The following is a 72,089-nucleotide window of genomic DNA, read 5'->3' as shown; positions in this document are numbered from 1 at the left end:
GAAACCCGTACCCACTCGTTCCTAATCAACTGGATGACTCGTACCTAAGTGTTGGACAACCCGTACCCACTCGTTCCTAATCAACTGGATGACTCGTACCCAAGTGTTGGATACCCGTACCCACTTGTTCTTAATCAACTGGATGACTTGTACCCAAGTGTTGGATAAATGTACCCACTCGTTCTTAATCAACTGGATGACTCGTACCCAAGTGTTGGACAACCCGTACCCACTCGTTCTTAATCAAGTGGATGACTCGTACCCAAGTGTTGGACAACCCGTACCCACTCGTTCCTAATCAACTGGATGACTCGTACCCAAGTGTTGGACAACCCGTACCCACTCGTTCCTAATCAACTGGATGACTCGTACCCAAGTGTTGGACAACCCGTACCCACTCGTTCCTAATCAACTGGATGACTCGTACCCAAGTGTTGGATACCCGTACCCACTTGTTCTTAATCAACTGGATGACTCGTACCCAAGTGTTGGATAGATGTACCCACTCGTTCCTAATCAACTGGATGACTCGTACCCAAGTGTTGGACAACCCGTACCCACTCGTTCCTAATCGACTGGATGACTCGTACCCAAGTGTTAGATACCCGTACCCACTCGTTCCTAATCAACTGGATGACTCGTACCCAAGTGTTAGATACCCGTACCCACTCGTTCCTAATCAACTGGATGACTCATACCTAAGTGTTGGACAACCCGTGCCCACTTGTTCTTAATCAACTGGATGACTCGTACCCAAGTGTTGGATAAATGTACCCACTCGTTCTTAATCAACTGGATGACTCGTACCCAAGTGTTGGACAACCCGTACCCACTCGTTCTTAATCAACTGGATGACTCGTACCCAAGTGTTGGACAACCCGTACCCACTCGTTCCTAATCGACTGGATGACTCGTACCCAAGTGTTAGATACCCGTACCCACTCGTTCCTAATCAACTGGATGACTCGTACCCAAGTGTTAGATACCCGTACCCACTCGTTCCTAATCAACTGGATGACTCATACCTAAGTGTTGGACAACCCGTACCCACTCGTTCCTAATCAACTGGATGACTCGTACCCAAGTGTTGGACAACGCGTACCAACTTGTTCCTAATCAACTGGATGACTCGTACTCACATGTTGGACAACCCGTACCCACTCGTACCTAATCGACTGGATGACTCGTATGACTAAAGAGCGAATCCGAACCCAATACAAACCTATATCATTTGTCACACCAAGGCAAACTCTTCAGGTTATGGAGAGAGACAACAGCTTACAGACTTCTGCTGGCACGCTCTCTTTTGATTGAGTTGTGAAATAAAGGCAACTTGAGGACAAATACATCGTAACCATGTGGAGAATCGAACAACAAAGCTACCCGACCGCCCCTCATTCACCAATGAATGATTGAATGTATGTTTGAAATGTATAATGAATGAATGTTTGATATGAATAATGAATGAATGTTTGATATGTATAATGAATGAATGTATGAAATTTATAATGAATGAATGTTTGATATGTATAATGATTGAATGTTTGATATGTATAATTAATGAATGTTTGATATGTATAATGAATGAATGTTTGAAATTTATAATGAATGAATATTCGCATGTATAATGAATAAATGTTTGAAATGTATAATGAATGAATGTGTGAAATGTATAATGAATGAATGTTTGATATGTATAATGAATGAATGTTTGATATTTATAATGAATGAATGTTTGATATGTATAATGAATGAATGTTTGAAATTTATGATGAATGAATATTTGCATGTATAATGAATGAATGTTTGAAATGTACAATGAATGCATGTTTGAAATGTATAATGAATGAATGTTTGAAATTTAAAATAATGAATATTTGCATGTAAAATGAATGAATGTTTGAAATGTAAAATGAATGAATTTTGGAAATGTAATAGTGCCATGAACAGATCTATATAAAAGTGCAGGTCAGAATATAAAAGAATTTAGTGTTGCATAAATGATTAGAAACACGTGTTCATGGTCTATACCCGTTAAAACAACCCAGTTTCGGGCATCTTGCTTTAAAAAATAAGTGGGTACGGGTCATCCAAATTTGGATACAGCTCCGCCATATTTGGGTACGGGTCAGCCAAAAAGAATCTGAATGCTCCAAAACAGGTACAAATCTGGCGAGACTTTTAGGTAGGGGTTAACCATTTTCGTTGGGTACAAATCAACATGGTTACGGATCGTCTAGTATCCTTCATGATTATATTTAACAGACAAATTGATCACTAAACAGTTTACAAAGCTTCCATCATATCCACTGGTGTTACTGCTACCTCTTCTGTACTTTTTTTCATGAATGGAACGTATATATATAAGTCGTACGACTTACAAATCCAGTACGTGTACAATTTACGGAAATAAATATGTTTAACACACATTTTGGCATAAATCATGGCTTGTTTTTAATCTGTCTTGGGTACTTCCAGGGTCGATAACACTTTACACCGAATGCTGCACGTGCAGACTCCGGTAGCACGTGGGCAAACTCAGAAACTTTCGTGTTTATGCCCGTGACTGGGTCTTTGTCAAACTGACTCACTTCAGTAATGGACTCGTTATTTTTATGGCTGAATTTTCATTCACCTTGGCCAGATGTTTTAAGCAAAAGAGGTGATTCACTATGGACACGCTGCTTCCCTCACATGTCCAAATTCATCGTTGTCTTCATTAGTTAGTGACAGATCAGCTCCCTCCAACACAAGAACATTATAAACATCATAGTGTCCTCTTTCAGCTGCCATCGTAACTGCTGTTTGTTTCCTTGATCTATCTCGTCTGTTGATGTCAAATGTTTTCAAGGACTGCAGGTGTTTCACAATAGCCATGTTACCTCCAATACATGCCAGCATCAGGCAGTCATTGTTGTATTTATCAGTAAGTGTCAGAACAGCGCCCTCCAACACAAGAAGATTATAAACATCATAGTGTCCTCTTACAGCTGCCATCATAACTGCTGTTTGTTTCAGTGATCTCTCGTCTGTTGATGTCAAATGTTTTCAAGGACAGGAGGTGTTTCACTATACACACGTGACGCCCCTGACATGCCAACATCAGGCAGTCGTTGTTTTTATCAGTAAGTGACAGATCAGCACCCTCCAACACAAGAAGATCATAAACATCATAGTGTCCTCTTTTAGCTGCCATCATAACTACTGTTTGTTTCCGTGATCTATTTCGTCTGTTGATTTCAAATGTTTTCAAGGACAGGAGGTGTTTCACTATACACACGTTACGCCCCTGACATGCCAACATCAGGCAGTCGTTGTTGTTTTTATCAGTAAGTGACAGATCAGCACCCTCCAACACAAGATCATAAACATCATAGTGTCCTCTTTTAGCTGCCATCATAACTGCTGTTTGTTTCCGTGATCTATTTCGTCTGTTGATTTCAAATGTTTTCAAGGATAGCAGGTTCTTCACTATAGACAAGTAACCCCCATAACATGCCAACATGCAATATGTTATGTGTCTTATAAAAATTGTGTAAATACTGGGGTGAGTTTTTTGTTTTGTTTTTTTAGTGTACATATTTTATGGCTTGCGGTCTTCCAGTGTTGAATAGATATTGAATCATTTATATGAAAATAATTGGCATGGAATGACATGGCATTATATGGTATGATATGATAAGATATGATGGGACAAGCTATGAAATTGCTAATGTGTTGTGTGATATGACATGTTGAAATGTGATATAATATAGGTGTGATATATGGTACGATGGTATGTATGGTATGTTATGATATGATAATGGTATATGAATTAATGCTATATAGTATGATGTTATAATAATGATACAATATGATATGATGTTATAGAATATGTTGTATGATATAACAAGTTGTGATATGGTAAAATAGAAATTATGAAATGAGAGGGTATGATATTGTACTGTATGTGTGAAATTATGTGACTGCGTTGAGATGCGAGGTGGAATGACGTGAGGTGATTTGGTGAGATATGTACATAAATTGTATAAAATTGTATATTCTTCAAATTGCACTATAGGCCTGTGGCCTCTTCAGTATGTGAAAATACAAATTGACACAACATGCCAGCATCAGGCAGTCGTTTTTGTTTTCATCAGTGAGTGACATAACAGCTCCCTCCAACACCAGAAGATTATAAACATCATAGTGTCCTCCTTCAGCTGCCACCATAACTGTTGTTTGTTTCCGTGATCCATTTCGTCTGTTGATGTCAAATGTTTTCAAGGATAGCAGGTGCTTCACTACAGACAATTAACCCCCATAACATGCCAACATCAGGCAGTCGTTGTTGTTTTTATCAGTAAGTGACAGATCAGCTCCCTCCAACACATGAAGATTATAAACATCATAGTGTCCTCTTTTAGCTGCCATCATAACTGCTGTTTGTTTCCGTGATCTATTTCGTCTGTTGATTTCAAATGTTTTCAAGGATAGCAGGTTCTTCACTATAGACAAGTAACCCCCATAACATGCCAACATGCAATATGTTATGTGTCTTATAAAAATTGTGTAAATACTGGGGTGAGTTTTTTTTTTTTTTTTTTTAGTGTACATATTTTATGGCTTGCGGTCTTCCAGTGTTGAATAGATATTGAATCATTTATATGAAAATAATTGGCATGGAATGACATGGCATTATATGGTATGATATGATAAGATATGATGGGACAAGCTATGAAATTGCTAATGTGTTGTGTGATATGACATGTTGAAATGTGATATAATATAGGTGTGATATATGGTACGATGGTATGTATGGTATGTTATGATATGATAATGGTATATGAATTAATGCTATATAGTATGATGTTATAATAATGATACAATATGATATGATGTTATAGAATATGTTGTATGATATAACAAGTTGTGATATGGTAAAATAGAAATTATGAAATGAGAGGGTATGATATTGTACTGTATGTGTGAAATTATGTGACTGCGTTGAGATGCGAGGTGGAATGACGTGAGGTGATTTGGTGAGATATGTACATAAATTGTATAAAATTGTATATTCTTCAAATTGCACTATAGGCCTGTGGCCTCTTCAGTATGTGAAAATACAAATTGACACAACATGCCAGCATCAGGCAGTCGTTTTTGTTTTCATCAGTGAGTGACATAACAGCTCCCTCCAACACCAGAAGATTATAAACATCATAGTGTCCTCCTTCAGCTGCCACCATAACTGTTGTTTGTTTCCGTGATCCATTTCGTCTGTTGATGTCAAATGTTTTCAAGGATAGCAGGTGCTTCACTACAGACAAGTAACCCCCATAACATGCCAACATCAGGCAGTCGTTGTTGTTTTTATCAGTAAGTGACAGATCAGCTCCCTCCAACACATGAAGATTATAAACATCATAGTGTCCTCCTTCAGCTGCCACCATAACTGCTGTTTGTTTCCGTGATCCATTTCGTCTGTTGATGTCAAATGTTTTCAAGGATAGCAGGTGCTTCACTACAGACAATTAACCCCCATAACATGCCAACATCAGGCAGTCGTTGTTGTTTTTATCAGTAAGTGACAGATCAGCGCCCTCCAACACAAGAAGATCATAAACATCATAGTGTCCTCTTTTAGCTGCCATCATAACTACTGTTTGTTTCCGTGATCTGTTTCGTCTGTTGATGTCAAATGTTTTCAAGGACAGCAGTTGTTTCACTACAGACACCTTATTTCCAAAACATGCCAAAATCAGGCAGTCCATGTTGTCACCATCAGTAAGTGACAGAACAGCTCCCTCCAACACAAGAGTGAGTGAGTGAGTTAATATTTAAAGTCACATCGGCAATATTTCAGCCATATAGTGACTATAACAAATTAGACAATACATCAATTTAGAATATAAACCTGTCGACAAAGGACAGTAAAAGTACTAGATTATCACAGATGTAGATTTAAAACTAGTAAATGATCATAAAACTTCACAATTCATATAATACAATACATTACAATACAACGTAAAAGTGGGCTATGGATCACCAGCAACCAAAAGGTAGGTCACCATACCGGGGACCATGGGGACTTACAGTACCTTTGCTACCTGCAAGGACCCCGGCAGGATTTACACCATCCCTTCAGTTACTGGTGATTATGGACAAGTTGAGCCAAACTTAAAACTAACAAATATTCTACGATTAAAAACCTGGTATATATAAATTACTTTGAATGAAGAGGGTTTACGCACCCTCTCAGGGGGACAATAATTTTACGCTACGTCAACCCCCATCAAGGGTACAACCACTAACAATCTCAGTTAAGAACTATATACTACCAATTTATAAAATATATAACTGTAGACATCAAAATTTATTAATCAATTCAATTTCCTTTAAAAATCCAAGAATTAAATGAGAGCTTAGGTTAAAAAGATCCTTGAGTGATGAAACTTTGAAATAGTTATCCCTTGTGATGGAAAAATCAACACAGTCAAGCAGGACATGCTTGACTGTGATTCTTTCATCACAAGGGATGCAGAATGGAGGATCTTCACCTTTTAAAATATACTCCTGAGTGTAACGTGAGTGACCAATACGACATCGTCTTAAAATGACCTCTTCAAATCTGGACTGACAGCCCAAGTAGGTGTAACCAATATTAGGTTTAATTTCATGTAATTTATTGATACCTACTTGGGCGTCCCACTTCTGCTGCATTAAATCTCGGATGTAAGATCTAATCATGGGTTTGAAATCAGTGTACGGGATCAGAAGTGGTGTCACAGATTTGTTGAGTGCTGCTTTTGCAGCATTATCGGCCATGGTGTTACCAACAATTCCGACATGGCTGGGTAACCAACAAAAAACGATGTCGTATTGGCCAGTAGCTAGAGAATTATACAATTCAATAATTTCGAGTAAAAGTGGATGTTGATGTGACATATTATGAATAGCCTGCAGGCACGAAAGAGAATCAGAAAATATAATAAACCTCTGATATTTTGACTGTGTACTAATATATTTGAGAGCTACTAGAATGGCATTGGCTTCTGCTGTGAAAATAGAACAGTTATCAGGTAATCTGGATGAGATAGTCTTGGATCCAATGACAGTGGCACTGGCAACGGTGTCACCATCCTTGGATCCATCTGTAAAGATTGATTTGTAAGTATCATATGAATTTCTTAATTCATTATATTGTTGTTGATAAACCAGCAGGTTTGTTTCAGATTTCTTTTGTTTAGTTAAGGTTAGGTCCACCACTGGTTTCACTAACTGCCATGGCGGAGAAGACAAAAGCTGAGTAGGGGCTATAGTGTCAAGATTTATTTTAGCAGCAGAAATATGGTATTGTATTCTTATTCCAAGTGGTGGAATAAGAGATGATTTTTTGTTATAGAGATTTTCGTAAAGGGGATTAAAAACACAGTCATATGCTGGATTCGAGTGATTAGAATATAATTTAGAGACATATTGTAAAGACAATTTTATGCGACGGTGTTTTAGGGATGGCTCATCAGCCTCCACATACAGACTATTAATGGGTGAAGTCCTGAAGGCACCAAGGCAAAGCCTCAGACCTTGATGATGAATTGTATCCAATAATTTTAAATTACTTTTACAGGCTCCACCATAAATGATGGAGCCATAATCCAGTTTAGATCGGATAAGTGCTCTGTAAAGTTGGAGGAGGGTTTTCTGATCCCCTCCCCACTTGGAATTTGAAACAACTTTCAGCAAGTCAAGTGCTTTCAGACATTTATTTTTCAAATACTTTATATGCGGTAAGAAGGTCAAATGGTGATCGAAAATGATGCCCAAAAACTTGGCCTCCTTTACAACTTTAATAGGATTGCCAGCTAAAACTAGTTCTGGGTCTTTATGAGGTTTGTATTTTCTGCAAAAGTGGATGCAGTTTGTTTTAGATTTTGAAAATTTAAAACCATTTTCTAATGCCCATTTATGAATTTTATTTAGACACAATTGCAGTTGCCTTTCGACAGTATTCATATTTTTACCACAGCATGAAATATTAAAATCATCAACAAACAGTGATCCATCAATTGAATTGCTTAAAACTGTTGAAAGGCTATTAATTTTAATACTAAATAAAGTGACAGACAAAATACTGCCTTGTGGGACACCCTGATCCTGATGATAATGATCAGACAGGGTAGAACCCACGCGGACTTGAAAATGCCTGTCGGTTAAAAACTCAGATATGAATTGCGGCAAACGGCCACGTAATCCAAAATCGTGTAAATCTTTTAAAATACCATGTTTCCATGCAGTGTCATATGCTTTTTCTAAGTCGAAAAAGATAGACACTGCATGTTGTTTATTTATTATTGCATTTTTAACAAATGATTCTAACCGTACTAAATGGTCAACGGTACTGCGATTCTTTCGAAAGCCACACTGAATATTTGTAATTAAATTATTTGATTCCAAGTACCATGTTAATCTATTGTTGACCATGCGTTCCATGGTTTTGCAAACGCAACTGGTCAATGAAATTGGTCTATAATTTGAGGGATCACTGTGATCCCGTCCAGGTTTCGGTATGGGTATAACTATGGCATCACGCCAGGAAGAAGGAAACTTACCTGATGTCCATATATCATCAAAAATCAACAAAAGGGTTTCTAAACACGGTTCTGGTAAGTGCTTCAGGAGTTGATAGTGTACATTATCAGCTCCTGTAGCAGTATCATGTGCTTGTCCAAGAGCAGTATGAAGTTCATGGATCGAAAATATTTCATTATAATCTTCCCCATTATCGGATTTAAAATTTATAGTTTTCTTTTCCTGCTGTTTTTGAAATTTTTGGAATTGAGGGACATAATTTGAGGAAGAAGAATGTTTTGCTAACGTTTCACCGAGTGTATTTGCAATATCTGATTTATTTGTTATAAGGTCATCCCCAGACTTAAGATGGTGGACACTACTTTTAGAACCCTTACCTTTAATTTTCTGTATCATGTTCCATACCTTGGACATGGGCGTTCGTGAGTTTATTTTGGAAACATAATGTTGCCAAGATTGCCGTTTATTTTGTTTAAACGTACGCCTGGCTTTAGCATTTAAGATTTTATATTTATTCAAATTATGGACCATTGGATGGCGACGAAAATAGTGTTCAGCCTTTTTCCGTGCCTTCCTAGCCTGTTTGCAGTCATTGCTGAACCATGGTTTACGGATGTGTGGATTTGTAGAGGACTTAGGAATACATTCATCAGCGATTTTGTTTAATTCATCAGTAAATAATTGCACAGGATCAGTCACGTCAATAAATAGATCAGGCTTCAATTTATTGGATGCGAGCATTTCAAATAAAGGCCAGTTGGCCTTAGTGAAGTTCCATCTTGTTGAAGGAGGAACATCTGAAGGTAAGACAGGCTTTAAAATAGTTGGGAAATGATCACTGCCACAGAGGTCTTCGTAGACGGACCATTCAAATTCGTTTAATAAATCAGAGTGAGTGAGTGATAAATCCAGAGCAGAGTAGGTACCTGTACCGGGATGTAGATATGTGTTTGAGCCATCGTTATAGATACATATGTCATTGTTGGAAATGAAATCTTCCAAAAGTTTCCCCTTGTTATTTGTCTGAACACTACCCCAGAGTGGATTGTGCCCATTTAAATCACCCGTAATAATACAGGGCTTGGGTAGTTGATCATAAAGAGCCTGAAGTTCAGACTGTCGAAGGGAAGAAGATGGTGGAATATAGAGCGAACACAAAGTAAAAACTACGTGTAAGGTTACACGGACGGCAACAGCTTGAAGAGGAGTAGCAAGTTGAACAGGGCTATGGATAACGCCGTTTTTCATGAATATTGAAGAACCGCCAGTGGCTTTTGCCCCTGGAGGTGAAAAGACATTGTAGGAGGTATAACCTCTTATATCGAATTGATCAGTGTCTTTGTAATATGTTTCTTGAAGACATATCGCCGATGGTTTGAAATCCTGAATTAAAAGTTGTAAATCATTATAATTATTCTTAAGTCCTCTACAGTTCCACTGTATTAAATGTGATGATTGAGTCAAGGTGGCTCAACGGGTGATCTCTCACGTGAACGTGAGGAAGAAGAACTCCTACAACTACTATCTGACGATGGAGTCACCTCCATGTCTAAAGCACTGAAGGAGTTGTGGAGAGATACTTCTGAAGGAGACGGGGTACTGGGTGTCTGATTTCTATGTAACTTTTTCCTCTGTTTTTGTGATATTTCCTTTTTTGACAGAATGACAGCTTCAGTAGCAGGTTGCACAAATACTGTTTCAGGAGGAGTTTGACTTCCTGCCTGAACAGTTGAAGGTGTTGATGAGTGAACATCAGATTGGTGAGGCTTTATGGCAGGTGCAGTTGCCACGGGTCGATCAGAGTTGACCCATGTCAACTCGGTCTGGCAAGATATAGATGAAGTTTGAGCTGGCTTGGAGACAGCAGCAGAGTAAGTCAATGTTGAAGTCGTCTGAGAATTGAACAGAGTTCTAGCCTCTCGAAATGTGATGTTATTCTCGCACTTTATTTTCAGTATTTTAGATTCATTTTGCCAAACAGGGCATAATTTGGAGGAGGCCATATGTTGGCCATTACAGTTAGCACATTTGAGTGCTTGTTGGCAATCCGTATTTTCATGGCAGTCGCCACAGCGTTGACAAACAACGGAACGAGTACAAGACTTTGAGCCATGGCCAAAATGTTGACATCTAAAGCATCGGAGTGGATTGGGGACATACACCTCCACTCCGATGTTAACATATCCAGCTTTAATTGACTGTGGTATTGATGTACGCGTAAAAGTAAACAAGTACGTGTTCGTTGGTTCAACAGTGGAATCCTTCTTTCTGGTGAAACGTTTCACAGATGATACTCCTTGAGTTTTCAACTCTGAAACTATTTCTTGTTCTGACATGTCAGACAGGGAACGGGTCCTGTCACGAACAATACCCCGGCAGGAGTTGAGTGTCCTGTGTTCGGAAACGACAACCTCAACATTGGCAAATGTACTGATTGATAGCAGATTTAGGGATTGTTGTTTCCTCACACATTCTACGAGAAGGGAGCCAGAACGAAGGCGAGTCACATTTTTCACCTCTCCACAATATCCATGAATAGCTTTCGAAATGGCAAATGGATTCAGTTTGATGGGTAAATGATCTGCAGCCTCGATCACAAGGAATCGAGCCCAGGAATTCCAACACAAGAAGATTATAAACATCATTGTGTCCTTTTTCAGCTGCTATCATAACTGCTGTTTGTTTCCGAGATGTTTCTCGTCTGTTGATGTCAAATGTTTTTAAGGGCAGCACGTGTTTCACTATAGACACGTCACCTCCGTGAAATACTGACATTAGGAGGTGACTGTTGTATTTATCAGTAAGTAACAGATCAGCTCCAGATACAAGAAGAGTATAAACATCATAGTGTCCACTCACAGATGCCTTTGTACCTTTGGTTAGTTTCCACCATCTGTCTCTTCTGTGGATGCTCATGTGTTCCCATGTCAGAAGATATTCTACAACTGATACATGGCCGTTTATACATGCTATGTCGAAAGTGTTTATATTGTTATCATTCCTGATAGTAAGATCTGCTTTGTTTAAAACAAGACACTTGAGGAGTTCAACCTGCCCTGACCTGGCACACAACATTGCAGGAGTGTTTCCCTTTCTGTCACGACCATTGACCAGATGTTGAAACTTCTCAATGATAACATTTACTATATCTTTGCTTCCTGATTTACATGAAAGATGAAGACAGTTGTAACGATCTTTGTCTGTCGCTGAAACATAAGCTCCTTCTTGAGGAGGATGTTGAACACATCCAACTGTCCTGCCTCAGCAGCAATCATCAGCAGAGTCCTCTCTCCCTTTGTCCTCCTGTCTACATCGTATTCCCCATGTTGTTTGAGTACAGCAGCAATATGTTTAAGATGCCTGAGATTGCCATGCTGTGTACAGTCTATGATAATCTCATAGAAGTCAGCAAGTACAGAATGTGAAAGACTTCCCTCTCTACACATCAGTGACACTGAGCGTTCAAACAGTGAATGGTTAGTTGACAATGAAGCCCAAAAGAAAACATTCACCTGACCACTTATCTTTTCTGTGAACAACATCAGGCAAGTCTGTCGTCATCTGTGTCAAGAACCCGGAGACTATTTGAACACAGCTGAGTACAGGGTGGCCTACTGTCCATCTGAAGCATCCTTCTCGGACACCCTCCACCAACCTGCTGATCACTAACGGGTGCAGACCTGAGGTGATGTAGATCATGTTTGTGACATCATCAGTGTAGCTTGTTTGCAGGTCACCATTCTTGTTGAGCCTTACTTTTTCAAGTAAAAACTGCAGAGAACAATGTTCCAGTACCAAGACTTCATTGAGATTCCCCAAGGCACATGCTGCAGCATCGTGGATGGATGGATGTGAGAATGAGGCTACATGATTCTCCACCGTACAATAAGTGCCAGTAAAGTTGCAAATCTCTTTGCCAATGTCAGTTTGAGTGCAAGACGCGATCTCCTCCTTTACAGCCTGAAACAGATTGGTGAGATTCTTCTCTTTCGCCTTAAAGGAGACAAGGTCCAACTTCCCTCCACACAGAACAAGGAGAACGAGAGTTGCCGACCTGCTGCTGCCTTCACGGACAATGGCGTCAAGGTCTCCTCTCAGGTAGGTCACAGGTTTCTGGAAGAAGTCAATAATGTAGTGCATCTGGAAGGCTGGGTTGGTACAATACAGTTGACAGATCAGGGGAAATCCAAACATGCTGTCACCTAACTGAGTAATGGTGTTCTTGTCATGAATGGAGATATCACATTTTTTACTTCTTTTCTCGAACGAATTAATAATAGATTCCTTCTCCTCGGTAGTCAGGCCGGTCTTGGTCATATCAATGACACTTTCAGGCTTGAAGAGATTTACCTTGAACTGGTGCATTCTTCCACGTCCTTCATTCCAGTTGTAGCTTCTGGATATGAAAATAAAGTGGAGCTTGTGGACTTTGTTTTGCATCTCATCTGCTTGAGTCTCTTCTTGCTTATTTGATTTCTGCTTCATGGCATCTTGTTCCTGTTGAAATGAAGCGTCAACCAGGGCAGTCGAGACTTTGTGAATTTTCTCCCAATTAGAAGGAACCGTCACAGAACCAAATATATCATCAAACTCAACCAGCATGTTACATGTTCGTTGAATGATTGTATCCACATCAAATATCTCAAAATTATCTACAAACACAACTTCATATTTTTTGTGGAGATATTTCTCACATATCTTGAGAGCAGTGCTTGTTTTTCCTTCTCCAGGAGCTCCAATAATTGCCACATGCTTGTGCCTTTTCAGAAGTTCTTCTGCTTTATGAAGAGTGTTAGTTTTCTTAAACACTTCATTCAGCTGCTTGATCCTGATGTGAAAACATGGACATAAAAGTATTACACCACATCATCACATAAATAAGTATTGATACATAAGTTGGGGCTAAATCAGAGCACATCAACACATAATTGCGAATACTGGAAAGTATTGCTTTTAAAGCTAAAAAAGCATTTAACATTATGTTTGCGATATGGAACTAAAAAGTTATTATTGATCCTGCCATAGATCCTAAAGAAATCATATAAAGGGATCATTGAATATCAGTGAAGTGAGTGAGTGAGTGAGTTAAAATTTTAAGTCACATCGGCAGTATTTCAGCCATATCGTGACTATCAACAGTTAAATATAATACATATTTTGAAACGGATGTAAAAACCTGTCAACGAGGGACAGTAAAACAACTAGACTTATCACAGCAATAAATTTAAAACTAGTATGTAATCATAAAATCAATAGCACTATACATATACATGACATTATAAAAACGGGCTATAGATCGCCAGGAACTGAAGGTAGATCACCATGCTAGGGTCCATGGGGACTTACAGTACTTTTGCTACCTGCATGGACCCCAGCCGGATTTACATCATCCCTTCAGCTGTTGGCGATTATTGACAAGTTTAGCCAAAGTTAAACGAACATATATACTACGAATAAAAACGTGGCTGAAATAAATATACTTTGAAAGACGAGGACTTACATACCCTCTCAGGGGGACAATAATTTTACACTACTTTAATCCCCTTCCAGGATATAGCCACTAACAATCTCAGTTATTGATTTATTTAACCAAATATAAAAGGAATGTATTTATTTACAATATATAATAATCAAAATTTATGAATTAATTCAATTTCCTTTAAAAAATCAAGAATAAAATGAATACTTACCTGTGTAAAAAGGTCATTCATAGTGAAAACTTTGAAATACTGATCCCTTGTGATGGAAAAATCAACACAATCAAGCAGGATGTGCTTGACGGTGATTCTTTCATCACAAGGGATATAAAATTGAGGATCCTCACCTTTCAATAAAAATTCATTTGTATACCTGCTATGGCCAATACGACATCGTCGTATTATGACCTCCTCAAATCTGGACTGACAACCCAAGTAGGTGTAACCAATATTTGGTTTAATTGCATGTGATTTATTTATGCATTAGATCAGGGATGTAAGATCTAATTATGGGTTTATAATCAGAATATGGTAGAAGAAGTGGTGTCACAGATTTGGTGAGTGCTGCTTTTGCAGCAGCATCGGCCATTGTATTACCAATGATACCAACATGGCTTGGTAACCAACAAAAGACGATGTCGTATTGGCCAGTAGCAAGATCATTTTGTAGTTCAATGATTTCACGTAAAAGTGGATGATGACAAGATAAATTATTAATTGCCTGAAGACAGGAAAGTGAATCAGAGAAGATAATGAACCGTTTATGTTTAGATTGGGTAATTATATATTTAAGAGCAGTTAATATTGCCTGCGATTCTGCTGTAAAAATAGAACTGTCATTCGGTAATCTAGATGATATGGTTCTGGATCCAATGACAGTGGCGCTGGCAACAGCGGCACCATCCTTGGATCCATCTGTAAATATGGATTTGTAAGTATTATATGTGTTCCTTAATTCATTATATTGTTGTTGATAAATTAGTTGATTTGTGTCAGATTTCTTCAGTTTAGTTAAAGTTAGATCCACCTCTGGATGTACTAACTGCCATGGTGGAGAAGAGAAAAGCTGAGTGGGGGCTATATTACCAAGGTTTATTTTAGCAGCAGAAATATCTGCTTGTAGTCGTATTCCTAGTGATGGAATAAGAGAAGATTTAGTTTTGAATAGATTACCGTAAAGGGGATTAAAAACACATTCATATGCTGGATTGGAGTTATTGGAACGTAATTTAGAGATATATTGGAGAGCTAATTTAATGCGACGGTGTTTTAGGGAAGGCTCGTTAGCTTCCACATACAAACTATGAACAGGCGAAGTCCTGAAGGCTCCGAGGCAAAGCCTCAGGCCCTGATGATGAATGGTATCAAGTAATTTTAAATTGCTCTTACAAGCCCCACCATATATGATGGAGCCATAATCAAGTTTAGAGCGGATAAGTGTTCGATATAGTTGGAGGAGGGTTTTTTGATCCCCACCCTACTTAGAATTTGAGACAACTTTTAATAAATCTAGGGCCTTCAAACATTTATTCTTTAAGTATTTAATGTAGGGCAGAAAGGTCAAATGATGATCGAAAATTAGACCTAAGAATTTGGCTTCCTTTACAACTTTAATGGGAATGTTATCTAAAATTAAATCTGGATCTTTATGGGGTTTATATTTTCTACAAAAATGTATGCAGTTGGTTTTAGATTTTGAAAATTTAAAACCATTTTCGAGACACCATTTCTGGATTTTATTTAAACATAGCTGTAGTTGCCTTTCAATAATATGCATGTTTTTGCCACGACAAGAAATATTAAAATCATCCACGAAGAGTGATCCATCAATCGAATCATTTAAAACTTTAGACAAACTATTTATCTTTATACTAAACAATGTGACAGACAAGATGCTTCCTTGTGGGACACCCTGATCCTGATTATAATGATCAGACAGGGTAGAACCCACGCGGACCTGAAATTGCCTGTCAGTTAAAAATTGTGATATAAATTGAGGCAAACGGCCTCGTAATCCAAAATCATGTAAATCTTTTAAAATACCATGTTTCCATGTAGTGTCATATGCTTTTTCGAGATCGAAAAAGATAGACACTGCATGTTGTTTATTTATTATGGCATTTTTAACAAATGATTCTAAGCGACCAAATGGTCGATGGTACTTCTGTTTTTCCGGAAACCACATTGTATATTAGTAATAAGATGATTGGATTCCAGGTACCAAACTAGTCGATTGTTTATCATGCATTCCATGGTTTTGCAAACGCAGCTTGTTAATGATATTGGTCGGTAATTTGATGGGTCAGTATGATCTCGACCAGGTTTTGGTATCGGGACAACTATGGCATCACGCCATGAAGGAGGAAATTTCCCTGAGGTCCAAATTTCATCAAAAATATTCAATAGTGTTTGTAAAGATGAGTCAGGTAAGTGATTTAGTAGTTGATAATGTATGTTATCAACTCCTGTAGCAGTATCATGAGCTTGTCCAAGGGCAGTGTGGAGTTCATGAATAGAGAATAGTTCATTATAATCTTCCCCATTATCGGAATTAAAATTAATAGGTTTCTTTTCTTGCTGTTTTTGATACTTTTGGAATTGAGGTACATAGTTAGATGAGGAAGAGTGTTTAGCCAAAGTTTCACCAAGTTTATTAGCAATATCTGATTTATGAGTAAGTAGTTGGTCCCCATTTTTAAGATGGTGAATACTAGTTTTTGTGCCCTTACCCTGGATCCTTTGGATCATGTTCCATACTTTGGAGATGGGCGTTCGAGAATTTATTTTTGACACATAGTTTCGCCAAGATTGACGTTTACTTTGTTTGAAAGTTCGCCTTGCTTTAGCGTTTAAAATTTTTAATTTTTAGATTATGGACCATAGGGTGGCGGCGGAAATAATGCTTTGCTTTTTTCCTCTCCCTCCTAGCTCGCTTGCAGTCATCGGTAAACCATGGTTTACGTATGTGTGGAATTCCAGAGGACTTTGGAACACATTCTTCAGCTATTTTGTTGAGTTCATCAGAAAAGCATTGAATCGGATCAGGAATGTCAGGAAAGCGATCAGGTGTTAGTGTGCCTGTACAGAGAATGTCATATAGAGGCCAGTTGGCTTGTAAAGTTCCATCGAGATGATGGAGGAACATCAGATGGTGTAATAGGGTTTAATATGGTTGGAAAGTGGTCACTTCCACAGAGGTCATCGTGGACTGACCACTCGAATTCATTCAACAGGTTGGAATCGGAAACAGACAAATCCAGAGAAGAATATGTGCCTGTACCAGGATGTAAATATGTTTTCGAATTATCATTGAAAAGACAAAGAGTATTGTTGGAGATAAAATCTTCCAGGAGCTTGCCGTTATTGCTTGTATGATCACTACCCCAAAGTGGATTATGACCGTTCATATCACCCATTATAACACAGGGTTTAGGAAGCTGGTTATAGAGAGCTTGAAGATCGGACTGTTGAAGAGATGCAGATGGAGGAATGTAAAGAGAGCACAGAGTAAAAACAATGTGCATGGTGATACGAACTGCGGTAGCTTGTAGAGGGGTATTAAGGGAAACAGGGCTATGAATAACACCCTGCCTCACCAAGATTGAAGAACCCCCAGTTGCCTTAGCTCCTGGAGGTGAAAAGAAATGATAGGAATCATATTGTCTGATGTTGAGTTGATCTGTATTTTTAAAGTAAGTTTCCTGAAGACAAAAGGCTGATGGCTGCAAATCTTGTGTTAATAGTTGCAAATCATTAAAATTGTTCTTTAGTCCTCGGCAATTCCACTGTACAATAGGTTTAGAACTGTTCATGGTGGTTCTACTGGGGATCTTGATCTACTCCCATGGTCTGATTGTGATGGAGTGACCTCCATCGCTAAAGGTTCAAATTGATTATGAACCTTAACAGTCGTGGACTGAGAAGAAGGCGCCTTCAAGTGTTGGAGGGCCTTGGATGTTTTTTTCAGTTTCTTTTTTTCTGTTTTTGTTAAATGGATATCTCCTTGAAGTGTTGATTCCGGTTCTGATGTTGTACGTGAAGCCTGCTGTGAATGCGGATCCTCTGTCTGTGAGGCTGATGTTACCTTTATCGTATCATCCACCAAAGATGTTTGAGGTGTGGTATTTACAAGCATCTGCTGATCATTAACCCATGATATGGTTGTTTGGCATCCTGTAGATGCTGTAGCAACATGGACATTAGGAGTTGAAGTTACTGCTGCTGAATAGGATTTAGTAGAAGTGATTGGTGATTGGGATTCAACTAATTTTTTGGCATCACGAAAAGAGACATTATTCGTGTGTTTAATTTTCAATATTTTTGATTGTAAGACAAAATGTGGACAAAGCTTGGATGAGGCCAAGTGGTCCCCATCGCAATTTGCACATTTAATAGCATTTGTGCACTCAGTATTTTCATGCAAGCCACTGCAGCGGACACATACTGAACTGATGGTGCCATGTCCAAAATTTTGACATTTGTAACATCGGAGGGGGTTTGGTACATAAACCTCCACTCCGATATTAAAATATCCAGCTTTTATTGATTCAGGGATTCTGGAAAGTGAAAAAGTGAAGAGATAGGTATTGGTCTTGATGGTAGTGTCATTTTGTTTTCTGGTAAAACGCTTCACCGCAGTAACACCTTGTTTTGTCAATTCTAGAACAATCTCATCCTCACTCATGTCAGACAGACAACGAACTCTGTCTCTTAGGATGCCTCGACATGAGTTCGAGGTTCTGTGTGCTAAGACAGCAACCTTCACGTTTGCAAACTTGCTAAGTGATAACAAATTTAGAGATTGCTGTCTCCGTATACACACCACAAGTATGGAGCCATTACGAAGGCGAGTGACATTTTTAACTTAACCACAGCAGCCATTGATGGCCTTTGAAATGGCAAACGGATTTAATTTCATCGGCTGATGATCTGATGCTTCAATTACGATGAATCGAGCCCAGGAATCTAATTGTTGATCAGCGTCTTCATCAGAAGAGCTGGCATCTAAATGTTTCCTTTTCGAACCAGAGTATGTGTGAGACATTATGAATGGAAGTGTTTCGGCACCCCTGCTCCCCACCCACCATCGAGTATCAATAAGGACGATGTCTTATTGCATTGGATATCCAAAATGCAAAACACCAGGGCTACAGGGGTGTAATACTCCAGTAAATATGACATGAATAGCTATATTTGTCTACTAAATTTATTGCTAAGCTGGTTCTGCCGATAACAATAACTTAGAGACATACAGAATTCAGCGGTCAACATTACCAGATTGGCCCATGAGCCACCGCCTTCTGGCATAGGACTCTAGGCAATATAATTTACAACAGTTATGTTATACATACCAAACAATACATTTGTGACAAGCAAAATACAAGCAAATGTAAAGCATTGAATTGTTACGCACAGGGCCTGGCATGACCAGCCGATTGATAAGACCGGGCGCATCTTACCACCCGTCTAGGCGAAGTAAGGGTCGAAGTAGTGTGTTGGGCAAAGGAACACAGTTCCAGGAACCAGTGCCCTCAACTACCAGACTCCCGTCCTCCGCCGACACAGGGACGCAACCCACGGCAAACAGGTTGCCCATTTTAGTCGCCTCATACGACCAGCAATGGGAGGCTGTGGAAATATTCTACCCCGGTTCCACACGGGGGAAGAGCTATTAGCGCTACCCAGCACTCACCACGAGGAGGTTGCTCTTCACGAGTGCCATATCAGTGAAGACACTCTGACGTTCGCAAAAAGGTAAGCATGTCTTGCCGTACCAACAGCACCCGCCAAACAATCTGGTGCAGATTTTCGCACAAAAAAGGGCAGTGGTTGGGGCTTAATTTGAAAAAATACAAAATTGGAGACTTTCTAAATAAAGCAAGGATATTGTCATTCTGCAAAAGGAATTTAAAACATGGTTTGCGTTCTATCCAAAACATTTCATTGTCTTATATTTAATCTGTTCTATCATAGACAAAAGATGGTTCAGTGGTCACAGAGCGTTATGTTTATAAGAAATGACTGTTCACTATCACTCATCACGTGATGCACAGCCTCCACTGAAGTGTAAAAGGTGTTGGACAGGTCATACTGGGATACTGAACAATCTGGAGCAGGAAAACAATGTTCGAGGATATGACAGGTCATACTTAGATACTGAACAACCTGGAGCAAGGAAACTACGTTAGAGGAGTTTGACAGGTCATACTGGGATACTGAACAATCTGGAGCAGGAAAACAATGTTCGAGGATATGACAGGTCATACTTAGATACTGAACAACCTGGAGCAAGGAAACTACGTTAGAGGAGTTTGACAGGTCATACTGGGATACTGAACAACTTGGAGCAGGACAACAACGTTACAGGAGTTGGACAAGTCATACTGGGATACTGAACAATCTGGAGCAGGACAACAACGTTAGAGGAGTTGGACAGGTCATACTGGGATACTGAACACCTGGAGCAGGAAAACAACGTTAGAGGAGTTGGACAGGTCATACTGGGATACTGAACACCTGGAGCAGGACAACAACGTTACAGGAGTTGGACAAGTCATACTGGAACACTGAACAACCTGGAGCAGGGAAACAACGTTCGAGGAGTTGAACAGGTCATACTGGGATACGTAACAACCTGGAGGTACTGGTCAGGTTAAAGCAGAATATTGTCTCTCACAAAAAGGAGGCCGAGTGTTTATATTCATCATACAGGTACATCTCGCTACCTTAACTGTGATAAGAAAGCGATTTACCATTTCAATTATTAAAGCATTTTAATTCAATCCAAACAGATGCAATGAAACGAAGTGACTCCACTTCCATCATATTCATTTGTGTTGTCGTCATAAATAGATAGTGTATTAGTGTTAAATAGATTGTGTATTAAATATAAATGTTGATTTATTTCCTATGATGAAAGTCTTTGGACTACACTCCATATGATAAATTGTTGTAAAATACACAGACAAACAGTCAGTGAGAAAACAGTGATATCCAACAGAGTAAAGGTTTGATTGACAATGGAGGAACACCTATGACATAACCTCACGTTGACACTAATAAGGTGGGCTAAACATTAAATTACCGGTGTGTATTTACACACATATTGGTCCATGTGCATGTTCAGTGTGTGTGTGCATATTTGTGTGTTCCATTCCTTCGTGAAGATGGTCGTTTGTTCGCAACATATGAAACCACGATGCCGTTATATTTAACTTGAGGCATGTTTCAGGCTACTTAAAATATAGATGTTAAAATATCATTTTTTATTCCTAGCTTACATCTTATAAGTTGCGTAATCTATAATGCTACTTTACAGATATTGACGTGATATACCAAATTGGGAGACATCAACAGAAGACATCACTCATTGTAAAGCTGTACTGAATCTAACCATGGGCTTCAGCATGACAAGGGACTGCTCCAAACACAAGGCCACCATGATGACAGGGGAAGACTAGCTCACCTATGAAGTTGTGTGTGGTTGTGGAATTGGATTGTCTCCCCTGCTGTTCACACCCCTGCGTCACAGCTATAGCGTCTGTGAATGATCCGGCCACAGCGCAATCTAGCGTTGATGTCGGTGTGGATTGTCTCCCCTGCTGTTGGCTCACCTCTATCACAGCTTGGGCGTCTGTAGATTGTCTACCCTATTTTTTACTCCCCTCTGTCACAGCTTGGACGTCTGTGGATGGTCCAGCCACAGCGCCATCTAGTGTTAATGTTGGTGTGGATTGTCTCCCCTGCTGTTGGCTCACCTCTATCACAGCTTGGGCGTCTGTAGATGGTCCGGCCACAGCGCCATCTAGCGTTGATATCGGTATGGATTTTATCCCCTGCTTTTGACTCCCATGTGTCACAGCTAGAGCGTCTGTGGATTGTCTACCCTATTTTTTTCTTCCCTCTGTCACAGCTTGGACGTCTGTGGATGGTCCAGCCACAGCGCCATCTAGTGTTAATGTTGGTGTGGATTGTCTCCCCTGCTGTTGGCTCACCTCTATCACAGCTTGGGCGTCTGTAGATGGTCCGGCCACAGCGCCATCTAGCGTTGATATCGGTATGGATTTTATCCCCTGCTTTTGACTCCCATGTGTCACAGCTAGAGCGTCTGTGGATTGTCTACCCTATTTTTTTCTTCCCTCTGTCACAGCTTGGACGTCTGTGGATGGTCCAGCCACAGCGCCATCTAGTGTTAATGTTGGTGTGGATTGTCTCCCCTGCTGTTGGCTCACCTCTATCACAGCTTGGGCGTCTGTAGATGGTCCGGCCACAGCGCCATCTAGCGTTGATATCGGTATGGATTTTATCCCCTGCTTTTGACTCCCATGTGTCACAGCTAGAGCGTCTGTGGATTGTCTACCCTATTTTTTACTTCCCTCTGTCACAGCTTGGACGTCTGTGGATGGTCCAGCCACAGCGCCATCTAGTGTTGATGTTGGTGTAGATTGTCTCCCCTGCTAGACCGTCTGTGAATTGTCTCCCCTGCCGTTGACGCCCCTCTGTCACAGCTAGAGCGTCTGTGGATTGTCTCCCCTGCTTTTGACTCCCCTCTGTCAAAGCTGGAGCGTCTGTGGATGGTCCAGCCACAGCGCCATCTAGTATTATTGATGGTGTGGATTGTCTCCCTTGTGGACGTCTCCTCTCTGTCACAGCTCGAGTTTTTCTCAATGGTCCGTTTCCCATTCTTCACAAGATCATTTCAGATAAGTGTGGGCAACAGGTTCAAATGTCAACAAAGACAGTTACTCTAAAAAAAATCGGCAGAAGTGATATTCAAATAGTTTCTTCCAAAACACTGATGCTAAAACCTGATGCTAAAATACTATTGATTTGAAAATATGAAATGTCATCATGAGAACAAACGCGTATGCCTATTGTCAAAGTTTACATTCTTCAGTATGTTTGAGTATATAACAGTATTAAACATGAACAACTTAAAGAGAGACTGTCACTGTGTGCGGGCAGTCCCCCCGTCTGTACAACCAGGACATCACCAGGGTTCTACTTTAGTTATCGTCTATTTTAGATCTCCTTCCGTCGTGGACAAATTCAAAGCTCCTGGTTTCACATTTACTTCCTTGTTTAGATCATGTGTTTATGACTTGTGAGATAATGCGGTGTCAGATATTTCCAACCAAGCACCTATTAACAAACACAATTTTATAGGTATTGTATTCTGACATCACATATGGTAACAGCAGCTGTTGCTGTGCACGTGCTTTCAAAACTTTATTTTACGAAAGATATATCGCCTGATAGGATGAAAGTGCATAAAGATACGAAGGATAAAAAGATATCTGAAGGCAGACACCTGGCCCTAAATGATTGCACGTTATTCGTAAACTGACCATGATACAATAGTAAGTTTACTTCTGTTTTGTAGGCCATCGGCCCATGTACACAGCTGATGCAACAATATCATATATATATATATATATATATATATATATATATATATATATATATATATATATATGGCAATGAGGCGGCAGATGACACATTTACATTTTAATGCTTCTTTAACTAACTTAGCACAATTGTTAAGAATTGACACATCATTAGAAGTCAGTAATTTATGAAATTTTTATTGATGAAATATGCCACTTTGGTACGTACTTATTTCTCATCAATACATATGCCTCGCAATCAAATATAAAATGGAGTTCATCTTTAATGCTATTTTTCTTACACATCCTACAAATTCGGTTAACAGTTATAGCTTCTTTACATCTGATATCACAACCCAACGGCAGTTCATATCTTCTTAATTGCCTAACATTGATGTATGTAACATAATATGCAACAGTCAGCAATGACTAAATAATCTTATAATGTGCAAGTCGTTTTGAATCCTTCCTGACGAATCTAACTTCTTAATAAGTAGTGAGTGAGTTCGGTTTAATGCCGCTTTTAACAGTTTTCCAGTGATATCACGGCGTTAATAAGTAGGTAACATGGTCTTGGATAATGATCATCTGACATTCTTAACAATTTACACCAGTACTTTTTACATATTTGTGGTAGTTATCTATATAAAGTCCATGTCTACCGCAGTCGGCTAAAGCTGCACTACTTGGTACATGTTTACCAACACCCAATACATATTTACACCAATTATCATGAAATCTATCAATTACAGCTCTTTCTTGGAAGCCCCACACCTTCGTCCAATATAACAAAAAAGGTTTTATTTTACGATCAAACAACTTAAATAAAATATTTACAGGAATATTTGGGTATTGATGCTGTTATTGCTTAATAACAAACAAAGCTTCATTGGCTTTTGAAACACGAGTTTGTGTACACACTGTCCATGACAACCTAGTAGAAAACATAATACCTAAATAATTATAATAAGTTGATGTCTTTAGCAGCTCTCCATCAAAATACCACTTCTCATAATGTCGTAAAAACTAATAATTCTGTCTTATCCATATTTATCTGTCTGCCCCATGATTTACAACATTTACATAAAATGTTAATCTTTCTTTGCAAACCAATAACACTGTCATAAAAAGTACATAAATAATCAGCATACAATAATTACAATAGTTCCAAATATTCTTCACCTATGAATATACTTCTTACATCTGCATCTTCCATCATGGATTGAAATAATGAAATAAACATTGCAGATAAAAACGGGTTGATAACACAACCTTGTCTGACTCCACTTAAACTAACAAAATAATCAGCAATGGCAGTGTTGGATACTCTTACAGCTGCTTTTATGTTTGAATGCATATTTCTCAGTACAGAGAATAATTTACCATGAACACCTTTATTCATTATTGAATACCACAGTAATTTCCTATCAACAGAATCAAATGCTTTCTAAAGTCTACATAAATACAGTAAAACGTCCGCCACGTTTAGATAAATACGTTTCTACAAGACATTGCAAAGTGAAAATATTATCAGTTGTACAATCACGTTTCCAAAATCCCCCATGGGCCTAAGGTATACTGTTAAAGTGATCAGAAAAACGTTTAAGGAGCATATTTAGAATAGAGGAGAATCATTTCCCCAAAATATCCATCAAAGATTTGCCTCTATAATTATTAACATAGTCAAAGCTTCTTTTTCAATGGAGTGGTAAATAAGACTCTTAGTCCATTCGGGTGGAAAGTTATCCGTTGACGAAATGTTATTATACATAACTAACAAATATGGAATGAAAACTGTACTGCAACATCTAAAACAGTACTGGACCATCTCAGCCTGAATTCCATCTGGCCCTGCAGCTTTACCCTCCAGCTTTACCCTGCTTCAGATCTCTTATGGATAATTCGATCTCCTCCTGTGTTATATTAAGAATATTATTTACATCATCATCAGTACAGAAATCCCACAATTGTTCATTATGGTTTTTGATAACATTATCTACCTGCTCAATAATATCCGAGTCCACAAGTAAATCAGTATGGTTTAAAATATTCTTAAAATGATCAAACAATTCTTCTTGACAAATCTTGCTGGAAACAGTACTACAACTTGTCTTCTTTGTCAATGCACTTATCTTTTTCCAGAATGTTTTCTATCTCCACTATTGTCTACAAGTTCAAGAACACAAGTCTCTTCGTATTCTAATCTTTTCTTCCTGCATAAAGATCTGTAACTATTCCTTAATGTAGAATATTAAGAATGAATCTCCTCAGCACAAGTAACTCTTGTCTAATATATTAAACGTTTTATCCTCCATATCCTCACAGTCTTTATCGGACCATTTGTCGCCAGATGTACGTTTTGATGAACTAGCTCTAGAAAGTAATCCGCAAAAAATAGAACCATTATGTACAGCATTGGTCAAAGCTTCAACAGCTAAATCAACATTCAAAGACGATCAATGAATAAATCATAAACCATAATCAACCAAACTAGCGCCACCCTCCTTAAAACCAGTAAATGATCCGCCCTTATCCCCAGCAAATCGTCCATTTACAACATCCATCAAATTACCACACCGTGCATTGTAGTCGCCAGGAGGAATAATTTCGCAGTCTGGATGTTCATATAATACAGCAGACAAGCTTTTATCTAAGTACTCTATACTCTTATGGATTCTATTGTCTGTCATTACTGAAGTATTTACAGGATGCATATATACAAAACCAATATGTAAATTACGTGTATGATTAAATATACTCTTATCAACTGAGAGAAACATCATGTCTATGTAGTCAGTGATAACACGGCGCAGACCATGTAATAGTGAAGTGTGAACACACACAGACACGCCCCCTCAGTAGTTATACTCTCTGTAGTTCGTGTAGACACTGTTCTCGGGGAACATAGTCTCTATACCTTCCTTAGTGCGGTTGTTCCATATCTCTACAAGACCAAAGATACTGTGATCAGTGCAAAATACTTGAAGCTGTCATTATTTAGCTTATTTTTCAAACCGTTTACGTTCTAACACATAATAGACAGGTCCTCGGTGTTGTCAATTGCATTGTGACAAAAAGCCGGGCCACATTCCATCTGTGTTGACTGGCGTTGAAATTGACATCGGGTTGTGAGTCTGCACGTAAAGTAACTGCCCTGTTGTCAGCCTGATTCAAAACAACAACCTCGCCCTTGTCAAGATCATAGGTGTACACACGTCTGTCAATATACAACTTGTCATATCTTTGAGAAACTTGTTAGTCATTTCTCCTGGCCGCCATTATCATAGATTTCAAATGTCTCCTCTGCTCCCTCACTCTCCCCGAGAAGTTTTTGCTAATCCACATCAATGTACCCTTTAATTTCTGAGCTGATGTAAATATGTCTCGCCTTTGGTGATCATCGGGGATTAAAGTTATTATCGCCTTACCTCCCATGATCTCGATAGATCACTGTCTTAGAGTCATCAAGTTCCAGCCATCTTAAAGGACTTTCCTTACCACCGATTCACAATCATCCCAGGTTTCATTTGGCCAAGATTCGGGAAGCACAAGTTACTTTCTCGGGCATTTAGAGACTAAGGCGGTCAGGGCTGACGGAAGACTATAAGATATAGGCCTCTTATATCGATGCTTCAAGCTAACTGATTGGTGTGCCAAGCAAGTATCCTTTCCGTTGTTACTTGATGACATTATGTTGGTCCTTGTTTGACAGATAAACAACCGCATAATTGAGAACTAAAATACTTTTTACATGTTCATAAACCTAATTGCTAGTCAAATCAAATTCCATTTTTCACATTGCCCAGGGGCCGTATTTCAAACATAGATCACATGTAAACATGGGGAATCTAAATTATGTATTGGTGGGGCGAGAAAATATCTAATATCATGAAATAATAAAACATGTGACTTTGAACAGATCTTTAATACTAATTTGGTAGGTTCAAAGGAAGAATTGAATTGATGAGATTTCCCCGGTATTACATTATTTATAATTGTATTTTAGTATTTATAACTTTATATTCTGCTTATTTGAATTATCTTGTACCTCGCTAAGACGTAACATTATATATTACATCCTGTGTTTCCCTGCTCTGTCATACCCTTACCTACATTCCCTTCCACTGATTCACCCACCTGAACTAGAAATAGAGTAGACAAGTGAGACAGCCTCGTCTGTTTCATATTTAGATCTGTGCATAAAGATTCAGAGTGACACAAAATCTCCTCCAGACTGTCTGACAAGAAGGACGACTTCAACTTTCAGTAATCCCACCGCTCCAGCTTTTGGTGACTACATTTCACAACGTTTGACGTACAATCGAGCGTGCTCTTTCTATCATGATTTCAATTAGCGTCATGCCACTCAAACGCTGTTTGATCAAGGCTATAACATTCAAGGTCTTGGTAAAGCTTTCAAAACGTTATGTTAGACATGAGGAAGATATTTCCTAATTTGACTCATCAGTGACAAGAATTCTGTTCGATGCAATTCCCTATTTACCCGTGTTCTTTCAGGTGAACATTCACTTGCCTTTTTATGTGAAGATGGGTGCCACTGGGGGGCAGGCACGCTCACCTTTTCGCGAACACCTAGTATCATCCCTATTTGATAGTGATTCATAAACACATACTCGTGAAAAAGACGGGATCGACTTTGTAACGCCACTTGGCCATGTTTGAGTCTCTGTCACAGACCGCCGTCTTATAGCTGAAATATTACTGAGTGCGGCGTTAAACAACAAACAAACAAAACAAACCATGGACACAATATTGGCAACATAAGGCTACTTTCCAAACGACCACCATCTTTACGATATTATTAAAGTAATGTTTCTTTCCACACGACCGCCATGTTCACGGTATTGTTAAAGTAATGCTACTTTCCACACGACCACCATGTTCTCGATATTGTTAAAGTAGTGCTACTTTCCACACGACCACCATGTTCACGATATTGTTAAAGTAGTGCTACTTTCCACACGACCACCATGTTCTCGATATTGTTAAAGTAGTGCTACTTTCCACACGACCGCCATGTTCACGATATTGTTAAAGTAATGCTACTTTCCACACGAATACCATGTTCCCGATATTGTTAAAGTAAGGCTACTTTCCACACGACCACCATGTTTCCGATATTGTTTAAGTAATGCTACTTTCCACACCATCGCCATGTTCACGATATTGTTAAAGTAATGCTACTTTCCGAACGACCACCATGTTCACGATGTTGTTAAAGTAGTGCTACTTTCCACACGACCGCCATGTTCAAGATATTGTTAAAGTAATGCTACTTTCCAAACGACCACCATGTTCACGATATTGTTAAAGTAATGCTACGCTCCACACGACCACCATGTTCACGATATTGTTAAAGTAGTGCTACTTTCCAAACGACCACCATGTTCACGATATTGTTAAAGTAGTGCTACTTTCCACAAGACCGCCATGTCCCCGATATTGTTAAGTAATGCTACTTTCCACACGAATACCATGTTCCCGATATTGTTAAAGTAATGCTTCTTTCCACACGACCACTATCTTAATTCCCGATATTGTTAAAGTAATGCTACTTTCCACATGACCTCCATGTTCACGATATTGTTAAGTAATACTACTTTCAACACGACCACCATGTTCCCGATAATGTTAAAGTAATGCTACTTTCCACACGACCTCCATGTTCCCGATATTGTTAAAGTAAGGCTACTTTCCACCCGACCTCCATGTTTTCGATATTATTAAAGTAATGCTACTTTCCACACGACCTCCATGTTCACGATATTGTTAAAGTAATAAGCTAATCCGGCTAATTCCGTTGAATAACTCACCCGCAACTTGGAGCTAGGACGGCAGGAGTGCACTGCTTGACCTTAGAACCACAATACTGCATTATTTCACACCTAAGCCATTGTGTATCCCCATCCCCACCCTCTGCCCCCAACCCCCCCCCCCCCCCCCCCCCCCCCCCCCTACAACAGAGAAAAATCAGTTACATCTAACAGAATGAATTTGTAAACATCCTGTTTTTGTTATTTGGTCAGGAAATGTCTACTTTAAACTGTCACTGTGTGGGATCTCGCATTTAGCAAACAGAAACATCTCTACCAGGACAAGGAAAGCGTACACTTTATCAGTATGGCCATATGTCAAACACAGATAGATTACATTAGACGCTTTTGTTACGTGTCAATTTCCAAATTGAAACAAAATGTTAATCCAGAAATCCATATGTAAAAGAAGTTAGTGTGAATCCAACAAAAACAAAGAAACGGTATGCAATTGATAAGTGTATTATAAAATTAAGAAGGTTTAAAAGTAAAATAAATTACTGCAAAGTAATTCCAATGGCAGTACACAATAGAGTAGCAGTACAAATTACAACGGCAGTACACAATAGAGTAGCAGTACAAATTACAACGGCAGAACACAATAGAGTAGCAGCACAAATTACAATGGCAGTACACAATAGAGTAGCAGTACAAATTACAACCAGTGTTCATGATTCAAAAATAGGCCTAGGTTGGGTATCTAGGGTGAAACCAATGATCTATGCTCAACCGCTGGTCTTCAGAGAGGCACGCTTGTAATATGAGAGAGGCACGCTCTTGGCCACTATAGTGTAAATCTCTTCTAAAAGGTTCTATACCACGCCGGATTAGTCTAGCTGTTCTAGATGTTTCCAGAAGCATTAAAATAGTAAATTCCACACCACTGTTTTCATTACAAAGTGCTACATTCCTGACAACTAACCACTGTACGTTCGTGTTTGAACACTTACATTGAGAAAGTATTTAAATAACACACGCAACTCTGTATACTCGTTCGCCACTTTAACCTTCCACCATCGTAACGCCACTGTCCCGTGAGGCTGCAGATCCACCTCTTGATATTTACAGATAGTTGCCACTCAGAACGACTAAAATATTTAGCTGATAAACCGAAAGTTGTACCAAAGACAAAATATACGTCATTAGCAAAGTGAAACATAAAACTTTACCATGTCTACGATGTCAACGATGCCTAACATTCTTGATAAAATTTAACCGGATAAGAAAAATAATATTGGGCTTAGTACACACTCTTGCTTTAAACCAATAAGGTAAAGAAATGATCACATCCCTTCCCATTATATGGCAGACATGGCATCATCAAAATAACCATCCACATGTCACCCATCTTCTGTATCTTGTGCAGGACAAGAGCTGATGGTTGACACTGTAACTCTTAGATTTTATACTAGAAGGCATGTGTCATCTTGTTAAAACAAGCTCCTTGGGAAAAAGTCGTTGCACATAACGGGTATATGATCAACATTTCATCATAAAATACATTACACTCTTAGCCAAAAAAATAATAAAACACCTTCTTCTCTGATGCCAAGTGTGTATCAGTTGCTCCAGTGTTTTGGTAAAACTCTCGTCATGTATACGGTAAACAGTTTTAGATTAATCAGCAAGTATGTTAGTCAGCTATAGATGTGAGATGATTGAGTCTACTGCCCATGGCCCTTCACTCTCCTCTTTCTGTGTAATTGCGTCCCTTGGGAACGCCAGAAACCTATGAGTGTGGGTTCGAATCCCGGATCGCCCCGATAATGTTTCTAGGTCAGCATAATACTCATGCTCGTGGCCCTGATAATGTTTCTAGATTTGTCAGCACCATACCCGTGCTCATGGGTTCCACGGAAGTGGTAAGCGTCTAAGACTTGCATCACTTCGGGCTTTCCTCCAATATTAAGCTGACACGCCGCGATATAACTGTAATACTGTTAAAAGCCGCATTAAACCCAACTCACTCACTCATTCTTTCTGTGTGTATCCTTCCAGTTGTCACCTCATATATTTGAGCATTCTCTCTCACCTCATGCTTGACTGTGTATATTGGCCCAGTGATTACCTCATATATTTGAGCGTTCTCTCTCACCTCATGCTTGACTGTGTATGTAGGCCCAGTGGCCACCTCATATATTTGAGCATTCTCTCTCACCTCATGCTTGACTGTGTATATTGGCCCAGTGATTACTTCATATATTTGAGCATTCTCTCTCACCTCATGCTTGACTGTGTATATCGGTTCAGTGATTAATTCATATATTTGAGCATTCTCTCTCACCTCATGCTTGACTGTGTTTATCGGTTCAGTGGTCACTTCATATATTTGAGCATTCTCTCTCACCTCATGCTTGACTGTGTATATCGGTTCAGTGGTCACTTCATATATTTGAGCATTCTCTCTCACCTCATGCTTGACTGTGTATATCGGTTCAGTGGTCACTTCATATATTTGAGCGTTCTCGCTCACCTCATGCTTGACTGTGTATATTGGCCCAGTGATTACCTCATATATTTGAGCGTTCTCGCTCACCTCATGCTTGACTGTGTATATCGGCCCAGTGATTACTTCATATATTTGAGCATTCTCTCTCACCTCATGCTTGACTGTGTATATCGGCCCAGTGATTACCTCATATATTTGAGCGTTCTCTCTCACCTCATGCTTGACTGTGTATATCGGTCCAGTGATTACCTCATATATTTGAGCTTTATCTCTCACCTCATGCTTGACTGTGTATATTGGCCCAGTGATTACTTCATATATTTGAGCATTCTCTCTCACCTCATGCTTGACTGTGTATATCGGTCCAGTGATTACCTCATATATTTGAGCGTTCTCGCTCACCTCATGCTTGACTGGATATATCGGCCCAGTGGTTACCTAATAGATTACCTGATCCATTGAATATATCCCCAACATTGGGCCTTATTGTCACCGAAGGATAAATGTCAATATTGGGCAATATTGTCGACTTGGGCCGAGACATTAAAAACATAGGTTGACCGTTGAGTGACGTATGATGATGGCAATGGCCATCATGAAGAGAAGAATGATGAAGAGATGATGTGTACATAGAGATTTTATTTATGTACAAGTATACAGTAGATACATGTGAATAGTCATGGGTGGTCCACCACACACACAAGTCATTGGTTAAAGAAGGGGGATACCCAGGGGCATTTAACACACAAGAGAGTTGTGTTTACTAAAAGGATGTTAGCTCATTCTGTTTTCAATAGTTTTGAAAATTTGATTCGACTTTTAGACAATATTCTGCAACGGCCCCAAAGTGCATTTCGTGAATTGTTCTATCAACATGAGCACTAGGCAAGTGGCGAGGTGAGGTGAAACGGGGGTTAGGCGTTCAAGTTTATTTCATTTCGATAGTGTGCGTGTGTGTTTCGTGTGTGTGTGTGTGTGTATGTGTGTGTTTCGTGTGTGTGTGTGTGTTTCTTGTGTTTCGTGTGTGTGTGTCTCTTGTGTTTCGTGTGTGTGTGTTTCGCGTGCGTGTGTGCGTGCGTGCGTGCGTGCGTGCGTGTTCTTGTACTCAGTGTTCCAGTTTTATAGTGCTAGCCCATAAGGTATCCAACAATATTATATCCCAAAAATACATTCAAACATGGCCTTAACATAACGGTAAATGATTCCCATACAATTAACCGTAGCCCCCACAGATATAGTGTGTCCTCAAGACAGGAATGGTTCCAATACAGTATTATTCATAGAATTATACCAACAAACGAATTACTGTACAAAATGGGTTATAGAGAACATTTTTTTGCAATTTTTGTAAATGAGAAAAACAAACCTTTGTGCACATGTTCTCTGACTGTGAAATTGTAAAACATGTCTGGAACAACTTTGCAAAATAGATCAAAGACAAACCTGGAATAGAACTCGAATTTTCAAAATCGACAATTTCATTATTGAATTGTGTTTGGACCGTGATCAGTCGTCAAGGTTACTGTATTAAGATGCTAGTGTGGAGTGTAAACCTTCTGTCCAGTATACCGCGGATAATGATAGGTATGTTATAGAAACTTCTGTAATGTTCTGGGGCCGCTAGACGGGTGAGGTCACTGTGTAGAACTTTCCAGAAGGCAGATTGTATATAAGGAGACACGAGCATGTTTTCGCATCTCTCACGCATTAAATCACATCGGAACCCGTTTTCATGTGAGGATCGCTCCTCATCCCTGAACTTATGAACCGTATAAATGCAAGAAATGTAAGAAATACCAGAAGAAAAACCTTATAGTGAAACAACAGTGTGTCGCGGCATAACAGGAATTTGATCAAAGTGAAAGAGAGAACAACCACGTGCAGGATGGACCAGCTGAAGTCGTGACATGTAAAATTGAACAGCCTCTCATCACCTGCCCCTGTGGCTCACTGGGAAAACAGTTGGTTACAAAACTTAACACGATGTGGAGTTGCAGGTTCGATTCATGTCATGGAAATTTCATGTAAAAAATGTGACTTGTAACCAATCATTAAACACAAGTGTGTTCATTTCAAGATGTAAGTTTTAAACACAATTGTTTAACGTTAATTGTAAAACCTAGGTATTGCAGTTGAAATATACAACCTTTAAGCAGGTTTAGAAGTGACCCATTACAAAACCTAAGTTTGGAAGATGAGCTGGTTACCAGGTTTACCCGAGGTAACACTAAATCCATCAACCGGGTATCATTATCAGCCCCTGGAAGTTTCGGTTAATTGAAGAGTCAACCACTGTCTGAGATTAACAGCTAACATTACGTATGACCGTCTTTCTTCCAGTTACCAACCATCATACAGTCTTCAGCTAAATGTCCTTAAACTCCACAAGACATATTAAGCACCCGTCTTTCTGTGATATGACCAGACTTTCCACAAATAGAACAAGTTTTATTTCCTCAATGCTGTAAGTTCTTAACCTCTGCCAACTCTGTTCTAAGCTGAGCACAAAGTCCCTTGACCATCTTTTCCAAACTCAAATCCTCTGTGAGTGAATGAGTGAGGTAAAGTATAACGTTGCATCAGCATTATTTCAGCCATATTAAATGTTCTGTGGTCTTATCAACAACATTAGTGGTGGCATGAATCACTTTACGGCAAGGTCGATAGTCCTACATTGGCAAGAAAATGACACTGCCTGATCTAACAACATTAAAGTCTGACAATGCATTTTTCACCTCAAATACCTTCTTTCTATTGCCAACAAATCTCGTTCACACACAAAGCCTGTTCAGATTAAGCATCAATTTGAGGGAAAGTAATCTCACAACGAAGCTTCAGCTCAACAGCAAAATCAAGGTAAGATTCCTCCGAGCATCTAACTCGAGCCATCAAATCAAAAACATCAAAAGCCTGAGTTTTGTTTGTCATAAACGTCCTTGCAATAGTATCCACCACGAGCTGATAGTTGTTGCTGATGTGATCTGGCAAATCAAGGCACATCTTGTTAGCTCATCCACTGACTCTAATTCCCATTCAACTCAGCAAACATCTCAAATGAAATTTACTGGCATTGATTACACAATAGAACAAGCAACTCTGAAAACACACAATCCTTCAAATAAGACCAGAGAGACAGAAAGTTACACAAAGTAATGATATGTTATTGGTAAAATGATAAGGCATAACTATGACAGTTTAAAGTTATAGTTAAAAGTTAATCATATAGTTGGGTACATGATTAGTGGCAACTAAATGATATTCACTCCATATGCAGAATCTGTCATAGATGCAAGCTCATTGCTGTTTATGCATAACTGTCTGTATAGATGACAGCATCCCTAGAACGAGCCTGTATATCTTGTATTCAGCGTCAGGCATATGCCGTGCGCCTGTACACACGTGATGTTCATCATGTAATAAAAACGTAATTACAAGTAGGACTTCAGAAGATTCACAATTTCCTGGCAGTTATTTGCTTCGGCAGTAGTGACATATTCCTTTAATCTTCTTTCACCTGGGCCAAATCTTTTCAAGGACAGCAGGTGTTTAACTATAGACACATTCCCTCCCTCACATGCAAACATAAGGCAGTCCTTGTTGTATTTATCAGTAAGTGACAGATCAGCTTTCTCCAAAACAAGAAGATTATAAACATCATAGTCTCCTCTTCTGGCTGCCATCATGACTGATGTTTGTCTCTGGTCTCCCCCTCGTCTGTTGATGTCAAATGTTTTCAGGGACAGGAGGTGTTTCAATATAGATGTGTTACCCCCCACACATGCCAACATCAGGCAGTCCATGTTGCCATCATGGGTAAGTGACAAATCAGCTTTTTCCCAAACAAGAAGATTATAAAGTTCATAATCCTTCAGCTGCCATCATCACTGCTGGTGTTTCTGAGATCCCCATCGTTTGTTGATGTCAAACCGTTTCAGGGACAAGAGGTGTTTCACAATAGATACGTTATCCCCTCACATGCCAACATCAGACAGTCCTTGTTCTCTTCATCAGTAAGTAACAGATCAGCCCCCTTCAACATAAGAAGATTATAAAGTTCTTAGTGTCCTCCTTCAGCTGCCATCATTAATGCTGTGTGAACCTTCTTGCCTCCATGTCTATGGTTATGTGTTCACATGTCAGCAGATACTCTACAACTGATACAATAACATTGATACATGCTATGTGGAAAGTGTTTAGCTTGTCATCATTCACGAGAGTAAGATCTGCTTTGTGTGAAACAAGGAACTTGAGGATTTCAACCTGCCCTGACTCAGGCCACACCATAACAGGTGTGTTTCCCTTACCATCGCGGTCATTGATCAGATATTGAAACTGTTTAATAATAACATTTACAATATCTTTGCTTCCTGATTTACATGAATAATGAAGACAGTTGTAACGGTCCTTGTCTGTCGCTGAAACATCAGCCCCTTCTTGGAGGAGGAAGTTGAACACACCCAAATGTCCTGTCTCTGCAGCAGTCATTAGCAGAGTCTTCTCTCTCGATGTCCTCCTGTTTACATCGTATTTCCCATGTTGTTTTAGTACAGCAGCAATGTGTTGAAGATGCATTAAATTGCCATTTCGTGTACAGCCTATGATACTATCATAAAAGTCAGTGAGTACAGAATGTAAACTTCTTCCCTCCTGACACATCAGTGACAGTGAGCATTCAAACAGTGAATGACAGTGAAACCCAATACAGAAAACATTCACCTGAGCTCTTATCCTTTCTGTGAACAACATCTGGCAAGTCTGCCATCATCTGTGTCAAGAAGTCGGAGACTTTTTGAGCACTTCTGAATACAGGGTGGCCTACTGTCCATCTGAAGCATCCATCTCGGACACCCTCCACCAATCTGCTGATCAATTGACTGTGTAGACTTGAGGTGATGTAGATCTTGTTTGTGACATCATCAGTATGGGTCGTCTTTAGGTGATCATCCTTGTTCAGCCTCACTCTTTCATATAAAAACTGCAGAGAACAATGTTCCAGTAAAAACACTTCATTGAGATTCCCCAAGGCACATGCCACAGCATCGTAGATGGATGGATGAGAGAAGAAGGCTACATGATTGTCCACTGTACAGTAGGTGTCAGTAAAGTTGCGAATCTCCTTGCCAATGTCTGTCTGGGTGCAAAATGCTACCTCCTCCTTTAAAGCCAGGAACAGATCGGTGATATTCTTCTCTTTCTCCTTAAAGGAGACAAGGTTCAACTTTCCCCCGCAAAGGACGAGGAGAACTAGAGTTGCCGACCTGCTGCTGCCTTCACGGACAATGGTGTCAAGGTCACCTCTCAAGTAGGTCACAGGGTTCTTGAAGAAGTCAATTATGTTGTACATCTGGAAGGCTGGGTTTGTACAATACAGTTTACAGATCAAAGGAAAACCAAACATGCTGTCTTGTACGTGAGTAATAATGTTCTTGTCATGAATGGAGATATCACACGTTTGACTTCTTTTCTTGAACGAATTCAGAATAGATTCCTTCTCCTCAATTGTCAAACCAGTCTTGGTCATGTCAACGACACTTTCAGGCTTGAAGAGACTGACCTTGAACTGGTGCATTTTTCCACGTCCTTCATTCCAGTTGTAGCTTCTGGATGTGAAAATAAAGCGGGCCTTTTTGGGCTTCTCATCTGCATCCGGTTTAGTCTCATCTTTATTCATTCTAGCTGCCTTTGATTTCTTCTCATCTCTTTTCTTCTTGGCTGCTTGTTCCTGTTGGAATGAAGTGTTTACCAAAGCATCAACCAGGGCAATTAACACTTTATGAATTTTCTCCAAATTTGAAGGAAATGCTACAGAACCAAATATATCATCAAACACAACCAGCATGTCACATGTTCGTTGAATGATTGTTTCCACATCAAACACTTAAATATTATCAACAAACACAACTTCGTATTTTTTGTGGAGATATTTCTCACATATCTTGAGAGCAGTGCTTGTTTTCCAGTCCCCAGGAGGTCCACAAATTGCCACATGGTTGTGCCTTTTCAGAAGATCTTCTGCTTTATGAAGAGTGTGAGTTTCCTTAAACACTTCATTCAGCTGCTTGATCCTGATGCGAAGAGACTCTGAAAACATGGACATGAAAGTATTACAGCACATCATCACATAAATAAGTATTGATATATAAGGGGCTAAATTTAAAAAATATATAAATACAATGCACAATTAAAAAAAACACACTTTCTATTCAAAATATCAAATATTGTACAAAAATGATTTTAGCATGTGGATCATAGTATGTGGTTTGTGTTCCATTAAAATAAGGGAATTGTCAAATATTAAATCTGTTCCAATCACAGGCGAAATATGAAGTAGTGGTTGAGGACACCTTTTGTAAATCACATATAGCGGCCTCCATATGTGGCTAATGACTGTTCACCGACATTTACCTTTGGGTGGACAGCCTCGATGTCCGTGATTCCCAAATGAAGTGTTAGAGGAGTTGGACAGGTCATACTGGTTTACTTAACAACCTGGAGCATGGAAACAACGTTAGAGGATTTGGACAGGTCATACTGGTTTACTGAACAACCTGGAACAGGGACACAACGTTAGAGGAGTTGGACAGGTAATACTGGGTTACTGAACAACCCGGAGCAGGAAACAATATCAGAGGATTTGGACAGATTATCCTGGGATACTGAACAACCCGGAGCAGCAAACAACGTTAGAGGAGTTGGACAGGTCATACTGGGATACTGAACAACCTGGAGTAAGAGAACAACGTTAGAGGAGTTGGACAGGTCATATTGGGATACTGAACAACCTGGAGTAGGAGAACAACGTTAGAGGAGTTGGACAGGTCATACTGGGATACTGCACAACCTGGAGCAAGAAACAACGTGAGAGGAGTTGGACAGGTCATACTGGGATACTGAACAACCCGAAGAAGGAAAACAACATTAGAGGAGTTGGACAGGTCATACTGGGATATTGAACAACCTGGAGCAGGAAAACAACGTTTGGGGACTTGGACAGGTCATACTGGAATACTGAACAACCTGTTTGGGGTTTGGGGAGTTCGTCAGGTCATACTGGGATACTGAACAATCTGGAGCAGGAAACAAGGTTAGAGGAGTTGGACAGGTCATACTGGTTTACTGAACAACCTGGAGTAGGAGAACAACGTTAGAGGAGTTGGACAGGCAATACTGGGATACTCAACAACCTGGAGCAGGAAAACAATGTTAGAGGAGTTGGACAGGTCAAACTGGTTTACTCAACAACCTGGAGCAGGAAAACAACGTTAGAGGAGTTGGACAGGTCATACTGGTTTACTGAACAACCTGGAGCAGGAAACAACGTTAGAGGAGTTGGACAGGTCATACTGGGATACTACACAGCCTGGAGCAGGAAAACAACGTTAGAGGAGTTGGACGGGTCATACTGGGATATTGAATGAGTGAGTGAGTGAGTGAGTTAAAATTTTAAGTCACATCGGCAATATTTCAGCCATATCGTGACTATCAAAAGTTAAATATAATACATATGATGAAACGTATGTAAAAACCTGCCAACGAGAGACAGTAAAACAACTAGACGTATCACAGCAATAAAATTTAAAACTAGTATGTAATAATAAAATCAATAGCACTATCATATACATTACATTTTAAAAACAGGCTATAGATCGCCAACAACTGAAGGTAGATCACCATACTAGGGACCATGGGGACTTACAGTACCTTTGCTACCTGCATGGACCCTAGCAGGATTTACATCATCCCTTCAGTCGCTGGCGAGTGTACATAATTTTAACCACAATTAAAATGACAGAAATTCTACGTTTAAAAGCGTAGTAAATGGAAATATTCCGTGAATGACAGGGACTTACAATACCCTCTCAGGGGGACAATAATTTTACAGTACTTTAACCCCCTTCAAGGATACTGCCACTAACAATCTCAGATATAAATTCATTCTACTAATTTTAAAAAAGTTATTATACACAAAACAGATTAACAGAATTTATGATACAGTTCAATTTCTTTTAAAAAAACAATAAGTAAATGAGTACTTATAGTATTAAAAAGATCCTTAATAGTTTTGACCTGGAAATAGTTATCCCTTGTGATGGAAAAATCAATGCAGTCAAGCAGGACATGCTTGACTGTGATTCTTTCATCACAAGGGACACAAAACGGAGGATCCTCACCTTTTAATATATACTCATGTGTATATCTACTGTGGCCAATACGACATCGTCGCATTATGACCTCCTCAAATCTGGACTGACAGCCCAAGTAGGTGTAACCGATAGTTGGTTTAATTTCATGTAATTTATTGATACCTACTTGAGTGTCCCACTTCTTTTGCATTAGATCACGGATGTAAGATCTTATCACGGGTTTATAATCACTGTAGGGAAGAAGAAGTGGTGTCACAGATTTGTTGAGAGCTGCTTTTGCAGCAGCATCAGCCATCGTGTTACCAGTGATTCCAACATGGCTAGGTAACCAACAGAAAACGATGTCGTATTGGCCAGTAGCAAGATCAGTAAACAGTTCAACAATTTCCATTAAAAGTGGATGCGTGGAAGACATGTTTTTAATAGCTTGAATGCAAGAAAGAGAGTCTGAAAAAATAATGAACTGTTTATATTTAGTTTGGCTGTGGATATATTTTAGAGCTGTTAAAATAGCATTTGCGTCCGCTGTGAAAATAGAACATTTATCTGGTAATCTGGTTGAGATAGTCCTGGATCCAATGACGGTTGCGCTGGCAACAGCGTCATCATCCTTGGATCCATCTGTAAATATAGATCTGTGAGTATCATACGTGTTACGTAATTCATTATATTGCTGTTGATAAATTAGTTGATTTGTGTCCGATTTTTTTAGTTTACTTAATGTCAGGTCCACCTCTGGCTTGACTAACTGCCAAGGCGGCGAAGTGAACAGCCGAGTGGGGGCTATGGTGTCAAGATTGATTTGGGCAGCAGAAACATCAGATTGTATTCTTATTCCAAGTGGTGGAATAAGAGATGTCTTTTTATTATAGAGATTTTTGTACAGAGGATTAAAAACACAGCCATATGCTGGATTTGATTTAGTGGAACATAATTTAGAGATATACTGTAAACATAATTTAATGCGTCGTTGTTGAAGGGATGGCTCATCAGCCTCCACATACAAACTGTGAATAGGTGAAGTTCGGAAGGCTCCAAGACAAAGCCTCAGGCCTCGGTGATGAATAGTGTCCAATAATTTTAAATTGCTCTTACAAGCCCCACCATAAATGATGGAGCCATAATCAAGTTTAGAGCGTATGAGAGCTTGGTATAGCTGGAGGAGGGTTTTCTGATCCCCTCCCCACTTGGAATTAGAGACAACTTTTAACAAATCTAGGGCTTTCAGACATTTGTTCTTTAAGTATTTGATATGAGGTAAAAAGGTTAAATGATGATCAAAAATTATACCCAAAAACTTCGCTTCTTTTACAACTTTAATGGGGGTGTTATCTAATATTAGTTCAGGGTCTTTGTGAGGTTTATATTTTCTGCAAAAGTGAATACAGTTAGTTTTAGATTTGGAAAATTTAAAGCCATTTTCTAAACACCATTTTTGGATTTTATTTAAACACAGTTGCATTTGCCTCTCAATCGTATGCATGTTCCTACCACGGCAAGAAACATTAAAGTCATCCACAAACAACGATCCATCAATTGAATCGTTTAAAACCTTTGCTAAACTGTTGATTTTAATACTAAACAAAGTGACAGACAAAATACTGCCTTGTGGGACACCCTGATCCTGATTATAATGATCAGACAGGGTTGAACCCACGCGGACTTGAAATTGCCTGTCAGTTAAAAACTGGGATATAAATTGAGGCAAACGGCCTCGAGATCCAAAATCATGTAAATCTTTTAAAATACCATACTTCCATGTAGTGTCATATGCTTTTTCTAGATCGAAAAAGATAGACACTGCATGTTGTTTGTTTATAAGGGCATTCTTAACGAATGACTCCAATCGAACTAAATGGTCAATGGTACTGCGATTTTTACGGAAGCCACATTGAATATTTGTGATTAAGTTATTGGATTCCAAGTACCATGTTAATCTATTATTGACCATGCGTTCCATGGTTTTGCAAACGCAGCTAGTCAATGAAATGGGTCGATAATTGGAAGGAACTGTATGGTCACGTCCAGGTTTAGGTATTGGAACAATGATAGCTTCACGCCACGAAGAAGGAAATTCTCCTGACGTCCAGATTTTATCAAATAATATCAAAAGGGTTTCTAAACAGGATTGCGGTAAATGTTTTAAGAGTTGATAATGGATATTATCAGACCCTGCAGCAGTGTCATGAGCCTGTCCAAGTGCTGTATTGAGCTCATGAATGGAAAAGACTTCATTGTAATCTTCCCCGTTATCTGAATTAAAATGTAAAGGTTTCTTTTCCTGCAGCTTTTTGAATTTTTGAAATTGAGGGACATAATTAGACGAGGAAGAATGTTGAGCCAGAGTTTCACCAAGTTTATTTGCAATATCTGATGTATCAGTTAATAATTGATCCCCATCTTTGAGATGGTGTATGCTTGACTTAGAACCCTTACCTTTTATTTTCTGAATCATGTTCCATACCTTGGACATTGGCGTCCGTGAATTTATCTTGGATACATAATTTTGCCAAGATTGACGTTTGTTTTGTTTGAAAGTGCGCCGGGTTTTAGCATTAACAATTTTAAATTTATTGAGATTATGGACCATTGGATGGCGTCGGAAATATTTTTCAGCCTTTTTCCGTGCCTTCCTAGCTTGTTTGCAATCAATGTTGAACCATGGTTTACGTATGTGAGGATTTGAGGAGGACTTCGGAATACATTCATCAGCTATTTTAGTGAGCTCATCGGAGAACAGTTGTATAGAGTCGGGAACATCAAGAAATACGTCAGGGTTTAGTTTGTTAGAACAAAGGACTTCATATAATGCCCAGTTGGCTTTAGTAAAATTCCAACGTGAAGATGGGGGAACATCAGATGGAGTCACAGATTCTAAAATGGTCGGAAAATGGTCACTTCCACAGAGGTCATCGTGGACTGACCATTCAAATTCACTTAGTAAGTTAGAATCTACAACTGATAAATCCAGACAAGAGTAAGTACCAGTTGCTGGATGTAGATAAGTGGTTGAACCGTCATTAAAAATGCATAAATCATTATTTAAGAAAAATTCCTCAAGTAATTTACCCTTTGTATTGCTGTCAGTACTACCCCAAAGTGGGTTATGGCCATTCAAATCTCCCATGAGAACACAGGGTTTAGGGAGTTGGTCATAAAGTGCCTGAAGATCGGACTGTCGCAGAGAATAAGAAGGTGGAATGTATAAAGAACACAATGTAAATACAACATTCAATGTGACACGGACTGCAACAGCCTGAAGAGGAGTATTTAGAGGAACAGGACTATGAATGACGCCCTGCCTCACCATAACAGAAGATCCTCCAGTAGCTTTATCCCCCGGAGGAGAAAAGCAATGGTAGGAATCATACTGTCTTAAATTAAAATTATCTGTTGATTTGAGGAAAGTTTCTTGAAGACAAAATGCTGATGGTTTTAAATCCTGAATTAATAGCAGAAGGTCGTTATAATTGGTCCGAAGTCCTCTACAATTCCATTGTATTAAAGTGGGAGAACAAATCATGGGGGCTTAATTGGAGATCGTGAGCGGGGGGAACTTCCTCTACGCTGTAATGGCAGCGATGGAGCAACCTCCATATCCAGAGGTTCAAAAGGGTTATGAACCTCCAGAGGAACAATCAAGGGCAAAGGCACCTCAACATGTTTAAGGGCCCTTGCTTCTTTTTTACGTTGTTTCTTTTCACTTTTCGAAAGCGGTCTATTTTTTCTCAAGTCGGGTACAGTGTCTGGTTCAGTGTCTGGTTGAATGGTAGAAGTGCTGGTGTCATTAGTATCAATTTGGTACAGTATTTTTTTAACATTCGACACCCAGCTTAGAGCTGTTTGACAACCATTATCAGCTTTGATAGGAGAAGATGAGATTGCAGCAGAATAAGTCAATGAAGAGGCAGAAGTGGTTGGTTCACTGGTTACCAGTTTCTTTGCGTCTCTAAATGAAATATCATTGGTGTACTTTAGTTTCAGAATTTTGGTTTGTGTTATAAAGGATGGACATGATTTTGAAGTGGACATGTGAACACCGCTGCAGTTTGCACATTTGATGGTATTTGTGCAGTCAGTGCTATCATGAGACTCACTACAGCGGAAGCAAACTTGGGTGTGATGACAGGATCTCGCTCCATGTCCAAATTGTTGACATTTAAAACAACGGAGCGGATTTGGTATATACACATCCACTCCGATGTTGAAATATCCTGCTTTTATTGAGGTTGGAAGCTTTGAGAGATTGAACGTAAAAAGGTACGTATTAGTTTGGATGATGTTGTTACCATCTTTCCTGCTGAACCGTTTAACTGAAGATACACCTTGAGGTTTCAATTCTGCTACAATTTCATCTTCTGACATATCTGAGAGGCACTTCGCACGGTCACGAACAATGCCTCTACATGAATTGAGTGTTTTATGCACAGAGACAACAATCTCTGTATGTGCAAAATGATCAGCATTGAGTAGATTCAGAGACTGCTGTCTCCTTGCACACTCCACGAGCAGTGAACCGGAACGAAGACGAGTGACATTCTTCACAGTACCACAAATACCTTCGATAGATTTCGAAACTACAAAGGGATTGAGTTTGAGAGGCTCACCATCAATCCCTTCAACAACCAGAAAACGAGGCCAAGAGTCAATATTTTGTACAGAATCCTCATCAGAAGATATTGCAGGATCTGTATCAATATGCCTTTTTTTGTTTTTTTGTCGAGAACCAGTGATCTGTTGGGTAGCCATAATGGAAAGAGGATATTCGACACCCCTGCTCCCCACCCACCATGGAGTGTCTACAAGGACGGTGCTGCAGTGGAAACCGACTACAAACACCAGGGTTACAGGCATGCTATACTCGAGCAATACAGACACGGGAAGCTAACAGAGTCAAACAGAATAACGTCAGGCTGGTTCCGCCCTTGACAATTTTCTGAAGACAAATAGAACCCGGAGGTCAATAATGCCAGATTGGCCCATGAGCCACCGCCTTCAGGCATGGGACTCTAGGCAGATTTAGAACATACAATTTTTGATGTTTTCCAAAATAATTGTGTGGAATATCAGTAAATATATAGTCAACATCAAAGCGGACCATGCACAGGGCATGGCGTGACCAGCCGATTGATAAAACCGGGCCCATTCTACCACCCGTCTGGGTGAAGTTAGGGTCAAAGTGGTGTGTTGGGCAAAAGGAACACTGTTCCTGGCCCCAAGTGCCCTCAACCACCAGAATCCCTTCCTCCACCGACACAGGGACGCAACCCACGGCAAACAGGTTGCCCAATTCGGTCGCCTTTTACGACCAGCAATGGGGTGCTGTGGAAATATTCTACCCCGGTTCCACACGGGGGAAGAGCTATTAGCGCTACCCAGCACTCACCACGAGGAGGTTGCTCTTCACGAGTGCCTGGGATATTGAAAAACCTGGAGCAGGAAAACAACGTTTGGGGACTTGGACAGGTCATACTGGGATACTGAACAACCTGGAGCAGGAAAACAACGTTAGAGGAGTTGGACAGGTCATACTGGGTTACTGAACAACCTGGAGCAGGAAACAACGTTAGAGGAGTTGGATAGTTTGTACTGGGATACTGAACAACCTGGAACAGGAAAACAATGTTAGAGGAGTTGGGTAGGTCATACTGGGATACTGAACAACCTGGAGCAGGGAAACAACATGCGAGGAGATGGACAGGTCATACTGTGGTACTGCACAACCCGGAGCAGGGAAACAACTAAATTCGGTTACAATCATAATGACATTGCTAAAATAGTTGTTGATGCCTTACGGGCACACAGACAAACTGACATATTTTTTTAGTGCCATGGGGGCGGTCAGGTAGCCTAGGTGTTAAAGCATTCGCTCGGTACGCCGAAGACCCGGGTTCGATTCCCGACATGGGTAGAATGTGTGAAGCCCATTTCTGGTTTCCCCCGCCGTGATATTGCTGGAATATTGTTAAAAGCGGCGTAAAATCAAACTCACTCATTCGACTGCCATGTGGCCATGTGGCACACTCAACGTATTCAACACTTTCGATACAATGACAAAGTCAATACTGATTTACTTTAGACCAAGAAATGTAGTTATAATATTAATGAAGATGAATACCATTTTTTTTAGTGTCCATTTTATATGAAAAACAGAGAGCTCTACATCCCAGGCTATTATTACAAGTATCCATCACGATCAAAATTTGTTCAACTAGTAGCAACAACAAATATTAATCTAATTAAAGATATTGCTATATAGCTGAAAAAGAAATCTGCCTGTAAATGCATCAAAAATATTGTATTGAGATAGTATAATAATTGCCCCACCTGTCCACGTGCAAACACGTATCTCATGTATTGTACTCTTGGCCAGGCAGCCTTTGATACCGAATAAACTTCTTCGGCTTATAGTGCATATGCTCATTATCTTAAGTTGGGAAATGACATTTACCATTTTCAACAGTGGATCAATATTATTCATCTAGTTGACACACTTTCTTTCCTGAGCACATTTATGAGTGCCATGGGGCACACTTGACACCAACTACATTTCTATCCATGCTGATGATGACAGAAGATATGATGATTACTGGGTCATATTCAACTGTCTTACTGTCTTTTCAAAATGTTTGAAAACAGAAATGTACCTCAATTCCACTATTTACATTACATGGATGAGGGATCGACTGTGTATGGCTCCAGCAAAATGTGATAGGCAATAGTGAAAGGTTGAAAGCGAGACCAAAATACAAAGAAGGTTATGGACCTCGGGACTGTAGAAGAGGGGCGGGCTTGCAATATACAAAGCCAAGGGTTGAAAGAGACGGGAAACCAAGTATGTTTAAGTACTATCTCTCAACCTACAAACATAGAGCTTTGCAATTTTAATTATATTTACTGTTTATATATTGTCTATTGTCTATATTGTCCTTTTGGACCATGGTGAGGTTGCACATAGTGTTTGTTTTTTCTCCATTTGTGGTTTTGCAGCTCTAAATGTGTACAGACGTTTTGGGAAGAAAACTGTAAAATGACAGACAATTCAGTGAGAAAACAGAGCTATCCAACAGATCAAAAGGCAGATTAACAATGGATGAAGACCCATTATTTATGGATACATAAAGCGGCAAAACCATTTCCATATCCAATGGAAATATCTGCGTAAAGCAGAGTCTATTGTACAATTCCGATTAAATCATGAGCATGTGTTTATGAATCAATATCAAATAGTAATGATGCCAGGTGTTCGCGAAAAGGTAAGCGTATCCTTCACCACCGGTTGCACCCTCCAAAAACACCTGAGCTAAACATCAAAGTAACTGTGTGCATTTACACACAAACACGTCTCTGAGCGTGTTCCAGGTGTGAGTGAATATGTGTGCTTCATGCCAAGGTGAAGATGACTTTTGATTTGAAACATCAAATCAGGATGCTATTCAATCTATTCCATTGTATGCATGATTCAGGTAACCTACAAAATATCTTACTTCTTAGTCCTAGCTTTAGTTCCATTAGTTGCGCAAGGTATAATACTACGTTAACCAACATTGCGACGATATACCAAATTGGGAGACATCAACAGTAGACATCACTCATTGTAAAGCTGTACTGAATCTAACCATGGACTTCAGCATGACAAGGGACTGCTCCAAACACAAGGCCACCATGATGACAGGGGAGGACTCACCTATGAAGTTGTGGGTGGTTGTGGAAGTCGATTGTCTCCCCTGCTGTTCACTCTCCTCTGTCACGAATAGAGCGTCTTTGGATGGTCTGGCCACAGCGCCATCTAGCGTAAATGTCAGTGTGGATTGCCTCCCGTGCTGTTGAATCCACTCTGTCACAGCTACAGTGTCTGTGGATGGTCCGGACACGGTGCAATCTAGTATTGGTGTAAGTATGGATTGTCTCCCCTGCTGTTGACTCCACTCTGTCACAGCTACATTGTCTGTGTGTAGTCCGGCCACAGCGCCATCTAGTGTTGATGTTAGTATGGATTGTCTCCCCTGCTGTTGACTCCCCTCTGTCATGGATAGATCGTCTTTGGATGGTCTGGCCACAGCGCCATCTAGCGTAAATGTCAGTGTGGATTGCCTCCCGTGCTGTTGAATTTTCTCTGTCACAGCTACAGTGTCTGTGGATGGTCCGGCCACAGCGCCATCTAGTGTTGATGTTTGTGTGGATTGTCTCTCCTGCTGCTGAATTATCTCTGCCACAGCTACAGTGTCTGTGGATAGTCCTACCACAACGCCATCTAGTGTTGCTGTTTGTGTGGATTGTCTCTCCTGCTGCTGACTGCCCTCTCTCACAACTACAGTGTCTGTGGATGGTCCGGCCACAGCGCCATCTAGAGTTGGTGTTTTTGTGGATTGTCTCCCCTGCTTTTGAATTTTCTCTGTCACAGCTACAGTGTCTGTGGATAGTCCTGCCACAATGCCACCTACTGTTAGTGTTTGTGTGGATTGTCTCCCGTGAAGTTGACTCCCTTCCATTACAGCCACATTGTATGTGTATGGTCCAGCCACAGCGCCATCTACTGTAAATGTCAGTGTGGATGGTCTCCCCTGCGGTTGTCTCCTCTCTCTCCCAGCTCAATATTTTCTCGATGGTCCGATTCCGATTTTTCACTAGACCATTCTGGATATGTAGGCAACAGTTACCTAAACATAATTACTAAGCCTAAAACCGTATACTGAAATACGTGTAAAAAAGAAGAAGAATATAATGTCATCAAGCGAAAAAATCAGACTAACACTTCAAACTAAGTAATTGATGTAATTGATGTACCATGCATCGTATACACTTCAAACTAAGTAATTGATGTACCATGCATCGTATACACTTCAAACTAAGTAACTGATGTACCATGCATGTTATACACTTCAAACTAAGTAACTGATGCTACATGCATGCTATACACTTCAAACCAAGTAATTGATCTACAATACATGATATACACTTCAAACTAAGTAACTGATGTACCATGCATCGTATACACTTCAAACTAAGTAATTGATGTACCCTGCATCGTATACACTTCAAACAACCAGGAAGGAGCCAGTGTTCTACTTTCGTTATCGTCAATTTTAGATCCATGTGAATTCTCCTTCCGTAATGCACAGATTCAAACCTCCTGGTTTCACATTTTCTATCTTGTTTACATAATTTGTATATTTCTTGTATGTACTAGAAGAACAGTGTCAGGTACCATAAAACAAGCTGTTGTTACCGAACATGCTTTATTCCTGAAGTTTCCTATTCCGGAAGATATATCGTCTGATGCGCCGAACGTAATTGATGCACCATGCATGGTATACACTTCAAACTAAGTAATTGATGTACCATGCATCGTATACATTTCAAACTAAGTAATTGATGTACCATGCATCGTATACACTTCAAACTAAGTAATTGATGTACCATGCATGGTATACACTTCAAACTAAGTAATTGATGTACCATGCATGGTATACACTTCAAACTAAGTAACTGATGCACCATGAATTGAATACACTTCAAACTAAGTAATTGATGTACCGTGCATGATATACACTTCAAACTAAGTAACTGATGTACCATGCATGGAAAAACTTCAAACTAAGTAATTGATGAACCATGCATCGTATACACTTCAAACTAAGTAATTGATGTACCATGCATGGTATACACTTCAAACTAAGTAATTGATGTACCATGCATGGTATACACTTCAAACTAAGTAACTGATGCACCATGCATGGTATACACTTCAAACTAAGTAATTGATGTACCATGCATGGTATACACTTCAAACTAAGTAACTGATGCACCATGCATGGAAAAACTTCAAACTAAGTAATTGATGTACCATGCATCGTATACACTTCAAACTAAGTAATTGATGTACCATGCATCGTATACACTTCAAACTAAGTAACTGATGTACCATGCATGTTATACACTTCAAACTAAGTAACTGATGCTACATGCATGCTATACACTTCAAACCAAGTAATTGATCTACAATACATGATATACACTTCAAACTAAGTAACTGATGTACCATGCATCGTATACACTTCAAACTAAGTAATTGATGTACCCTGCATCGTATACACTTCAAACTAAGTTATAAATGAACCATGCATGGTATACACTTCAAACCTAGTAATTGATGTACCATACATCGTATACACTTCAAACCAACTAATTGATGTACCATGCATCGGATACACCTCAAACCAAGTAACTGATTTACCATGGATGGTATACACTTCAAACTAAGTAACTGATGTACCATGCATCGTATAGACTTCAAGCTAAGTAACTGATGTACCATGCATGGTATACACTTCAAACTAAGTAATTGATGTACCATGCATGGTATACACTTCAAACTAAGTAACTGATGTACCATGCATGGTATACACTTCAAACTAAGTAATTGATGTACCCTGCATCGTATACACTTCAAACTAAGTAATTGATGTACCACGCATGGTATACACTTCAAACTAAGTAATACACTTCAAACTAAGTAATTGATGTACCACGCATGGTATACACTTCAAACTAAGTAACTGATGTACCATGCATGTTATACACTTCAAACTAAGGAATTGATGCTACATGCATGCTACACACTTCAAACCAAGTAATTGATCTACAATACATGATATACACTTCAAACTAAGTAGCTGATGAACCATGCATCGTATACACTTCAAACTAAGTTATAAATGTACCATGCATGGTATACACTTCAAACTAAGTAATTGATGCTACATGCATGCTATACACTTCAAACCAAGTAATTGATCTACAATACATGGTATACACTTCAAACTAAGTAATTGATGTACCATGCATCGTATACACTTCAAGCTAAGTAATTGATGTACCATGCATCGTATACGCTTCAAACTAAGTAATTGATGTACCATGCATGGTATACATTTCAAAATAAGTAATTGATGTACCCTGCATGGTATACACTTCAAACTAAGTAATTGATGTACCATGCATGATATACACTTTAAACTAAGTAATTGATGTACCATGCATGGTATACACTTCAAACTAAGTAATTGATGTACCATGCATGGTATACACTTCAAACTAAGTAACTGATGTACCATGAATGGTATACACTTCAAACTAAGTAATTGATGTACCATGCATCGTATACACTTCAAACTAAGTAATTGATGTACCACGCATGGTATACACTTCAAACTAAGTAACTGATGTACCATGCATCTTATACACTTCAAACTAAGTAATTGATGTACCCTGCATCGTATACACTTCAAACCAAGTAATTGATGTACCACGCATAGAATACACTTCAAACTAAGTAATACACTTCAAACTAAGTAATTGATGTACCACGCATGGTATACACTTCAAACTAAGTAACTGATGTACCATGCATGTTATACACTTCAAACTAAGGAATTGATGCTACATGCATGCTACACACTTCAAACCAAGTAATTGATCTACAATACATGATATACACTTCAAACTAAGTAGCTGATGAACCATGCATCGTATACACTTCAAACTAAGTTATAAATGTACCATGCATGATATACACTTCAAACCAAGTAATTGATGTACCACGCATAGAATACACTTCAAACTAAGTAATACACTTCAAACTAAGTAATTGATGCACCATGCATGATATACACTTCAAACTAAGTAATTGATGTACCATGCATAGAATACACTTCAAACAAAGTAATTGATGTACCGTGCATGGTATACACTTCAAACTAAGTAATTGATGTACCATGCATGGTATACTCTTCAAACAAAGTAACTGATGCTACATGCATGGTATACACTTCAAACTAAGTAATTGATGTACCATGCATAGTATACACTTCAAACTAAGTAATTGATGCTAGATGCATGGCATGCACTGATGTACCATGCATCCACAAACATTGGAGAGGTACTATCATAACCTCTTTGGTGTAACCTTTAGTTAAAAAACCGATTTCATTATAAGAAATTGTTTTTTAAAGGGAATTTACACTATTAAAGATCTCTGTAATGAAGATGATATATTGCCCTTTAATGGACTTAAAAGGAAATACAAAACTGAAGGCACAATTACATGTAAGTATATTACATGTCATGTTACACAATGTAAATCTATATAACATTAAAAGTATTTTAAAAAAAACAACTCATATCAACACGCCGGTAATAATTATATCAACAGAAATACAATAACCATTGTCTATCGTTAGAATGTAAAATGCTGCATTTTCATTGGATTATACATGTACATGCAATGGATATTATAGACTTTGATTTGACTGAACATGAATAAATTGACTTAACTTGATTGACATTTATGCTTATCTTATGCTGAAGCGGAAACTTGCCCTTGACTCGCTAGGGGCGTCAATCAGTCATCCTTCATTACAAATGACGGACAACGTCACAAGGGACCGACAGGTCAAGCTGTGACATTATTTAACATTATACCTTGTATTGTGTGACGTCAGTGCGCCAACTGTGAGTGAGTGAGTGAGTGAGTGAGTGAGTGAGTGAGAGAGTTGGGTTTAACGCCGCTTTTAACAGTATTCCAGTCATATCACGGCATGTCAGCTTAATGTGGGAGGAAAGCCCGAAGTGATGCAGGTCTCAGACGTTTACCACTTCAGTGAAACCCACAAGCACGGGTATGGTGCTGACAAACCTATAAACATAATCGGGGCGAACCGGGATTTGAACCCACAATCATAAGTTTCTTGCGTGCTCAAGGGACGCAACTCTGCACAGAGAATCGCGTCGCCTTAGACCACTGGGCCACCCGTGCCCCCCTTGAGGTTCACTTTACTTTTAACTTCTAACTTTATATTTCTTTGTGTGAATAAGTTATGGAAATCTGTATGCACATTGGAAAATTATATACATATAAAGTACCTGTATGACAAAATTGTACACGTCAAAGTAGGAAATTACATCAAGAATATTTTTGTCACTGATGCGTCAAATTTGGAAATGTCTCCACATGTCTACCATACAACTTTTTGAAGGCTTTACTGAGGCTTTAAATGTAATGTCCCGAATGTCATGTTTGTCCGAAAACAATCAGGGCACTGTAGAAATAGTGAGGACATCAAGAGAATTTATTAGAGGTAACACATACATCAACCTGTACGATAATAATGCATATATCATCAGTCGGTAGATTATTCATGGATGTAAATAGCGTAGTGATGCACAGTGGTAATTAGGTCATGTCTGACAAGTGCTGCGAACAGCTATCAACTATGAAAATGTAACACGGAAAGTATCTGAAATCTTATTATTTACTTTAATATTTTATTTCTTATAATAAAATTCACAATATTTGCCACCAACATAGCGTCAGTGGCTGCGATCTTAGGCGATGGTTAACTCTATAACAAGTGGAATTTACAAAACGATCAGTTGCTTTTATCAATTGGTATTGTCCTCATGATATACAAAGTGTCTGAATAGAACGGCAATTGCGTGGATCGATATCAATCACTGGATTGTCTGTTCCAGACTCGATTATTTACAGACCGCCGTCATATAGCTGGAATATTGCTGAGGGCGACGTTCAACAATAGATCAAATATGATAAACAAACTGATTTGTGCTGATATCTGATATTACAAAATTAAGGACAAGCACGGTTCAGACCAAGCGGCAAATAAACCCTCATTCCAGGTATTGATGTTCTCCTATATGTCCTGTTATTATTCGGACAGTAACAAGATGGACTAAAATACTTATCAAATGCTAACTGAAAAAACGGACAAACATATTGTCAATATTGCCTTGAATTGTCGGCAAGGTATGTCAGACCAGGGAACTAATATCATATTACAGGTACAAATTCAAGAGATACAGGAACGTACACATTGTGTGCCTATGTGTCTGAATAATGCATGTATGGTGTAGACAACAGGAAAATACTTTATCATGAATCTATGATTTTGATGTGAAAACGGACATCCAAGTTATTAACAGTCATTATGCCAAACATAAACATAATTGACAGGTCACCGAAACCTTAGACATGACAAACAGCGGATGGAATAAGTCATTCAGTGCAATCAAGTTTAATTACCATTAATATCCAAAGTGAAATATACTCTACAACACGCTAGAGGAATCGGGAAATCTTCAATAACTAGTGGGTAACAAATGGTAACATGACATACATCAATTAATTAATTAAAACCACATTAATTAAATTTACAATATTTGACACCAACATAGCGTCAGTACCCACTCGTTCCTAATCAACTGGATGTCTCGTACCCAAGTGTTAGATACCCGTACCGTCGTTCCTAATGAACTGGATGACTCAGACCCAAGCGTCGGACAACCCGTACCCACTCGTTCCTAATCAACTGGATGACTCGTACCCAAGTGTTGGATACCCGTACCCACTTGTTCTTAATCAACTGGATGACTCGTACCCAAGTGTTGGATAAATGTACCCACTCGTTCCTAATCAACTGGATGACTCGTACCCAAGTGTTGGACAACCCGTACCCACTCGTTCTTAATCAACTGGATGACTCGTACCCAAGTGTTGGACAACCCGTACCCACTCGTTCCTAATCGACTGGATGACTCGTACCCAAGTGTTAGATACCCGTACCCACTCGTTCCTAATCAACTGGATGACTCGTACCTAAGTGTTGGACAACCCGTACCCACTCGTTCCTAATCAACTGGATGACTCATACCCAAGTGTTGGACAACCCGTACCCACTCGTTCCTAATCAACTGGATGACTCGTACCCAAGTGTTGGACAACGCGTACCAACTTGTTCCTAATCAACTGGATGACTCGTACCAACATGTTGGACAACCCGTACCCACTCGTACCTAATCGACTGGATGACTCGTATGACTAAAGAGCGAATCCGAACCCAATACAAACCTATATCATTTGTCACACCAAGGCAAACTCTTCAGGTTATGGAGAGAGACAACAGCTTACAGACTTCTGCTGGCACGCTCTCTTTTGATTGAGTTGTGAAATAAAGGCAACTTGAGGACAAATACATTGTAACCATGTGGAGAATCGAACAACAAAGCTACCCGACCGCCCCTCATTCACCAATGAATGATTGAATGTATGTTTGAAATGTATAATGAATGAATGTTTGATATGAATAATGAATGAATGTTTGATATGTATAATGAATGAATGTATGAGATTTATAATGAATGAATGTTTGATATGTATAATGATTGAATGTTTGATATGTATAATTAATGAATGTTTGATATGTATAATGAATGAATGTTTGAAATTTATAATGAATGAATATTCGCATGTATAATGAATAAATGTTTGAAATGTATAATGAATGAATGTGTGAAATGTATAATGAATGAATGGTTGATATGTATAATGAATGAATGTTTGATATTTATAATGAATGAATGTTTGATATGTATAATGAATGAATATTTGAAATTTATGATGAATGAATATTTGCATGTATAATGAATGAATGTTTGAAATGTACAATGAATGCATGTTTGAAATGTATAATGAATGAATGTTTGAAATTTAAAATAATGAATATTTGCATGTAAAATGAATAAATGTTTGAAATGTATAATGAATGAATGTTTGAAATGTAAAATGAATGAATTTTGGAAATGTAATAGTGCCATGAACAGATCTATATAAAAGTGCAGGTCAGAATATAAAAGAATTTAGTGTTGCATAAATGATTAGAAACACGTGTTCATGGTCTATACCCGTTAAAACAACCCAGTTTCGGGCATCTTGCTTTAAAAAATAAGTGGGTACGGGTCATCCAAATTTGTATACAGCTCCGCCATATTTGGGTACGGGTCAGCCAAAAAGAATCTGAATGCTCCAAAACAGGTACAAATCTGGCGAGACTTTTAGGTAGGGGTTAACCATTTTCGTTGGGTACAAATCAACATGGTTACGGATTGTCTAGTATCCTTCATGATTATATTTAACAGACAAATTGATCACTAAACAGTTTACAAAGCTTCCATCATATCCACTGGTGTTACTGCTACCTCTTCTGTACTTTTTTTTGATGAATGGAACGTATATATATAAGTCGTACCACTCACAAATCCAGTACGTGTACAATTTACGGAAATAAATATGTTTAACACACATTTTGGCATAAATCATGGCTTGTTTTTAATCTGTCTTGGGTACTTCCAGGGTCGATAACACTTTACACCGAATGCTGCACGTGCAGACTCCGGTAGCACGTGGGCAAACTCAGAAACTTTCGTGTTTATGCCCGTGACTGGGTCTGTGTCAAACTGACTCACTTCAGTAATGGACTCGTTATTTTTATGGCTGAATTTTCATTCACCTTGGCCAGATGTTTTAAGCAAAAGAGGTGATTCACTATGGACACGCTGCTTCCCTCACATGTCCAAATTCATCGTTGTCTTCATTAGTTAGTGACAGATCAGCTCCCTCCAACACAAGAACATTATAAACATCATAGTGTCCTCTTTCAGCTGCCATCGTAACTGTTGTTTGTTTCCTTGATCTATCTCGTCTGTTGATGTCAAATGTTTTCAAGGACAGCAGGTGTTTCACAATAGCCATGTTACCTCCAATACATGCCAGCATCAGGCAGTCATTGTTGTATTTATCAGTAAGTGTCAGAACAGCGCCCTCCAACACAAGAAGATTATAAACATCATAGTGTCCTCTTACAGCTGCCATCATAACTGCTGTTTGTTTCAGTGATCTCTCGTCTGTTGATGTCAAATGTTTTCAAGGACAGGAGGTGTTTCACTATACACACGTGACGCCCCTGACATGCCAACATCAGGCAGTCGTTGTTGTTTTTATCAGTAAGTGACAGATCAGCGCCCTCCAACACAAGAAGATCATAAACATCATAGTGTCCTCTTTTAGCTGCCATCATAACTGCTGTTTGTTTCAGTGATCTCTCTCGTCTGTTGATGTCAAATGTTTTCAAGGACAGGAGGTGTTTCACTATATACACGTGACGCCCCTGACATGCCAACATCAGGCAGTCGTTGTTTTTATCAGTAAGTGACAGATCAGCGCCCTCCAACACAAGAAGATCATAAACATCATAGTGTCCTCTTTTAGCTGCCATCATAACTACTGTTTGTTTCCGTGATCTATTTCGTCTGTTGATTTCAAATGTTTTCAAGGACAGGAGGTGTTTCACTATACACACGTTACGCCCCTGACATGCCAACATCAGGCAGTCGTTGTTGTTTTTATCAGTAAGTGACAGATCAGCACCCTCCAACACAAGATCATAAACATCATAGTGTCCTCTTTTAGCTGCCATCATAACTGCTGTTTGTTTCCGTGATCTATTTCGTCTGTTGATTTCAAATGTTTTCAAGGATAGCAGGTGCTTCACTATAGACAAGTAACCCCCATAACATGCCAACATGCAATATGTTATGTGTATTATAAAAATTGTGTAAATACTGGGGTGAGTTTTTTGTTTTGTTTTTTTAGTGTACATATTTTATGGCTTGCGGTCTTCCAGTGTTGAATAGATATTGAATCATTTATATGAAAATAATTGGCATGGAATGACATGGCATTATATGGTATGATATGATAAGATATGATGGGACAAGCTATGAAATTGCTAATGTGTTGTGTGATATGACATGTTGAAATGTGATATGATATAGGTGTGATATATGGTACGATGGTATGTATGGTATGTTATGATATGATAATGGTATATGAATTAATGCTATATAGTATGATGTTATAATAATGATACAATATGATATGATGTTATAGAATATGTTGTATGATATAACAAGTTGTGATATGGTAAAATAGAAATTATGAAATGAGAGGGTATGATATTGTACTGTATGTGTGAAATTATGTGACTGCGTTGAGATGCGAGGTGGAATGACGTGAGGTGATTTGGTGAGATATGTACATAAATTGTATAAAATTGTATATTCTTCAAATTGTACTATAGGCCTGTGGCCTCTTCAGTATGTGAAAATACAGATTGACACAACATGCCAACATCAGGCAGTCGTTTTTGTTTTCATCAGTGAGTGACATAACAGCTCCCTCCAACACCAGAAGATTATAAACATCATAGTGTCCTCCTTCAGCTGCCACCATAACTGTTGTTTGTTTCCGTGATCCATTTCGTCTGTTGATGTCAAATGTTTTCAAGGATAGCAGGTGCTTCACTACAGACAAGTAACCCCCATAACATGCCAACATCAGGCAGTCGTTGTTGTTTTTATCAGTAAGTGACAGATCAGCTCCCTCCAACACAAGAACATTATTAACATCATAGTGTCCTCTTTCAGCTGCCATCATAACTGCTGTTTGTTTCCTTGATCTATCTCGTCTGTTGATGTCAATTGTTTTCAAGCATAGCAGGTGCTTCACTATAGACAAGTAACCCCCATAACATGCCAACATCAGGCAGTCGTTGTTGTTTTTATCAGTAAGTGACAGATCAGCTCCCTCCAACACAAGAAGATTATAAACATCATAGTGTCCTTCTTCAGCTGCCACCATAACTGCTGTTTGTTTCCGTGATCCATTTCGTCTGTTGATGTCAAATGTTTTCAAGGATAGCAGGTGCTTCACTACAGACAATTAACACCCATAACATGCCAACATCAGGCAGTCGTTGTTGTTTTTATCAGTAAGTGACAGATCAGCGCCCTCCAACACAAGAAGATCATAAACATCATAGTGTCCTCTTTTAGCTGCCATCATAACTACTGTTTGTTTCCGTGATCTGTTTCGTCTGTTGATGTCAAATGTTTTCAAGGACAGCAGTTGTTTCACTACAGACACCTTATTTCCAAAACATGCCAAAATCAGGCAGTCCATGTTGTCACCATCAGTAAGTGACAGAACAGCTCCCTCCAACACAAGAAGATTATAAACATCATTGTGTCCTTTTTCAGCTGCTATCATAACTGCTGTTTGTTTCCGAGATGTTTCTCGTCTGTTGATGTCAAATGTTTTTAAGGGCAGCACGTGTTTCACTATAGACACGTCACCTCCGTGAAATACTGACATTAGGAGGTGACTGTTGTATTTATCAGTAAGTAACAGATCAGCTCCAGATACAAGAAGAGTATAAACATCATAGTGTCCACTCACAGATGCCTTTGTACCTTTGGTTAGTTTCCACCATCTGTCTCTTCTGTGGATGCTCATGTGTTCACATGTCAGAAGATATTCTACAACTGATACATGGCCGTTTATACATGCTATGTCGAAAGTGTTTATATTGTTATCATTCCTGATAGTAAGATCTGCTTTGTTTAAAACAAGACACTTGAGGAGTTCAACCTGCCCTGACTTGGCACACAACATTGCAGGAGTGTTTCCCTTTCTGTCACGACCATTGACCAGATGCTGAAACTTCTCAATGATAACATTTACTATATCTTTGCTTCCTGATTTACATGAAAGATGAAGACAGTTGTAACGATCTTTGTCTGTCGCTGAAACATAAGCTCCTTCTTGAGGAGGATGTTGAACACATCCAACTGTCCTGCCTCAGCAGCAATCATCAGCAGAGTCCTCTCTCCCTTTGTCCTCCTGTCTACATCGTATTCCCCATGTTGTTTGAGTACAGCAGCAATATGTTTAAGATGCCTGAGATTGCCATGCTGTGTACAGTCTATGATAATCTCATAGAAGTCAGCAAGTACAGAATGTGAAAGACTTCCCTCTCTACACATCAGTGACACTGAGCGTTCAAACAGTGAATGGTTAGTTGACAATGAAGCCCAAAAGAAAACATTCACCTGACCACTTATCTTTTCTGTGAACAACATCAGGCAAGTCTGTCGTCATCTGTGTCAAGAACCCGGAGACTATTTGAACACAGCTGAGTACAGGGTGGCCTACTGTCCATCTGAAGCATCCTTCTCGGACACCCTCCACCAACCTGCTGATCACTAACGGGTGCAGACCTGAGGTGATGTAGATCATGTTTGTGACATCATCAGTGTAGCTTGTTTGCAGGTCACCATTCTTTTTGAGCCTTACTTTTTCAAGTAAAAACTGCAGAGAACAATGTTCCAGTACAAAGACTTCATTGAGATTCCCCAAGGCACATGCTGCAGCATCGTGGATGGATGGATGTGAGAATGAGGCTACATGATTCTCCACCGTACAATAAGTGCCAGTAAAGTTGCGAATCTCTTTGCCAATGTCAGTTTGAGTGCAAGACGCGATCTCCTCCTTTACAGCCTGAAACAGATTGGTGAGATTCTTCTCTTTCGCTTTAAAGGAGACAAGGTCCAACTTCCCTCCACACAGAACAAGGAGAACGAGAGTTGCCGACCTGCTGCTGCCTTCACGGACAATGGCGTCAAGGTCTCCTCTCAGGTAGGTCACAGGTTTCTGGAAGAAGTCAATAATGTTGTACATCTGGAAGGCTGGGTTGGTACAATACAGTTGACAGATCAGGGGAAATCCAAACATGCTGTCACCTAACTGAGTAATGGTGTTCTTTTCAAGAATGGAGATATCACATTTTTTACTTCTTTTCTCGAACGAATTCATAATAGATTCCTTCTCCTCGGTAGTCAGGCCGGTCTTGGTCATATCAATGACACTTTCAGGCTTGAAGAGATTTACCTTGAACTGGTGCATTCTTCCACGTCCTTCATTCCAGTTGCTTCTGGATATGAAAATAAAGTGGAGCTTGTGGACTTTGTTTTGCATCTCATCTGCTTGAGTCTCTTCTTGCTTATTTGATTTCTGCTTCATGGCATCTTGTTCCTGTTGAAATGAAGCGTCAACCAGGGCAGTCGAGACTTTGTGAATTTTCTCCCAATTAGAAGGAACCGTCACAGAACCAAATATATCATCAAACACAACCAGCATGTTACATGTTCGTTGAATGATTGTATCCACATCAAATATCTCAAAATTATCTACAAACACAACTTCATATTTTTTGTGGAGATATTTCTCACATATCTTGAGAGCAGTGCTTGTTTTTCCTTCTCCAGGAGCTCCAATAATTGCCACATGCTTGTGCCTTTTCAGAAGTTCTTCTGCTTTATGAAGAGTGTTAGTTTCCTTAAACACTTCATTCAGCTGCTTGATCCTGATGTGAAAACATGGACATAAAAGTATTACACCACATCATCACATAATTAAGTATTGATACATAAGTTGGGGCTAAATCAGAGCACATCAACACATAATTGCGAATACTGGAAAGTATTGCTTTTAAAGCTAAAAAAGCATTTAACATTATGTTTGCGATATGGAACTAAAAAGTTATTATTGATCCTGCCATAGATCCTAAAGAAATCATATAAAGGGATCATTGAATATCAGTGAAGTGAGTGAGTGAGTGAGTTAAAACTTTAAGTCACATCGGCAGTATTTCAGCCATATCGTGACTATCAACAGTTAAATATAATACATATTTTGAAACGGATGTAAAAACCTGTCAACGCGGGACAGTAAAACAACTAGACTTATCACAGCAATAAATTTAAAACTAGTATGTAATCATAAAATCAATAGCACTATACATATACATGACATTATAAAAACGGGCTATAGATCGCCAGGAACTGAAGGTAGATCACCATGCTAGGGTCCATGGGGACTTACAGTACTTTTGCTACCTGCATGGACCCCAGCCGGATTTACATCATCCCTTCAGCTGTTGGCGATTATTGACAAGTTTAGCCAAAGTTAAACGAACATATATACTACGAATAAAAACGTGGCTGAAATAAATATACTTTGAAAGACGAGGACTTACATACCCTCTCAGGGGGACAATAATTTTACACTACTTTAATCCCCTTCCAGGATATAGCCACTAACAATCTCAGTTATTGATTTATTTAACCAAATATAAAAGGAATGTATTTATTTACAATATATAATAATCAAAATTTATGAATTAATTCAATTTCCTTTAAAAAATCAAGAATAAAATGAATACTTACCTGTGTAAAAAGGTCCTTCATAGTGAAAACTTTGAAATACTGATCCCTTGTGATGGAAAAATCAACACAATCAAGCAGGATGTGCTTGACGGTGATTCTTTCATCACAAGGGATACAAAATTGAGGATCCTCACCTTTCAATAAAAATTCATTTGTATACCTGCTATGGCCAATACGACATCGTCGTATTATGACCTCCTCAAATCTGGACTGACAACCCAAGTAGGTGTAACCGATATTTGGTTTAATTGCATGTAATTTATTTATACCGACTTGGGTGTCCCACTTCTTTTGCATTAGATCAGTGATGTAAGATCTAATTATGGGTTTATAATCAGAATATGGTAGAAGAAGTGGTGTCACAGATTTGGTGAGTGCTGCTTTTGCAGCAGCATCGGCCATTGTATTACCAATGATACCAACATGGCTTGGTAACCAACAAAAGACGATGTCGTATTGGCCAGTAGCAAGATCATTTTGTAGTTCAATGATTTCACGTAAAAGTGGATGATGACAAGATAAATTATTAATTGCCTGAAGACAGGAAAGTGAATCAGAGAAGATAATGAACCGTTTATGTTTAGATTGGGTAATTATATATTTAAGAGCAGTTAATATTGCCTGCGATTCTGCTGTAAAAATAGAACTGTCATTCGGTAATCTAGATGATATGCTTCTGGATCCAATGACAGTGGCGCTGGCAACAGCGGCACCATCCTTGGATCCATCTGTAAATATGGATTTGTAAGTATTATATGTGTTCCTTAATTCATTATATTGTTGTTGATGAATTAGTTGATTTGTGTCAGATTTCTTCAGTTTAGTTAAAGTTAGATCCACCTCTGGATGTACTAACTGCCATGGTGGAGAAGAGAAAAGCTGAGTGGGGGCTATATTACCAAGGTTTATTTTAGCAGCAGAAATATCTGCTTGTAGTCGTATTCCTAGTGGTGGAATAAGAGAAGATTTAGTTTTGAATAGATTACCGTAAAGGGGATTAAAAACACATTCATATGCTGGATTGGAGTTATTGGAACGTAATTTAGAGATATATTGGAGAGCTAATTTAATGCGACGGTGTTTTAGGGAAGGCTCGTTAGCTTCCACATACAAACTATGAATAGGCGAAGTCCTGAAGGCTCCGAGGCAAAGCCTCAGGCCCTGATGATGAATGGTATCAAGTAATTTTAAATTGCTCTTACAAGCCCCACCATATATGATGGAGCCATAATCAAGTTTAGAGCGGATAAGTGTTCGATATAGTTGGAGGAGGGTTTTTTTATCCCCACCCCACTTAGAATTTGAAACAACTTTTAATAAATCTAGGGCCTTCAAACATTTACTCTTTAAGTATTTAATGTGGGGCAGAAAGGTCAAATGATGATCGAAAATTAGACCTAAGAATTTGGCTTCCTTTACAACTTTAATGGGAGTGTTATCTAAAATTAAATCTGGATCTTTATGGGGTTTATATTTTCTACAAAAATGTATGCAGTTGGTTTTAGATTTTGAAAATTTAAAACCATTTTCGAGACACCATTTCTGGATTTTATTTAAACATAGCTGTAGTTGCCTTTCAATAGTATGCATGTTTTTGCCACGACAAGAAATATTAAAATCATCCACAAAGAGCGATCCATCAATCGAATCATTTAAAACTTTAGACAAACTATTTATCTTTATACTAAACAATGTGACAGACAAGATGCTTCCTTGTGGGACACCCTGATCCTGATTATAATGATCAGACAGGGTAGAACCCACGCGGACCTGAAATTGCCTGTCAGTTAAAAATTGTGATATAAATTGAGGCAAACGGCCTTGTAATCCAAAATCATGTAAATCTTTTAAAATACCATGTTTCCATGTAGTGTCATATGCTTTTTCGAGATCGAAAAAGATAGACACTGCATGTTGTTTATTTATTATGGCATTTTTAACAAATGATTCTAAGCGACCAAATGGTCGATGGTACTTCTGTTTTTCCGGAAACCACATTGTATATTAGTAATAAGATGATTGGACTCCAGGTACCAAACTAGTCGATTGTTTATCATGCGTTCCATGGTTTTGCAAACGCAGCTTGTTAATGATATTGGTCGGTAATTTGATGGGTCAGTATGATCTCGACCAGGTTTTGGTATCGGGACAACTATGGCATCACGCCATGAAGGAGGAAATTTCCCTGAGGTCCAAATTTCATCAAAAATATTCAATAGTGTTTGTAAAGATGAGTCAGGTAAGTGATTCAGTAGTTGATAATGTATGTTATCAACTCCTGTAGCAGTATCATGAGCTTGTCCAAGGGCAGTGTGGAGTTCATGAATAGAGAATAGTTCATTATAATCTTCCCCATTATCGGAATTAAAATTAATAGGTTTCTTTTCTTGCTGTTTTTGATACTTTTGGAATTGAGGTACATAGTTAGATGAGGAAGAGTGTTTAGCCAAAGTTTCACCAAGTTTATTAGCAATATCTGATTTATGAGTAAGTAGTTGGTCCCCATTTTTAAGATGGTGAATACTAGTTTTTGTGCCCTTACCCTGGATCCTTTGGATCATGTTCCATACTTTGGAGATGGGCGTTCGAGAATTTATTTTTGACACATAGTTTCGCCAAGATTGACGTTTACTTTGTTTGAAAGTTCGCCTTGCTTTAGCGTTTAAAATTTTTAATTTATTTAGATTATGGACCATAGGGTGGCGGCGGAAATAATGCTTTGCTTTTTTCCTCGCCCTCCTAGCTCGCTTGCAGTCATCGGTAAACCATGGTTTACGTATGTGTGGAATTCCAGAGGACTTTGGAACACATTCTTCAGCTATTTTGTTGAGTTCATCAGAAAAGCATTGAATCGGATCAGGAATGTCAGGAAAGCGATCAGGTGTTAGTGTGCCTGTACAGAGAATGTCATATAGAGGCCAGTTGGCTTGTAAAGTTCCATCGAGATGATGGAGGAACATCAGATGGTGTAATAGGGTTTAATATGGTTGGAAAGTGGTCACTTCCACAGAGGTCATCGTGGACTGACCACTCGAATTCATTCAACAGGTTGGAATCGGAAACAGACAAATCCAGAGAAGAATATGTACCTGTACCAGGATGTAAATATGTTTTCGAATTATCATTGAAAAGACAAAGAGTATTGTTGGAGATAAAATCTTCCAGGAGCTTGCCGTTATTGCTTGTATGATCACTACCCAAAGTGGATTATGACCGTTCATATCACCCATTATAACACAGGGTTTAGGAAGCTGGTTATAGAGAGCTTGAAGATCGGACTGTTGAAGAGATGCAGGTGGAGGAAATTAAAGAGAGCACAGAGTAAAAACAATGTGCATGGTGATACGAACTGCGGTAGCTTGTAGAGGGGTATTAAGGGAAACAGGGCTATGAATAACACCCTGCCTCACCAAGACTGAAGAACCCCCAGTTGCCTTAGCTCCTGGAGGTGAAAAGAAATGATAGGAATCATATTGTCTGATGTTGAGTTGATCTGTATTTTTAAAGTAAGTTTCCTGAAGACAAAAGGCTGATGGCTGCAAATCTTGTGTTAATAGTTGCAAATCATTAAAATTGTTCTTTAGTCCTCGGCAATTCCACTGTACAATAGGTTTAGAACTGTTCATGGTGGTTCTACTGGGGATCTTGATCGGGAGGGAGGTCTACTCCCATGGTCTGATTGTGATGGAGTGACCTCCATCGCTAAAGGTTCAAATTGATTATGAACCTTAACAGTCGTGGACTGAGAAGAAGGCGCCTTCAAGTGTTGGAGGGCCTTGGATGTTTTTTTCAGTTTCTTTTTTTTCTGTTTTTGTTAAATGGATATCTCTTTGAAGTGTTGATTCCGGTTCTGATGTTGTACGTGAAGCCTGCTGTGAATGCGGATCCTCTGTCTGTGAGGCTGATGTTACCTTTATCGTATCATCCACCAAAGATGTTTGAGGTGTGGTATTTACAAGCATCTGCTGATCATTAACCCATGATATGGTTGTTTGGCATCCTGTAGATGCTGTAGCAACATGGACATTAGGAGTTGAAGTTACTGCTGCTGAATAGGACTTAGTAGAAGTGATTGGTTATTGGGATTCAACTAATTTTTTGGCATCACGAAAAGAGACATTATTCGTGTGTTTAATTTTCAATATTTTTGATTGTAAGACAAAATATGGACAAAGCTTGGATGAGGCCAAGTGGTCCCCATCGCAATTTGCACATTTAATAGCATTTGTGCACTCAGTATTTTCATGCGAGCCACTGCAGCGGACACATACTGAACTGATGGTGCAGGTCTTAGCGCCATGTCCAAAATTTTGACATTTGTAACATCGGAGGGGGTTTGGTACATAAACCTCCACTCCGATATTAAAATATCCAGCTTTTATTGATTAAGGGATTCTGGAAAGTGAAAAAGTGAAGAGATAGGTATTGGTCTTGATGGTAGTGTCATTTTGTTTTCTGGTAAAATGCTTCACCGCAGTAACACCTTGTTTTGTCAATTCTAGAACAATCTCATCCTCACTCATGTCAGACAGACAACGAGCTCTGTCTCTTACGATGCCTCGACATGAGTTCAAGGTTCTGTGTGCTGAGACAGCAACCTCCACGTTTGCAAACTGGCTAAGTGATAACAAATTTAGAGATTGCTGTCTCCGTATACACTCCACAAGTATGGAGCCATTACGAAGGCGAGTGACATTTTTAACTTCGCCACAGCAGCCATTGATGGCCTTTGAAATGGCAAACGGATTTAATTTCATCGGCTGATGATCTGATGCTTCAATTACGATGAATCGAGCCCAGGAATCTAATTGTTGATCAGCGTCTTCATCAGAAGAGCTGGCATCTAAATGTTTCCTTTTCGAACCAGAGTATGTGTGAGACATTATGAATGGAAGTGTTTCGGCACCCCTGCTCCCCACCCACCATCGAGTATCAACAAGGACGATGTCTTATTGCATTGGATATCCAAAATGCAAAACACCAGGGCTACAGGGATGTAATACTCCAGTAAATATGACATGAATAGCTATATTTGTCTACTAAATTTATTGCTAAGCTGGTTCTGCCAATAACAATAACTTAGAGACATACAGAATTCAGCGGTCAACATTACCAGATTGGCCCATGAGCCACCGCCTTCTGGCATAGGACTCTAGGCAATATAATTTACAACAGTTATGTTATACATACCAAACAATACATTTGTGACAAGCAAAATACAAGCAAATGTAAAACATTGAATTGTTACGCACAGGGCCTGGCATGACCAGCCGATTGATAAGACCGGGCCCATCTTACCACCCGTCTAGGCGAAGTAAGGGTCGAAGTAGTGTGTTGGGCAAAGGAACACAGTTCCAGGAACCAGTGCCCTCAACTACCAGACTCCCGTCCTCCGCCGACACAGGGACGCAACCCACGGCAAACAGGTTGCCCATTTTAGTCGCCTCATACGACCAGCAATGGGAGGCTGTGGAAATATTCTACACCGGTTCCACACGGGGGAAGAGCTATTAGCGCTACCCAGCACTCACCACGAGGAGGTTGCTCTTCACAAGTGCCATATCAGTGAAGACACTCGACGTTCGCAAAAAGGTAAGCATGTCTTGCCGTACCAACAGCACCCGCCAAACAATCTGGTGCAGATTTTTGCACAAAAATGGGCAGTGGTTGGGGCTTAATTTGAAAAAATACAAAATTGGAGACTTTCTAAATAAAGCAAGGATATTGTCATTTTGCAAAAGGAACTTAAAACATGGTTTGCGTTCTATCCAAAACATTTCATTGTCTTATATTTAATCTGTTCTATCATAGACAAAAGATGGTTCAGTGGTCACAGAGCGTTATGTTTATAAGAAATGACTGTTCACTATCACTCATCACGTGATGCACAGCCTCCACTGAAGTGTAAAAGGTGTTGGACAGGTCATACTGGGATACTGAACAATCTGGAGCAGGAAAACAATGTTCGAGGATATGACAGGTCATACTTAGATACTGAACAACCTGGAGCAAGGAAACTACGTTAGAGGAGTTTAAAAGGTCATACTGGGATACTGAACAACTTGGAGCAGGACAACAACGTTACAGGAGTTGGACAAGTCATACTGGGATACTGAACAACCTGGAGCAGGGAAACAACGTTCGAGGAGTTGAACAGGTCATACTGGGATACTGAACACCTGGAGCAGGAAAACAACGTTAGAGGAGTTGGACAGGTCATACTGGGATACTGAACAACCTGGAGCAGGGAAACAACGTTCGAGGAGTTGAACAGGTCATACTGGGATACTGAACACCTGGAGCAGGAAAACAACGTTAGAGGAGTTGGACAGGTCATACTGGGATACTGAACACCTGGAGCAGGACAACAACGTTACAGGAGTTGGACAAGTCATACTGGGATACTGAACAACCTGGAGCAGGGAAACAACGTTCGAGGAGTTGAACAGGTCATACTAGTACTGGGATACGTAACAACCTGGAGGTACTGGTCAGGTTAAAGCAGAATATTGTCTCTCACAAAAAGGAGGCCGAGTGTTTATATTCATCATACAGGTACATCTCGCTACCTTAACTGTGATAAGAAAGCGATTTACCATTTCAATTATTAAAGCATTTTAATTCAATCCAAACAGATGCAATGAAACGAAGTGACTCCACTTCCATCATATTCATTTGTGTTGTCGTCATATGACAGATTAAATAGATTGTGTATTAAATATAAATGTTGATTTATTTCCTCTGATGAAAGTCTTTGGACTACACTCTATATGATAAATTGTTGTAAAATACACAGACAAACAGTCAGTGAGAAAACAGTGATATCCAACAGAGTAAAGGTTTGATTGACAATGGAGGAACACCTATGACATAACCTCACGTTGACACTAATAAGGTGGGCTAAACATTAAATTACCGGTGTGTATTTACACACATATTGGTCCATGTGCATGTTCAGTGTGTGTGTGCATATTTGTGTGTTCCATTCCTTCGTGAAGATGGTCGTTTGTTCGCAACATATGAAACCATGATGCCGTTATATTTAACTTGAGGCATGTTTCAGGCTACTTAAAATATAGATCTTAAAATATCATTTTTTATTCCTAGCTTACATCTTATAAGTTGCGTAATCTATAATGCTACTTTACAGATATTGACGTGATATACCAAATTGGGAGACATCAACAGAAGACATCACTCATTGTAAACCTGTACTGAATCTAACCATGGGCTTCAGCATGACAAGGGACTGCTCCAAACACAAGGCCACCATGATGACAAGGGAAGACTAGCTCACCTATGAAGTTGTGTGTGGTTGTGGAAGTGGATTGTCTCCCCTGCTGTTCACGCCCCTGCGTCACAGCTATAGCGTCTGTGAATGATCCGGCCACAGCGCCATCTAGCGTTGATGTCGGTGTGGATTGTCTCCCCTGCTGTTGGCTCACCTCTATCACAGCTTGGGCGTCTGTGGATTGTCTACCCTATTTTTTACTCCCCTCTGTCACAGCTTGGACGTCTGTGGATGGTCCAGCCACAGCGCCATCTAGTGTTAATGTTGGTGTGGATTGTCTCCCCTGCTGTTGGCTCACCTCTATCACAGCTTGGGCGTCTGTAGATGGTCCGGCCACAGCGCCATCTAGCGTTGATATCGGTATGGATTTTATCCCCTGCTTTTGACTCCCACGTGTCACAGCTAGAGCGTCTGTGGATTGTCTACCCTATTTTTTTCTCCCCTCTGTCACAGCTTGGACGTCTGTGGACGGTCCAGCCACAGCGCCATCTAGTGTTAATGTTGGTGTGGATTGTCTCCCCTGCTGTTGGCTCACCTCTATCACAGCTTGGGCGTCTGTAGATGGTCCGGCCACAGCGCCATCTAGCGTTGATATCGGTATGGATTTTATCCCCTGCTTTTGACTCACATGTGTCACAGCTAGAGCGTCTGTGGATTGTCTACCCTATTTTTTACTTCCCTCTGTCACAGCTTGGACGTCTGTGGATGGTCCAGCCACAGCGCCATCTAGTGTTGATGTTGGTGTAGATTGTCTCCCCTGCTTTTGACTCCCCTCTGTCACAGCTAGACCGTCTGTGAATTGTCTCCCCTGCCGTTGACGCCCCTCTGTCACAGCTAGAGCGTCTGTGGATTGTCTCCCCTGCTTTTGACTCCCCTCTGTCAAAGCTGGAGCGTCTGTGGATGGTCCAGCCACAGCGCCATCTAGTATTATTGATGGTGTGGATTGTCTCCCTTGTGGACGTCTCCTCTCTGTCACAGCTCGAGTTTTTCTCGATGGTCCCTTTCCCATTCTTCACAAGATCATTTCAGATAAGTGTGGGCAACAGGTTCAAATGTCAACAAAGACAGTTACTCTAAAAAAATCGGCAGAAGTGATATTTAAATAGTTTCTTCCAAAACACTGATGCTAAAACCTGATGCTAAAATACTATTGATTTGAAAATATGAAATGTCATCATGAGAACAAACGCGTATGCCTATTGTCAAAGTTTACGTTCTTCAGTATGTTTGAGTATATAACAGTATTAAACATGAACAACTTACAGAGAGACTGTCACTGTGTGCGGGCAGTCCCCCTGTCTGTACAACCAGGACATCACCAGGGTTCTACTTTAGTTATCGTCTATTTTAGATCTCCTTCCGTCGTGGACAAATTCAAAGCTCCTGGTTTCACATTTACTTCCTTGTTTAGATCATGTGTTTATGACTTGTGAGATAATGCGGTGTCAGATATTTCCAACCAAGCACCTATTAACAAACACAATTTTATAGGTATTGTATTCTGACATCACATATGGTAACAGCAGCTGTTGCTGTGCACGTGCTTTCAAAACTTTATTTTACGAAAGATGTATCGCCTGATAGGATGAAAGTGCATAAAGATACGAAGGATAAAAAGATATCTGAAGGCAGACACCTGGCCCTAAACGATTGCACGTTATTCGTAAACTGACCATGATACAATAGTAAGTTTACTTCTGTTTTGTACGTAGGCCATCGGCCCATGTACACAGCTGATGCAACAATATCATATATATATATATATATATATATATATATATATATATATATATATATATATATATATATGGCAATGAGGCGGCAGATGACATATTTACATTTTAATGCTTCTTTAACTAACTTAGCACAATTGTTAAGAATTGACACATCATTAGAAGTCAGTAATTTATGAAATTTTTATTGATGAAATATGCCACTTCGGTACGTACCTATTTCTCAGCAATACATATGCCTCGCAATCAAATATAAAATGGAGCTCATCTTTAATGCTATTTTTATTACACATCCTACAAATTCGGTTAACAGTTATAGCTTCTTTACATCTGATATCACAACCCAACGGCAGTTCATATCTTCTTAATTGCCTAACATTGATGTATGTAACATAATATTCAACAGTCAGCAATGACTTAATAATCTTATAATGTGCAAGTCGTTTTGAATCCTTCCTGACGAATCTAACTGCTTAATAAGTAGTGAGTGAGTTTGGTTTAACGCTGCTTTTAACAGTTTTCCAGTTATATCACGGCGTTAATAAGTAGGTAACATGGTCTTGGATAATGATCATCTGACATCCCTAACAATTTACACCAGTACTTTTTACATATTTTTGGTAGTTATCTATATAAAGTCCATGTCTACCACAGTCGGCTAAGCTGCACTACTTGGTACATGTTTACCAACACCCAATACATATTTACACCAATTATCATGAAATCTATCAATTACAGCTCTTTCTTGGAAGCCCCACACCTTCGTCCAATATAACAAAAAAGGTTTTAGTTTACGATCAAACTTAAATAAAATATTTACAGGAATATTTGGGTATTGATGCTGTTATTGCTTAATAACAAACAAAGCTTCATTGGCTTTTGAAACACGAGTATGTGTACACACTGTCCATGACAACCTAATAGAAAACATAATACCTAAATAATTATAATAAGTTGATGTCTTTAGCAGCTCTCCATCAAAATACCACTTCTCATAATGTCGTAAAAACTAATAATTCTGTCTTATCCATATGTATCTGTCTGCCCCATGATTTACAACATTTACATAAAATGTTAATCTTTCTTTGCAAACCAATAACACTGTCATAAAAAGTACATAAATAATCAGCATACAATAATTACAATAGTTCCAAATATTCTTCACCTATGAATATACTTCTTACATCTGCATCTTCCATCATGGATTGAAATAATGAAATAAACAT

General features: G+C 39.2%; 3 pseudogenes; all 3 read right to left on the bottom strand.

Annotated features, from left to right (window-relative positions):
• Nucleotides 1–2,670: 2,670 nt before the first annotated feature.
• On the bottom strand, nt 2,671–22,730 carry LOC139466993 (uncharacterized; annotated as a pseudogene).
• Nucleotides 22,731–36,673: 13,943 nt separating this feature from the next.
• LOC139466992 (uncharacterized) lies at nt 36,674–56,383 on the bottom strand (annotated as a pseudogene).
• A 178-nt stretch (nt 56,384–56,561) lies between these two features.
• Nucleotides 56,562–70,139, bottom strand: LOC139466991 (uncharacterized; annotated as a pseudogene).
• Between the last annotated feature and the right edge of the window lie 1,950 nt (nt 70,140–72,089).

The sequence above is a fragment of the Haliotis cracherodii genome, unplaced genomic scaffold (genome assembly GCF_022045235.1).
Source record: "Haliotis cracherodii isolate W230 unplaced genomic scaffold, xgHalCrac1.p SCAF_19, whole genome shotgun sequence".
Classification (NCBI taxonomy): domain Eukaryota; kingdom Metazoa; phylum Mollusca; class Gastropoda; order Lepetellida; family Haliotidae; genus Haliotis; species Haliotis cracherodii.
This window is presented reverse-complemented; position numbering and strand designations above follow the sequence as displayed.